Source organism: Lactuca virosa, chromosome 4 (assembly GCF_052849685.1).
Source record: "Lactuca virosa cultivar CGN04683 chromosome 4, Lactuca_virosa_CGN04683_v6, whole genome shotgun sequence".
In the NCBI taxonomy this organism is placed as follows: domain Eukaryota; kingdom Viridiplantae; phylum Streptophyta; class Magnoliopsida; order Asterales; family Asteraceae; genus Lactuca; species Lactuca virosa.
In genome coordinates, this window is record NC_136429.1 from 83,024,148 (window position 1) to 83,096,236 (window position 72,089).

The 72,089-nt window shown below is 35.8% G+C and overlaps 3 protein-coding genes and 2 pseudogenes across 3 annotated transcripts; 1 reads left to right on the top strand and 4 right to left on the bottom strand.

Annotated features, from left to right (window-relative positions):
- Positions 1-5,046: 5,046 nt before the first annotated feature.
- Positions 5,047-8,114, bottom strand: LOC145109856 (uncharacterized). The gene is made up of 4 exons (XM_079046985.1): positions 7,980-8,114; positions 7,814-7,875; positions 5,824-5,890; positions 5,047-5,722 (listed from the first exon to the last, which is right to left on the bottom strand). The coding sequence occupies exons 3-4, from the start codon at positions 5,881-5,883 to the stop codon at positions 5,129-5,131; spliced, it is 654 nt and encodes a 217-aa protein (XP_078903111.1). The 5' UTR covers positions 5,884-5,890; positions 7,814-7,875; positions 7,980-8,114; the 3' UTR covers positions 5,047-5,128.
- Positions 8,115-39,961: 31,847 nt separating this feature from the next.
- LOC145104697 (ATP-dependent DNA helicase Q-like 2) lies at positions 39,962-44,817 on the bottom strand (annotated as a pseudogene).
- Positions 44,818-63,051: 18,234 nt separating this feature from the next.
- LOC145104698 (pentatricopeptide repeat-containing protein At3g26782, mitochondrial-like) lies at positions 63,052-64,539 on the bottom strand. The gene has a single exon (XM_079041893.1). It carries the CDS (start codon positions 64,537-64,539, stop codon positions 63,052-63,054), a length of 1,488 nt encoding a protein of 495 aa, XP_078898019.1.
- Positions 64,540-65,261: 722 nt separating this feature from the next.
- Positions 65,262-66,883, top strand: LOC145105901 (small ribosomal subunit protein uS15-like). Its single transcript, XM_079042974.1, has 5 exons — positions 65,262-65,383; positions 65,744-65,816; positions 66,059-66,197; positions 66,275-66,461; positions 66,683-66,883. Exons 1-5 carry the CDS (start codon positions 65,361-65,363, stop codon positions 66,714-66,716), a joined length of 456 nt encoding a protein of 151 aa, XP_078899100.1. The 5' UTR covers positions 65,262-65,360; the 3' UTR covers positions 66,717-66,883.
- A 3,797-nt stretch (positions 66,884-70,680) lies between these two features.
- Positions 70,681-72,089, bottom strand: part of LOC145105902 (UDP-glucuronate 4-epimerase 3 pseudogene) — a 2,318-nt pseudogene continuing 909 nt past the window's right edge.

Genomic DNA, 72,089 nt, shown 5'->3' on the forward strand with positions numbered 1-72,089 from the left:
CATGAGTTTACGGCCGTAAACACTGGGTGAAATGTAGGATTTTTGGTGTTTCAAGGTCCTTTCTAGCCTCTTGGGAGTGTTCCGAGTCTTTTGCATAGCAAAAGAGGTGCTAAATGTCAAACCTTGATCATTTACTAGAGTTTACGGCCAAGGCGGGGTGTACGGCCGTGAACTCTTCGTGCTCATGTCTTTTGGGTCGATTTTTAGGTGGAAATCCAAAGTTTCAAGGAGATAACAAGCATAGAGAGTAGCTACTTACTATGAGAAGGCTTGAAATGCGATTTTTAGCCTCTAAGAACTAGTGTGTTCTTGGTGAGAGAGAAAAATCTAGAAAAAGATGAACTTTATAAGATGAAACATGGATTCATCAATAGAAAAGGGATTGAAACACCATAGAAGTGAAGAATCACTTACACTCTTGGGGATTCTTGAGCTAAAATCGATGGTTGAAGAGAGAGAGTAGAGAGAGAAAGTCCTTTGAGTGTTTAGAGTCCGAAATGAAGGCCACTCATCCCTTATATAGGGGGGTGAGTTTGCGGCCGACCGTAAACGAGTTTACGGTCACGAGTTTACGGCCATAAACTCCTGGCCGTGAACTCTTCCTGGCCGTGAACTCGGGTTGTCGAGTGAAGTTTCGAGTTTTTCGCGTGATTTCCGGTTAATTCCGACTTGGATAAATACATATTATTGATTTAAAAGAGTAAGATCTTTTCCCAAATTAAGAATGTTGACGGAATTTAATAAAACCCCAAATTTTATTAACGGAAATCGGGTATAGATAACGGAAAAAGTTTCGGATTGTCACAGAATTGATTTAAATTATGGAATGAAAAGATCAATTATATATCTTTTATTGCAAAAAAATCATTGAAGTTTATTGGGAAAGTAAAAAACAAATATATTTTTAACGAATATAACTCAAACGTTTTTTCCTTCAATTGAAAAACTATATCCAATGATTTGTGAAACCTTGATTGAGTTATTAGATATTCTTCTTTTATCTTTTATTGTATTTGCTTTTATTTAAAATTTAGTAAGGTTGAGTAAATGATCATGACTTTTAATGCTTTAAGTTCTTAGACACAATGAAGAAAAAGAAAATAAATTCGATCGGTTTAGCAAGTCACATGATTAAAGAAGAATAATAAGCGAGATATCATGATTAGTTTAGATATAATTGATCAAAACTACATAGTTTGGAGGGTTCTATATTAAGCTTATGTACATAACAGACACATATTCCCTAAGCCCTATATATATATATATATATATATATATATATATATATATATATATATATATATATATATATATATATTATAAAGCGTATGGATAGTTTTAACAATAACATTTTTCAATTCAGACTTTTTCATTTTACTTTTATTTCTTTACACTTTTGCCGTAACATTTTTCAATTCATACTTTTGCTACTTTACTTTTATTTCCTTACACTTTTGCTTAATATGAACCTTTTTCAATTCGTATTTTTGTCACTTTATTTTTATTTCTCTACACTTTTTCCATAAAACTTTCACTTTTATTTCTTTACACTCTTGGCACTAAAGTTTGATTATTCTTTACACTAATGCCACTAAACTTTGACAATTTACGATATTTGAACAGTAACCTTTTTTCATTTGTGACTTTTCTCCCATATTTTTTTTATATTATCCCAAAAGTGTTTGGAAATTTCTAACACTTAGATTTTTGCCGCATGTTTTATAAAAAATTGTTAAATTCAACCATTTTTTTATTATTTGTCATTTTCGTCTACCATATTCTTCCGTCCTTTATTATTATTATTTTTTTCTAAAACGATTCATTTGTGATTTTTTCTCATATGTTTTTTACATTTTCCCAAAAGTACTCCGTTTATTTAATACATTTACAGTATATCCTCCTATTTTTCAACATTCTTCTATTTTGATACTTTTTCCATCTTTTATTATCAACCCGAACTTTTTAACATTCAGACTTCCATCACATGTTTTCTAAAAAGTTGCTAAATTCAACCTATTTTCTTTTATTCTTTGTCATTTTCATCAACCATATTCATCTGTCATTTATTTTTTTCTAAAAAGAATGACCCGTGCAACGCATGCGTATTTTCCTAGTTTATATTACAGCTGATTGAAAATGATAGAACTAATATTACAATTACGTTATTGATAAATAATCTTAATCCTTAATGACTAAATAATTAAACAACTTGGTTTTAAAGTATACATATCAACTCTCGTGTGACATAGTTGTTAACAAACATAACAGAATTTGGTCATAGATTGCATCCACTTGTAATATAAGACAAAAAATTTAAATTACCTTGATAACTATCAAATTTTGACTTTTTTATTTGACTATACAATAATTTTCTTTTGTATTATCTTTTTTCATATTTAGCTATTTACCATTTAGTTTACCAGTATAAAAAGGGTCCATGACTAATGACTTGTTTATATTAATTTGAGTATGCAACAAAGTGAAGTTCTTACTTATTTATGTTTGTGTTTTTAAGTTGTTTCCAGAAATTTATGAACTAATTATGTATCCACAAATTGGTAAAAATACTAATTTAATTGCATAAACTAGTAAAAATGCATATAACTTGTAGTTGAATAAATAAATCAGTAAGCTTTAAAATATGGATATGTTTGATCGTGAACTATAAGTTATCTTAATTTAAATCTAATCAAGAGATGTATATATGTTAATAAATACAAATTTAATAGTGTTGCAATAAATCGAATAGTATGTTTATTTTTAACAGAAATTAATAATATGTATTAGATCTATAGCAATGACGCGTATATACATGCATCATGTACCTAATTCGACGCACAACTTGGTATACAAAACATCTTTGACTTGAAATATATCCTTATAATATCAATTACAAACACATAAAAGCAGCTCTCGGTGTGAGTGTGACTATATTAATTAGAAAACTTTGGTTGTTATAAAAGTAGTAAACTTAGAGCTGCAAATAATCGATCTGATCCACCAATTCAATCCGAACCCAATCCAAAATTAGAAGGTTAGGTTGAAATTTTCAATCCGTTTAAGTTAAACGAGCCAACCCATCTAATTCATTAATTAAATAGGTTGCGTTGAGTAAAAATTATCAATCCATTTTCAACCCAATAACTCATTTAACTTTAATATATATTAATTTAATAACTTTTTAAATATTATCATTTATTAATCTAAGTATTAATTTAAAAATTATAATGTTTTATTATTATTTTTTTTAAAATATGCAATCATAATTCTTATCTTTTTTTTTTCACGCCGACAACGCCAGCCACTCTTCAATATCATTTCGAAATTAAATATTTTTAATGATATTTGAATATTTATTTGTATTTGTAAATTGGGATTGTGTCTTTGTTATACTTTGAAATTTTATTTATGTTTGAAACTAATTTAAATGGTGTAATTTTTAGTTAATTATTTATATTTTTTTTATTTTAATTGGGTTAACCCATGTTTATCCAATTTATTTACTAGGTTGGGTTAGAAACTACCGGTCAATCCGATGGCATCAATTTATCTGACAGGTTAGGTTGGATTGAAAATATCAATCCATTTAAGTAAACATGTTGAGTTGGGTTGGGTCGAAGTTTTCAACCCAGTTAATAAATGTGTTAAACCCGAACCCAACCCAAGTCAACCTATTGTCAGCTCTAAATAAACTATATTCGTATATAAACAATATTTAAATTTATTTTGTATTTACTTTAATAAATGAAAGTTTTTTTTTGTCAGATGTCACATTCTCATTCAATTTGTCAAATGTTATTTTTTGGTTATGTTGAATTAATTTTTTTTCTACATGTCGGTTATGAATTTTTTTATTTTATTAAATTCCACATAATATTTTAATATAATAATTACAATAAATATAGTAACAAATAGATATCAATTTCATTAATGGACTTACCTTCTAATTTCAGAATTCCCAAATTAAAGCTTATTAATTTCTTTTGTTTATTTGTTTAAATTTAAAATATAAAAAAACATTTCAATTTTAATAATTCATTATTTTCTTATTTTCTTATTAATTTATAGTTATCAAATATTTAGACTTTTATAACTAATTTTTTTTAAATTAACCCATGTAATACATGGTTCTCATAACTAGTATTAACTAAATTAGATTAATTAGTAAAAAAATAGTAATAAGTATTTTGTAATCTTTACCATAATTAGGCAGTAGACTAAAATATTATTAAAGTCAAATAGCAAACTGTAAAAGATCATTATTCCAGTAAGTGATTGAAGTCCCCTTAATGTAGGAAAATAACTTTACAATAGCAAGATAAAAGGATCTAAAAAAAGTTAACGTTATTAGTAATCAATTATAATAAATGAGGATGAATTTTGCCACATGTCAATTTTAGATTTTTTTAATTTTTAAAATTAAAGCCACATAATACTTATACTTATATATGTAAAGTATTAAGTGTAATAAATGTGATAATAAATTACAATTAATATGTTTTTCATTTTTTATTTCAAAATTTTATTTTAATAAATATTTATTATTTACACTTTGATATATAATTTTTTTAATCAACCCGTGTATTACACAGGTTTTACACCTAGTAACGTTTAACACACGAAACTTTCATTTAAGTCGGCAAATAGCAAACTTTCATTTTGGTCTACAATAATATCTTTATTTTTGCCCTTATTAATAAACATTTAAGTCAGCAAAATACTTGATAAATAGTTAAACATTTTCACTAAACTATTAACTATGTATCAATTCTAAAACAAAAAATTGCTAGTAATTAAAATTAAAAAGTTCAACTAAAATTAAATCTAAGTATTACTCTTAAACGGTTAAACCCCTCTTATATTTCATCATTGGAAAATTTTACGATCCCTCACGAAAATATCGAGAATTGAAGGGTGAGTAATGTTATAATCTTCAGTCAAATCTTATAGAAAATTAAAAATAAAAAAAAAAACACTTGACAGGAATTCAGTAATACATGATTAATTCTGTCAAATGTTTTTTAAAATCTTTTCCATAAAGACCGATTACTGAATATATAATCACTTTTAACTTTATTCAATTAACCATTTACCAAATAAAACACAAAAAGCCAACCAAAAAAAAAAATCATCCTCGAAACACATGTTCTTCACCCGTCTTTCGATCTATTCTTGTAATCCAACGGCTGTAGTTTTTAGATGGTGATTTTTTATATTCAAGATTATCCTTTACATAACCAATATTCAATCCTTGTCCCACCGGAATAATCACTGATCTCACCAAACATGCCTTCTTAACAACCAAGTCCCATCGGAAACCACCCATGCGCCGCCCTGTACCACCACCTCTGCATAACAAGACAGCACCTCGATGGCTCAATCTAGCTACCCCAAACAATTCACACAGGTCTTTCCGTCCACCATCCACCACCATGAATTCAACCTCCGGTAGTCTCTCCATCACTTCCATAGATTCTCCCACCATTAATTCCGGCACCGTTGAGCCATGCTCCTTCAGGGCGGCGATATATTCTGATCGTGAACATTCATTTTGTAGTATGCAAACATAACGTGCACCCGAGTGGCGTGCTGCAATTTCCAAGCCGATGCTTGTCGTGATTTCACTACCACTCGACCATGCTTCCACAATCAATCTTGGGTTCCACCCGCCTGCCATGGCGGAGATCATCTCTACATCATCTGATTCTTGAAACTTTTTGCACTGCCATTATCAAAAAGATGAAAAAAAAAAAGTATGAGCAATAACTCTATGAAGTATATTTCTTCATTCATATATAGAGTTGTATATATATAAGTACTTACGGTTTTCACGGTATCTATGTACGCTTTCAAAGCCATCTCCGGTGACCAAACCAACTTCATCTTCTCTCTACAACGACGGGGACGTGGAATGTTGATATGAGCGAAATGGTGGTTCGTTTATCAAATTTTATACTTTGAAGATACATATATAATTATATATGTGTAGTGTTGTTTATTTATTTCTTGAACTAGCTTCCTATCGTTGACAATTTACATGGCCCCACAAAACACAAGAAATATATATTTCTCAAAGCATCTACAATAGTCAATAGTTAACCTTTTAAAAACATTTTAATTTTGCTAATTAAGCAGTTTTGAACTAACTTTTACTTGATAAAAATAATATGAAAATACCTACTTTAGTTATAAAATTTTCAAAAGTTTTTATTGGTAATTATCTTATTCTCATTGATATCAACTGTTTTATAAAATTCCTTGATATAATTTGTACTTCTGAGTCAAACAAATGTAAGTATACAAATAAAATAGGTCCAAAATTATAATGTATGTAATTATAAAAATAAAAAATATTATATGATCTTCATTTTTTAGCATCTGATATATTAATATTATTTTGATTGTTTTGACAAATATTTGTGCTGATATTATCTATAAATTTGTTCTTTTTAATTTGTATGTTTAATAAAATAGAATAATTGGTCAAAAGAAAACAAATGTATACTATTTCAATATGGTTATGAGATAAATATCAATAGTTGTAAGTCATAATATGTGTGTTTTATGAAAATTCGAATGTGCTGGCTTTTGGGCTTTAATTTTGTTATGCATATGCATTTCCACTTAATGCACATCGTATCTGTAGTGATTACATATACGTTTGACAATTCAATATCGGTCAAGTAGCGTTACAATAACATTCAATAACACACTCTCCATTTGATTAATATTTGGTTATTAAATTTAAATATTTAATGCCATTACACTAATCTTCAATCGGAGAACCACACTACAAAACATTAGCAAAGAAGTAAAGATTAAGAACCAACATCGTTAAATTAATAACTCTAAATAAAAGCACGACACATGAAGTGGCTTGTTGGGGAATTTCATCCTTACAAACTTTCAAAATTACTTATATATCCTTACAAATTTTAAAATTACATATATGTCCTTCTAAAACTATAAAATTCACATTTATATCAGAACTCATATTTTAATTAATAATAAATCAATTTAATATTAAAAAACTTATTTAAAAAATCAAAATACCATATGAAATTATTAAAGTATCCTTATATCTCTTTTTTAAACTACTAATCATCTGAAAGAAAATCCTAATTGTTCTTCTCTTACAAAATTTGTCGGACTAGTTCTTGAAAATTTTGTTCTTTCGGCACACATATTGCTTCGATGGTGTACAAACCTATTACACCAAACCCCACCAAAAAAATCTAAAAAGAACAATAAAAACAAACACTTAATTTATATTACAAAATAAATAAATTGTGTGTAAATTTGTGTAGGTGTAATGAGGAGATAAGTTCAAAAAAGATAACATTTCACAGGAATGAGTTAGACGGAGAGATTAATTAGATTTAGAATAAAATAAAATAAAGGAAGCAATTCAGCAAAAATATGTAACGATTGACAGTTTGAAAATCATATGCATTACCCAAAACCCAAGAAGAAACTATATTTTCAAATAAATACAATGAAGAACTCAAATTCGATAACAATGGAACACTTAGGAAGTTTTCCGATGGCGGCGATGTTTACTTCGTGGGTCGAATGGTTAATATTTTAAAAAAGATTTGGAAAGGATAGTTTGGTAATATCATATAACATTTTGATTTTTAGATAATATTTTTAATATTAAATTAATTTAATCCTAATTAAAATATGAGTTTGGATATAGATGTACTTTTTATAGTTTTAGATGGACATATATGTTGTTATATATGTTGTTATAAATTTTGTAAGGATATTAATGTAATATTGAAAGTTTGTAAGGATATAAATGAAATTTAACCTTCCATTAATGTTGCATGCTGTATTCGATCCTTCTTCAACACCATATGCATTTCATGAAATCTATCTCCGTACATTTGTTGAGAAGTTAAATACCAAGCCACTAAAAAAACCCTGCCATCATTCATCGAGCAAAAGTTAGGACATCCCAAGAATCATTTAATTACCTGGGTTTTTCTTTGTTCATGATATGGACCGCATTGGCGCATTGCCTCAAGAGTCAAGATCACAATAAGCATCAACGTAGGACGTGACTTTTGCCTTTTACAGAGAATATGTAGCGTAAACTGTGTTGAATTAGGTTGTTGATAACAAAGAATGTGAGAAAGTGGCGTTCAATTTGACTTAAAAGATGATAGAGTGCCATGTTACTATTCACGTTGGCAGACACGTCATAAAAATCCACCCCAAGCATGGTAGAAAACAGTAAAATGGGGAATAGCTGTTAAACAGTCAACATTGCAAAAAATAAGAAATGCCGGTATAGGCTAAAGGGAGTGGTAACATTCCTAACACCTTCCCACGTCAGATTTTATAGTGCCACCTCATTTTTGACCATTTAACACTAAATCTTAGCATTTGGTAAGGAGTGGTAACACTCCTAGCACTTTATTTTTTTCTTTTTCTAATTTAATTAAATTATTTTATAAATAATTAACCAACATTCAAATAAATTACTCTTTTTTTAGAATTGAAATAAATACTGTAGCTCCAAATTTCTTTCAGATATTTTTGTGAGATGGGGGTCGTGTTTTTGTCACCGTGCCAAAAATAAAAATATGACAATAATGTTTTTCACTTTTAATATCCAATTTTTAGAAAAAAAAATTAAATTTTTTTTATCCTTTTACCATATATTCTAACAAGAATATTACTATAATATTTATAATATTATATGTTAATATCACAATATAAAGGTTAAAATCTACATAATATTTTTTATATAGGGAAATTAACTTATTAGGGTAATTACCTTTTCATTTTGTTCATATTTAGGTAATTTTTTGTACACATCTAGGCAACGAATTTTTTGGAAATATTCACATATAACCATTACTAGTTTATAACACGTGAAAACCACGATTATAAAATTAATTAAACTTCCATATTAAAAAATTAAAATTATTAATCAATTATTTTAAATAAATTATTATTTAAAAGATTGTTTTAGTTATATAAAATTATAATCGTTGATTTAAATAAACACGTGAAGTTATATCAGCTTATAATCCGTATTAATTTTATTTTATTTTTTAATATAATGTTATTAATTTAATATAATTAGAGTGAAAAATTTAAAATTTTAAAAATTAAAATGGAGAATCAATTATTAATTTAATGTAATTAGAGTGAAAAATTGAAAATCTGAAATTTGAAATTGATAATTAATAGGTTGACAAGTGGCATGATATGTGATATATAATATTAATGAGAAGTTCTAATAGTATGTCACTTGTCAATAGGAGAACAAACATAGGGCTGTCCACTATTTGGATAAAACTGAATTGTCCAATTGGACAATTTGGATTGGACTATTTGGTTCGGATATTCAGATTTTTTGAATTGGTTTTCAACAAATCCGAATTATTATTTTGGATTTCGGATTGATTTTTGTTTATAAAATAAGAACCGAATAGTCCAAAAAAACCGAATAACAATTTTTTATGTATTTATATTCAATATATCTATAATTATTTATTAATTTTATAATTTTTTTAAATAAGTTCAAAAGGTTTTAACTAATAAAAGACATTAATATGTACTTTCTCTTAAAAGTTTTTTATCTATTAAATAATAAACTATAATATGCCTTCTTAGTGGTTGTTTATAAATTTAAATTACAAGTAAATAATTTGTTTTTTGCTTCTTCTGTAAAATTAGATCATATTATAATTCTATGTCCTTTTAAAATGTTATGGTTTTTGAAAACCGAAATATAAAAACTGATCCAACCGAATTGTAATGGGGTCGGATCAGATCAGATTTGAATTTAGTTTGGACTATTTGGATCTATATTTTGAAAACCGAAATCAATTTGGATTTACTTAATTGGATCGGATCGAACCGATCCATCCAAACGAACACCCCTAAACAAACATATTCATTTATTAGAATAGAGAGATGATTGGTTGTACCAAGTTACAGCTTACATAACATATATATGACAACGACAATTACCTAAGAAGGTAATGAATTATTGATTTTGTTCACATCTACACATTTTTTTATATTCGACCATCTAACTTGTTGAAGTTGTTCACCTAATACCATTGTTTCAGAAATTTAAAGTTATAGTCGAAATCGTTCGTCCAACTTGTTGAAATTGTTCACATAATACCATTCTTTCTGAAATCGAGACACTTGGTTCGATCTGACACAATAACACCAAAATGAAATGGATTGATTGAATAGCTAAGCAGAATTCGAAATGATTCGCAACGACACACATATTTTGCAAGGTATTCCTATGAGGTGTAACAAATGCATTCGTAGTATATCATAGTTGAGAAATTAGTATTTCGAGATAAACTTTAGACAAGATTTACGTTTATGATACTTACAGTTTCATGAGCATTTGAGGTAAATATTTGCCAAATATTCGTAAGTGTTCACTAAAATTTTCGAGAGTTCTTAAGCGTTTCAAACTGTGATTTTCTTTCAATATTCTTGATTCCAAGCGTTTTAGTCTACCAACAACCAAATCCAAGCTTGTTGTGCGTCAGTCTAACCATAATTAAACATAGGTGATCAGTCTACATCTAGTTGTGGTTCGACCCATGTACAACCAACTTAGCTAAAGTGTTTGACTTAAAACCTTGTGTTGTATTAGCATTCAAGGGTTCGAGTTTATATATGTATATATGTAACCCCATAATTATAGGTTAAGGGATATACCTAACCTAAAAGAGTAAGCCTTAGGCTATAGTCGTGCTTTCCTAAGATAGTACTAGTTCACTATTGCCAATAGCTCTGATACCAATCTATCACACCCCTGGCCGTCGGCGGAAACGTCGATGTGCGCCACGTAAATCAATGATCACAGTTACTGAACATACATTGAACAATATAAATATAATCTTCTATTATTACCGAAATAGAAATTACATCGACAGTGGCTATTGCAAAGCCATGACACACACCTAGTAAATTGGCGTTCACAAAAGTACACTACAATAACGGTAAGTCTTCTATTCAAACTCTTCTGGTGTGTTATTAAACCTGAGAATACATGCATTAAGATACGTCAACAAAATTGTTGGTGAGTTCTACAGGTTTTGACACAAATTATTTTTATAACCAAAAGTGTTTTCTAAAATTTATCTGGTGACCCATCTTTTATAAATACGTACTTTTTATATCAAAAGTATAAAAATAAATGAGTTGCAAAAGTGTACTTAGACTCATTTTGAAGTATCGTTTGTTCAAGTCCGAAAGTACAAAATTTGGTGAATATATAAGTAAATCAAACTTACATCAAATTTTGACGGTTCACATGACCAAAATGCATTTTTATATAAAGATTTTGAATACCAATTTATATAAAAGTAAGACACGTACTCTTTGTGAAAACATAACATAACCAACTTTACTCTTGAAGTGTCGTACAAGCAATTTTATAATTTAAACGTAAAACTCGTAGATTTTTTGTTTATAAAACTTGTAAGGTCGTGTTATAGTGGTTATCAAGTGTTAACTTACTTAATTTAGGAATCGGCGCCAAAATAGTGGGGTAAACCCCTTCGACATAAACATTGTATTTTCGTGCAAAAATATAGGGTTTATATAAATAACTTATTAAATTTAAGTTAATAAACCTTGACCGGTCGTGTCATGATGTTAATGAAGTGTTATATGACTTAGTTTTGCATAAAGACACTTATCGTTTTGAACAAATATCCATACTGCATACTGTAACGCCTCAAAATTTAAGACAAAATTTTCATTTCTAATTCTCAAAATATTACTCATAAATTCCAGTCATCACAAAAATTATAAGTTATTATCAAACAATATCATAGCATCCCAAAATCCTCAAATCTCCATAAGCCGACGGATGTGTACAATTGTGCCTTCGCCTTCCCGGAATCTACAGAAGTACCTGAAACACATTTAACTCAACACGGTAAGCACGAAGCTTAGTGAGTTTCCCAAAATACCACACACAAATAATTAGCCTCTCATGACTATATATCGGTAAGGACCCTCTGGTCATGTGTCTCAGTGAAGACCCTCCGGTCTCACGGATCGGGTTGAACCCTCTGGTCCTATCTTAGTGAAGAACCTCCGGTCTCACAACTCGGTTTGGACCCTCTGGTCCTATCTCAATAAATACACAGAATAATATACAACATAAATCACAAAGACAGAATGCATATATATCACATATCTCAGTATAAGCACATAAGACCCTCCGATCGATAACACAGATAAGACCCTCCGGTCGTACAGTAAATACCACTTAGCTAAGTATAGTGAGAAGACTCACCTCAACTGCTACGCGAGAAACCCTACATTGTCGTTGCTGCTGCGCACTGACTCTTGAACTGGGCCAAAACAACCCAACACTATAATCAAAGACTATACAAGGCTACACCCCAACACTATGCCCCATAGATGGCCTAACTAACCAGGCCCACTACTGACCCAACTCATTGGGCCCACCAAGGCTCAAGACCAAAAAGGTCCACTAATGGAAAATTGGGCCCAAACCCTTACTTGGGCCTTACCCTAAAGCCCACGACTTAACTCTAATCCAAAACAACCTTTCTCATATGGCTCAACCAGGCACCAACAATCGGGCCCAAGAAGACATCCCAAACCGAAGCCCAAATATGCAAACCCACTCAGACAGAGTACGCAGGGCGTACTCAGTGGTACGTTGCGCGTACTCGCTTAATGGCTTGTATGTTGCGCGTACTGGCTTGTACGCCCAACGTACTTCCCTCTTAAACCCTTTTCCATTAAGCACTTAATGCTTTAAGCCATAAGTCCAAACTACAGATCTGAGTCCCAAATAACGTTTAAACCCATAAAGTCACTGGCTTGGTGACTTTGCATGCCCCACACAAGCCCAAACTCCAAAAATGGCATTCTACTTCCATGAAAATGGTCTTAATTCTTGCATGAACCATTAAGACTTGCAAGATGTCAACTTTATGATTCTAGGTCCCAAATAACACTAAGAGGGGCAACTCTAAGCTCTAAAAATGACATGGACTCAAGGGACTTCATCAATGGGACCAAAAGAGTCCATAAACTCAACCTAAAAGAGATCTAAGAAAATAACCACCAAGTTTGAGAATTTATACCTCAAATGAGAGCCAAAGGCTGATGAGGTTGTGGATCTAAAAGCTCTAGCTTCTTCAATGAATCTTCAAGAGTGAGCACCTTCTTCAAAATCACCAAAACACTCTTCAAATGGTCTTCTAAGCTCCAAGAACACACAAGAAGGATTATGGTTTCGTGAAAGTTGTCCAAGGGTGAAAGGGAGGCTGATCTTTGAGGCATTATGTTCTTTATATAGTGTTCATCCCCAAAATTAGGGTTTTTCATTCTGACCTTCGTACGCCCCACGTACCTTCTTGTACGCCCCGCGTACGATGCCGCGCACCCTGACTCAAACCTCGCACCTACGCTGCGCGTTCTTCCCAGCTACGCCTCGCGTAGACCTTTTCTCCTTGGTACGCCCTACGTATCACTCGGTACGCCCTGCGTACTAGGGTTTTCTCCCAAACCTTAACTCTTCCGAATGCCATAAATCACTCGATACAACTCCGATCTCAACCATCCATATATCCATAGAAAGGCATCGAGACGCTCAACACTATTATCAATTCATACTTGCCATCAGATATCCCAAATCTAAAATCCATTTCCCATAAAGCCTGATTGACAGATTATCGAAATACCCTTTTTGCTCCAAGTCACAACCGAATACCCAAAACATCCAATATAGTATCCACCTCCAAATGAGCCCAATAACTAACTTCTTCAAGGATTCTAACCCTGCTAATACCCAAACCTTGATCACCATTTCGAAATGAAAACGTCTTGAAAACAGGATGTTACACATACATTCCTATTTCAAGTTGCATGAGTATCCAAACTACGTATAAATACTATTTCAATTCTATACGAGAGTGCGTGTTAGGTATAATGGTTTACTTATGTTATAAGTTCTATACCTACACGAATTCAGGCACTCTATGTTTAAGTGTTTTTTCTCTTAAACATGGCACAACTACTTGTAAAAGGTACAAGTTCGCAAGCCATAGACAGTTAATGGCTCTACATATGGCTATAACCGATACTATGATGTTCCTGTCTCCATAGCCGGTGCTACAAGGAGGGGGCACCACAACAGTCCTCTGTAACCTTCATCATCGTCGGGAACAACCAAAACCATAGTCTTCCAGACTCTTCATCATCATCGGGAAAATAACCGAAATCACAATCTTCCGCACCCCTTAACATCGTCGGGAAAACAAATAGGACAATTATCACCATAATGACTCGTTAGACACCGTTGTAACTAGCAACTATATGTGGGGTTATCAACCCATATAGGACACTATACATAACTTCCTTGCTCCATAGAATTAATGGTTATATGCAAAGGACCTTACTAAGTTTTTGATTCTTAGTTTATGAAGTTCCTTCTCATGTAGACTTAACGGTTTCAACCGTCCTAATAACTCCAACAATTCTACGGTTCCAACTGTTAAGTTACTAGACCAATGACTTAACCGTACGTATAATTCAAACAGAAATCAGGAAACATAACGATTGTGAACGAAACAAAACCAGGTTTCAAGCAACATGAAACCTACAATTTCCATAATATTCGGTAACTTGTATAATTGATACCTTACATAAATTCTTAGAATACGATTCTTAAAATCCAGAAATCAATTATCTAATAATATAATAAAAATGATTCATATTTTTATAATAATTATAAAAATATAATAACATTGTTCTTATGATCATTTTTACACAACTTCATAGAGTATATAATTATTATTTGATTTTTGTTATTATTCAAATAATTATTAATTAATTGTTCAAACCATGTTTTTCAACCAATTTAGGTAATGTACTTTTATATTATAAATTTTAGTTTGAAAGGCATCTAAGTTATATATAATTTCATTTTAGACGTCCTTGACACGTTCATGCTTATTTTTTAACATATATCATAATTTTATAATTCGCAAGACATACTTGTATCATTATAGCGATCTATTTATAATCTTGTGATTTCTCTTGATATTTATATTCATAATTCACCCGAGATATAAATATATCATCTTTTAGCATTCTACTTTAACTTGTAAAATTTATTGATGATTTATTACGTTTTAGATTACTATTTCACAAACTTTTAGCTAATAACAATTTATGATGCATTTTAACGTATGAAACTTGAAAATCATCAAAATTTCGTGTCACACCCCCAAACCAGAACGGCGGAAACGTTCGGGGGCGGATGACGTCATGCTCAGTATCATAACCATAGTGAAGAAAGTAAAACACAACCATCATAGATATAATTTAAAAGATTACATTGTTTCCAAAATACATGTTTCCAATTAAATTACATATGATGATAAAATGTAGCAAAAGAATCTACGCCTTAGCGTCTTCACTTCAGAAATCTTGCGTTTACATGTATTACTGATTACCTGAGAATACAAGTTGTTTTGAAAAGAGAGTATCAGCATAAAGCTGGTGAGTTCATAAGTATTTTATAAAAATGAATGTTGTTTCCTTAATGTTTGATACAAGTTTGTTTCCAAAAAAATCCAATATTTTCTAAAAGATTTGTTGTAAACTGAATTGAAACAAGGCCTAGTATGTATAAGTAAGTCGTCATATGTGTGTGTTTTATATTCAAATAAAACTCCTTTGTATAAAACTTTAGAATTTCCGTGAATTGTATGTTGTGTTAATATTCCATGCGAGATGTTATAATCATACTAAAGACCGGAATGCCTTGAATGCGACGTTCTTCAGGCGTCGGAAAGTTATGACACTTGTCACCACAAACCTGCGGGTTTAGCTGTTGCAAGCAGCTTAGGTGCGGGTTTGTCGGACCCAGTATAGATCTATACACAACTATCACGTTCTCATTCCAGGAGATTCTGATTATAACTAAAGGATTTTTCTGTGGTACTTGGAGTACCCTGAAGGAAAATGTCTCACGAATATTCATTAACGAGTTCACGTAGTGTGTTGTGAAAGTTCGTTTTGTAAATCGATAATGTTATTGTTTTCTTTGTTAAATGAAGTGTTCAAAACTATACCTATTATAGTTTATCTAAAGTGTTGTATGATGGCATGAAACCTTGTTACGCATGTATATGTATTTCAAATAAGGGACATTGGAAATACTAAGTGTAAATCTTACACACCTTGCTCAACATGTTACAAGGTGTGAATAACTCTTAAATATGTATTTGACAGTTTTACCCTTAACTGTCACTGTTTTTGAGTAATTATAGAAAAATCATCGTAAGTCGAAAACTGAATCCGCAAACTTTGAGTATTTGGAAAAAGTGTCTAACGTGTTCATAAATTTTCCCATAATTTTTGGTGGTCTCAAACTAGTTTGAAAATATTCATTTTCACAACCTGGTCTGATTTTGTTGCTGCAGTGATAGACAGTTTTGTAAAAATCACCATAAATTGTAGAAAAATCGTATGGAGATGTGCAAGTAGTCATTTTAAAGGTATAAACCTGAACTACTTGCATATTATACAATTTTGAAAAATATTAAGTTTAAGATGGGTAAAAAAGTTCATGAACAGGTCACAACTTTTCTGTTGTAAGCTGTCAAGTTGAGTTTTGAATATGTTTTGGTGTTTTAACTTGTATTCCCCCCCTGAAAACTGAAGAAAACTATAAAATGTAGGGGTATGAACTCACCTTGAGTGATGACTTGAAGAGTGGAAGGTTGAAGTTAAGGAATATCAAGTCAAGAGCACTTGATGAACACGGGAAGACTTGAATGATCCTAAGAACGATTTTTGGTGTTAAGATATGAGTCAATGATCCAAGAGTGTTATGAAATTATAGAATAACACTTGAGTTTAGATGGAATACTTACCAAAAAGTGCAGTAGCAACTCAAGAACACTTGCACAAGGTGGTGGGAAGTAGAGAGAAAAAGAGGCTCTCTTGAAGGTTTGAGAAGTGTGTAAGTATTTGAAATGAGCAAGTAAATCAAGAAATCCTCCAGGGATTTCTTTATATAGAAGGTTGCTGGAGCAACTTGAGAGTTTGAAGTGATGTGTGCATTAGTTTGTGTGATGTGGATAAGGTGGTAAATGAGAGGATGACACATGGAAGGGCAAGTGGGCACACTTGACCCACTTGTGGGGTAAATATCCTCTTAATATAAAATAATGATTTTTAAATTAATAAATCCTTGAGAAATAAATAAAATATGAGTTCTGGGGTTTTAAAATGATAAAATATGGATTTGGGTGAAAATCCCACGTTAAAATCATGAAAAACGGGCTTAAAACGAAGTTGTGGTCGAAAACCGGGTGAAAAGGGGCGATCTGCGAGGCTTCTCGGATCAGGGGCCGAAGGTGCGAGGAGGAGGGACCGAAGGGTCTCGGTTTGGTCTGCTGAGCTTCGGTCCGAGAGGCTTCTGACAAGGTTCGCTTCTGACAGGAGGGTTCGGCTCCGAGAGGGTTCGGTCCTATTAGAAGGGTTCGGCCCTAAGAGGTTCGGTTCCTAAGAGGTTCGGTTCCTAAGAGGGGTTTCGGCCCTATTTAGCTGGTTTTCGATATAACTCGCCGTTTCGAGCGGTTTTTGGCCAAGTTAAGGGTCGGGATGACTATAAAAAGTTGAGAGAGATTTTGAGAGAGATTTGGGAGAGATTTCACATACTTGGAGAGATTTGGGAGAGATTTAACCTTAGCCATTGTTATCGTATAATCTCGTAATGCAAGGTTCGTGAACCCCGTTATGCTTCGTTAATGATCGTTTTAAGTCCCCAAAAGGGTCCTTAGTCGTGTTTTGATGCGTTTAACTCCCTTTTTAGGGTTTTTACATTGTTAACACATAGATTCTTCGAGACACTTGAATTTTTGACATACAAATGCACATTTTTATACATAGAATAACTTTTTAACATACAAGTACTAGTTAAGTTTGACCGGTTTGACTTGTTGACTTTGACTTGAATTTGGCGGTTGTCACATTTCGATAGACGTGCGTGTATTCTCTCCCAAATGTTAAAACAATAAAAGAGGGGCCGTAGAAACTCACATTCGATGCGTGATCTAGATGTTGGTTTGTTTTGGTGAAGCTATTTGTGAATAACCGTAAAGTAACCATTCTTGCGCTTTGAAACATTTCCGAATTTGTTTTGTAATATTTTAAACTAAAGGGGCTATTTTTATAATGATTTAAATCGAAAGGCTGATTTTAAATTTTGTAAAATAGGTGTAGGGTTGCTTTGGTTAAAATATACAATTAGAGGGTTGTTTTGGTCAAAATAATACAAACAATGACGATTTTAATTAGAGCTGACAAAAATCGATCCAACCCACTAACCCAACCCGAATTAGTAGGCTGAGTTGAGATTTTCAACATTTTTAGGATAAATGAGTCAACCCATCTAACCCATTTAATTAAATTGGTTGAGTTGGGTAAATGTTATCAACCCGTTTTCAACCCACCAACTCATTTAACTTAATATATATTTTAGTTAATAATTATTTAAATATTACCCTAATTTAAGTATACATTGTAAATTACAATGTTGTATTATTATTTATGTTTTAAAAACTACAATCCTAATTCCTATCTTTTTTCTTTGCACCGACAACACTAGTCAATATTCAAAATCATTTCGAAATTACATATCTTTAACGTTACTTGAACAATTTCTTTGTATTTGTGAATTGAGATTGTGCTTCTATTATATACTTTGAAAGTTTATTTAAGTTTGGAATAAACTTAAGTGGTATAATCTTCAGTTAATTTTTTTTTATTTTATTTTAAATGGGTTAACCCAGGTTTAACCCATTTATTTAATAGGTTGAGTTGGAATTACATAAACGGGTCAACCCGGTGACAACCTATTTATCTGAAAGGTTGGGTTAGATTTGAAATATCCACCCATTTAAATAAAATGGTTGGGTTGGATTGAAATCTTCAACCCAATTAATAAATGGGTTGAACCCGAACCCAACCCAGGTCGACCCATTGTCATCTCTAGTTTTAATCTTAAAATCAACAGAAGGGACTAATTTGGTTAAATAGCTCAAACAACGGGACAATTCGGTATGATCTTAAACTAATGGGGCTTGATTTGTAATAACTTGAATAAATGGGCTGATTTGTAACATTTAATACAAATAAGGGGGTTGTTTGGGTTAACTTGTTAAACACCATTGAAAGGGGTCATTGTCTTCCATCTGATCGGGCATAGAAAGGATCGAAAGAAGGCAGGAAGCTGCCATCGACCACAAAGGCGTCAAGACTAATCCGACGGATCTTGGTTGTCCTTCTCCCGTCCGACAGAGTTCCCAAAGGAGGCAGTGAGCAAAGTAGATCGATGCACACACATCAGGTGGAGGGGATCAAGCAGATCGTGAGGAGGGGAAAAGAGTTGGTCTTCGGCGGGCTCCACTTGGCCTCTTCGTCCTCATCTACGGAAGCAATCGAACCGAAAAAGGACATAACAGCGGCAGTCGACCGATGGAGAGCACCATTGGTGCTCGATCTACTGAAAAAAAAAGAATACGAAGGAGAACGAAACGACAGCTGGTCGGGGTTCAGTTAGTTCTCGGCAAACCAAAGGGAGAAAGAGTTGAAGTCGACAACTGGTGGTGGCGGTAACGGGCTGGAGATGGTAGCGAAGCAAGGTGGCAGTAGGCGTCTCCGGCGAGCCGTTCGTTGATCGTTCTTCGTGGTTGGCCATTTTCGGAACAAAGAAAAAGGGGAAGCAACAGATCGATGGGTGTTTGGGGGTGCTACATGACAACATAAGGGGAAGAAGGAGGGGCTGTAACGCCGACTTGGTCGTCGGATTCTAGAGAAAGGGTATTGAAACATCCCCAAAATATTGACAGAAAATTTCGTTTTATTTATAAAGGAAAAATCATTAATTACTTGTTTCAAAACCTATGCATTACAATCATAGTATAAATCCCAAAACAAAGTTAATGTGGAATATAAAGTGTGTGTGCCATGCAGTCAAACCAAACTTTTTCATTGAAAACCGAAATACCTGAAACATAAACTAAAAACCGTAAGCACGAAGCTTAGTGCGTTCCCCAAGATACTACATACCAAACATACAATAAACATATAGTGGGCCCCGCCTGGCTTCGGACCCCGTCCGACATTGGGCCCCACCCGACATTGGGCCCCGCGCGGCATCGAGCTGAGTTGGTAAAATGGGCCCCGCCCAACGTACAATAACATATATCAAATAAAAACAAACACATGCAATAATCATAGAGATACATAACATACAGATATCCATCAGGCCCCGCCCGACATCAGGGCTTATCCCGGAAGACATAAACACAACCACATGCAAGAGTTACAAAGACAACTAGCATACTAACAACATAATATAAACATGGGCCGACCTTGGTGCCTTTGACCTGCTAAACCTGGTAAGGAAACTCACCTCACACTGCCGACTCACACAGACGATCCCTGGCTACTGGCTGACAGATTTCCGAACTGTCAATCATCAAAATAACACCTAATTAACAATTGGGTTCCAATGCATAACCATAAATCCATATTTGGGGTAAAAAGACTATTTTACCCCTAACCTAGCTTGGTTCTAAACCAAGGCCCAAACTCACACTCTGGAGGCCCAAAAGCCAAAAAGGTCAACCAAGGCCCAATTATGGCCCAATTTTCCAAATTGGGCCCAAACCCCTTACATGGGCCTTATCCTAAAGCCCATCCAACTATCCTAGTCCATACACTTGTCCTTAGATGGCCTAACAAGGACCCAAACACCTAATCCCAAAAGATAGGCCCAACTCAAAGCCCAACAAGATTAGGGTTTTCACATAAAATGGCGATTAGGGTTAAGGAAAAATACTTAACCCATAAGGACTTAATCCATTAAGCCCATCATTCTACTAGGTCAATCATACAATAGGGTCGGGCATAATTCATAATTCCAATCCAATGGTCCAACACATGGGTCCCGGCAAGTCTCAAACAAAAGTTTCCAAGATTAGGTTTTCTAAACCCTAATTAGGGTTTCCAACCCAAACAAATGCCAATTAGTCTAATGGTTAAGTTTTAGGCTGATTAGGGTTTCACTAGGCCAGGCACCACCCACTGCCACCTCGGGCAGTGGTGATCGACAGTGGTTCACGGCGGCAGCCACCACCTCACGGTGGTGGTTGTTATGATTCTAGGCCAAAACAATGACAAAAGCACTCCAAGCATCAATCCAATCATGCACATAAACACACAGCCACCAGAGATGGTGGCTAGTGGCGGCAAAATGGTGGCAGCCACCACCTCACGGTGGTGGCGGTGGGTTTTCCAGCTAAAATATTGCACATACAACCACACGGACACAGAAAACAACATATACACTCGAACACACATACACTCGGCCACCTCCTAGGTGGCTGACGTCGCCGGAAATGGCGAGAACAGTGGCCAAAGGCCACCAGCGGCAGCAACGACGTACCTGACGCCGAACAAATAGAGAAGAAAGAAGGAGTGGAAAGGTGGGTGGCGATTAGCCTTACCGAGAGCTTCCTGGTCGCTCACTATGTAACACCCATAAAATTCAAGCCAAATTTAAACTTTTTAACACATTTTAAAACCATTAAGTTATTACAGGTTGTTTTCAAAATGGTTTAGACATCAGAGTATTCCCAGAATCAATCATGAAAATATGAGGAGGTGCACGATCACGCCTTCGCCTTCACGCAATCATCCGAAGTGCCTGAAACAAAATCAACAACTGTAAGCCCGAAGCTTAGTGAGTTTCCCCAAAATACCAACGCCATACAAACATAACCATATCATATAACCAATACAGAACAACATGTATAATGAGTCATCAGCCTGACTGGACCGCCTCACAGGCCTTCAGTCTATCTGGACTGCTCTTCGAGCCTTCAGTACGTCTGGACCGCCACGCAGGGCCTACAGCCTATCCGGACCGCTCGCCGGGTATGTTGGCCTACAACACAAAGCAGGACCGCCTCAACCCAACCCTCAATCAAACAAACATGTGCATATAAATATCATACGGTAGCTCATTTCATATAACATTCAAACCGATCTAACAGATCACCAATCATAGCAACATCCCAATAACCGGGATACAGACCTAACCGGTCACTAACATAGCATCATCCTATAACCAGGACAATCATGTGCACATAGACATCATATAACACTAGCATGCATATATATAACAGTCAAACCGATCTAACAGATCACAAAGCATAGCAACAATCCTATAACCAGGATATCGACCTAACAGATCACTAACATAGCATCATCTTATATACCAGGATACCGACCCAACCGGGTCACTAAAGCATAGCATATCACCATCCTAACTACCAGGATATAAATCAGTAAGCATAACATGCAATAATCCGAATACAATCCATAAAGGGCCGGCCTTGGTGCCTTAGACCCTGTTGATATAGTGAGGAGAACTCACCTGGCACTGCTGAAGTCCCGCAGGTACGCTCCAGCTGCTGATTGATAGATTCCTAAACTGTCAACATCAAACAATACCCACATAATAATTGGGTTCCAAGCTCAAAGTCCAACTCACATTCCAAAAGCACAAAAGTCAAGTAATGGGCCAAAGCCCAATATATGGCCCAATTTTCCAAATTGGGCTCAGACCTCTACACAGTCTTTCCTTAAGGCCCACCCAATTATTCCAATCCAATTTCCATGGCCCAAATATGGCCCATCAATAGCCCAATCGCCAAAGCCCAATAGGAAAGGCCCAAATCAAAGTCCGAGTGAGATTAGGGTTTTCACATGAAATGATGATTAGGGTTAAGTGTTTCTTACTTAACCCATTAAGGACTTAATCCATTAAGTCCATTATTGCCTTAAGTTAGTTTGTCAATGGTTATTATTTAATATTTCAAGTTATTAAATAATCTCGTGTGTGTCCCGATAAATTCTCAAAATTAGGGTCTTATGCCATTAGGGTTTTTTTCCAAACCCTAATTAAGGTTTTCCAACCCAATACTGGCCCATCAGTCCATTGGTTGGGCTTTTAGGTCACTTTGGGCCTTATTGGGCCCATTAGGGTTTCATTGGGCCCACTAGCGTTTCATTGGGCCCATTCTTGTCCAATCATCCCAAACGAGGTCCAAACGCAGTCAAAGCACACCGCCACCTGACACGGCGGCCGGTGGCGGAAGGAGGCGGCAACCACCACCTTATGGTGGTGGTTTGGAGTTTTCTAACTATTCCGATAAGTTACAAAGTTACACCTGATATTTGATACACACAACACACACTACATCACAAACACAGCCACCACCACGCGGCGGTTGGTGGTGGTAGAACAGCAAAAGCAGCAATAACCACCATGGTTGGCAGCCATGGTGGTCTTCCATGGTTTCCGGCCAAACAAAAAACCGATCACGAGAACACAGCAAGAGACCACACGCATCTTGGCCCGAAAAGAAACCCAACACCCACCTGTGGTGGGCGGCGACGACAACAGCAACACGGAATGGCGGCAACAACCCTAATAGCCACAATCGTGACTAATGGCGACAGCTAACGGCTGACGGCGGCGGTTATGCGTCGGAGACAGCGACATTGAGTCCCACAACAACCGGTTCAACCTCACGACTAATTGTCTCCGACGGCGGCTCACAGATTCAGTCTCACTGTGAGACTCTTCATCGATGGCGAATGAAGAAGGAGAAGAGAAGGCAGCGGCAGCAAGCTTCGTCGACGGCTGCTCAGCAATGGCGGCGACTCAGCGTCTTCGATGGCGACAATGGGCTGTCATGGTTTGCATCCTCAAGTTCGCCGGTGACCGGGGCAGTGAAAGCTCACGCTATGGCGGAAGGATGGTAGCAGCGAAATCATGAAGAAGATGGTGGCGGCTGGACATAATGAAGTAGGGTTAGGGTTTGCCGGTGATATTAGGCTTATATACCCGGACCCTTAAAATCTATCCCATAATTACAGAAGTGGCCCCTCCTCCCATATTCTTTTCAAATAAATTCCGAAATTTACACTTCAGCCCCCGACTCCATAAAATTCTTTCAATATAAGTCCAGAATTTACTCTTTAAACCCCAATCATTTAAGATCCTTTCAAATTAAGTCCAATATTATCCTTTAACCCCCGAAACTAACATGCTAATAATTATTAATTGATTTTGGACTATAAAAAAAATACCACAATAATAAAATTACTTTCCGGGACTCCTGCTTTATTATCTAATTACTCCATTAAAATCGGGATGTTACAACTCTCCCCCACTTAAATTTGATTTCGTCCTCGAAATCATTTCTTATCATTCCTTACACACCAAACAACTTGAACTACTTGGCTACAATCCTGAACATAACCCTAGCCTTTCCAAGGCAATCGTAACCAACCCTCGCAGGGCTCTAAAACCTGGAGATAAACGAATCCCTTATAATATGATCACATTTACTCAATCCGAAACCTGAATTCTCGAGATACCCAATAATTATTGTTGATCCCAGTCTACCTGAAGACCCAATTCATCAATACCGCCCTAAGCGCATAAACTGTCTGAACACTGATCTTCCTGAAGCAGTAAGCTGCCACACGACTACTTTCCAGAACCTACCGAGACCTCTCCGGTCTCAATTCATTCACCAATCATATGACAAACCGGGTTCCGGCCCGGTCGTGGAGTTAAAGGACTCCCACATAGTTGTTTCATTCGAATTCTGAACAAAATCCTTCTCTGGAACTAGTTGCCACTAGTTATCATGTCACTGAGGCCCTAATAGCCTTCTGATCCAACCGATCGGATCCATGCGTTGAATCCCGTCGTTACCAACCCATGACTGAAAGCGATTGCTACATGACCAATGGTAGCCTGACATCACACGCAACCTTAAGCAATCCATTGCTCCCTTGGTCTCATAACTGTAGTGGCGTTCCTACAGTCTTATCATTAGCTTAACTAGGTCTAATCCGGTTCCCAGAACCTGAACGACAAAACATTCTAATCCCAAGCCTTCTTAGAACTGATGAATACCCATTCAGATCTATTCCTGGTCCCCAACTGGAGTATTACCTGATCCAAGCAGATTAATCCTATGAGACATTCCGAACTGATGAGATCACCAAGATCCTCTGTACTCCATCCGATTTCTAATAACCTCTTCCGATCAATCCAAAAATACACCGGAGTTTCAGCCTACTCCAGCAACATGTTCAATAATTGGGAACAGTCCTACTGATTCATACAGCATAGCAGCATACTCAATACCCGCTCATAAATCTACAAACACATACAGAGTCTTCAGCATGACTGGACCGCCTCACTAGGCCTTCAGTCATCTGGACCACTCTAAACTATTGAACATCTCCTTGGACCACCCCTGGTGATCTTTCCCATACAGAGTGTTCTCACCCACTTAGGGTTCCGAACTCCTTATCTATTTCGTGGACTCTAACCCCGGCCTAACCCCAGGCCTCATGTCGATCGTCCATCCTCTCGGAAATCCGTGGTCTGTTCCCTGACCTGCGTGTCTACCGCATATGCTAATAACCCGCACACCTGTGCTGAATGTACTGCCGAGTCCTGGCAGGTATCAAAACCCTCAACCTATCAATCCAAAACCTTCAGAGTCGAGCACACCCTCGGCCGAATACTCAAACTGAACACAGTTCATGACTAGAACTCCAACCTGGTTTCCCGAATTCTGCTATCAATCACCAGGAAAACGTGATACACATGCTCAAGAGTTTTACCGAACTCCTAATTCACACAACCCACAAACCAAACAGCCACTTAGGTTGTCTTTCTTCATGACAATGATGCGAAACTTATCCTATTTCCAAAACCAATCCTGCCTCTATATCACAGGACAATTCTCCCCCACTTAGATTCGACTAAGTTTTCATAATACATGAAAATTGGAGAATTTCCAATCTTTCTCACTACCAACGATCGATCCAAATACAACCAACTCTTACCAATTAGTGCTCCATTACCAGCCAATCCCCAGTGATCACACACTTCTAATAACTAGCTGAACACTTTCTGAATCCCAGGGACACCAACAGTCCCCAATGCTCGAATGATCCCACTCCCAAGTCTTAAAGTCCAAAGATAGATACTCCAACTAATGTCTCAACAACGAGCTACTTCCCTTGGTGCTTTCCTCCGCCAATCAATAACGCTTACTAAAGCCACTGAATCCTGACAATGTTGAATAACCATCATGTGGGACCCTGTCCGCAGACCTCCCATATAATACCCTTCTTCCCAAGGTGCTCCAACAAATCTCCCGCTCTCGGCTCTAGAAATCATATCATTTAGGGCCTCGCAGCCTGACTCACTCAACAGCTCAATCATCCACAGCTGAAATGCAGTAGCTGAAACAACCTTTGCCCTGAACTAGGCTACAACCACTCCCAAGACATAGTCTATAATCCCGAAAGTGCAATAGATCGCACAATCAGTCCTTATCGTCCGATACAAGAGATCCAAGGCGAAATGGACCTCCAAAATACTTATGCCACCTCGACCCACCTGCGCTTACCCGCGCTAAACCACTATCGCCAATCCTGGCGACCAACTAACCCCAAGTTAGAATACAACCTGATCCTGGGGTCACAAGCCTACTTAATCCTTCGAGCTCGTAACTGAAAGGGAACAATCCTTGCCCCAGAAAACGACATTCCAATCCTATCAATAAACCATTTTTAATTCCAGTTGCATAACTCCAGCTGAACACAATCATTACTCCTTTCCGGAGTCCCCGCGACTCACATTCCGGCCTCGAGCAAAACCCTCGAGCCTCAAATCTATAAACTAAGGTGTTATCCTCTCCCGCTCTCCCACGGAAATATAACGAGTACAAATCGTCTTCCTGATCCCAGATAATTGTAGCCCTCTGCTCATCAGAATATGTCCCAGTAACAAGTCCCGGTACTGAAAAGCTCGACCAGCTCCTCCCCTGCCGTCGTTACAGCTGTTGAAGCTGTTGCGGCAGCCGTCTCAACAATGGTTACATAGCACTCATCAAGGTATTCAACCATGGCGGTCTTGATAGACCCAACATCTCCGGAATCTGACACCGGACAAATCTCGATCACCTCCTCCCGGATGATCTCACCGACACGATCCACTGACAATGCTGGCCTATCCTGGATGCCAGCTCCCGATCCTAACTCAAATCCGCTCTCAAGATGTCTCGTAACCACCATTCTGGTAACACACCAGAAAGGTCTCTGATAACCCATATAATGACAAAGAGCCAATTCCCAACCAAACCCTAGGGGTTGTGACTTCCTTGCTACGCGTATGGGTCCTGTGCTTTCAGTAGTACAGGCCCATACTACCTTCCACACCTACCCATATTTGTCTCAAGTATCATCACAACTCCCTAACAATATACATAAACATATCGAGCGCTCAATCCTCACTCCTAGAGGAATGCTAAATATCTCATAACTGGCCTCCCTGACTCACACAACCCACCCATCCATGAAACTTCCATCAACCCTGCAGCACTAGTGTATGCTAGCCATACATAACGCTGGACCCCATAGACTTTTGAATATTCGATCCTACCCTAAGCCCTAATCAATAAGAATAGAACATAAGGCCAAATCAAATATTCTCAGGCTATAAGATCTTAATTATATACAACCGTGATGCATACACAAGTAACTACAGTAATGATGTCAATCTCATATAAGGAAACCCTAGGCTAGCAGGCATCATGTAATCAGGCAATTCTATCATGCAATTCCTGAAGATCCCTAGCCTAGTACTAGCATGCTGTTCTAACATATCACATAATCAAATAACTGTATGGTATTTTGAGGTCTACTTACTGGCTCTGGCTGATTGTACACCCTGCATCCTCCTTTACTTATTTTAAAAACCATTTAGAAATTCATTTTAAAATCATTTCCTTGATTTGAGACTGGATTCACACGAGTGTTCCTCCAATTCACTCAAACCAAGGCTCTGATACCAACTTGTAACACCCATAAAATTCAAGCAAAATTTAAACTTTTTAACACATTTTAAAACCATTAAGTTATTACAGGTTGTTTTCAAAATAGTTTAGACATCAGAGTATTCCCAGAATCAATCATGAAAATATGAGGAGGTGCACGATCACGCCTTCGCCTTCCCGCAATCATCCGAAGTGCCTGAAACAAAATCAACAACTGTAAGCCCGAAGCTTAGTGAGTTTCCCCAAAATACCAACGCCATACAAACATAACCATATCATATAACCAATACAGAACAACATGCATAATGAGTCATCAGCCCGACTGGACCGCCTTACAGGCCTTCAGTCTATCTGGACTGCTCTTCGAGCCTTCGGCACGTCTGGACCGCCACGCAGGTGTTGGATATAGTGTCTAAGTCCATAACTATATTTGGTATGTACTTGACCCGACCCGGCATGGTCTATTTGGGTTGCACTTCACCTGAACAATTTATGGATAATCGTTTGAGAATAGTGTAAGTTATGATTTATTAATATATTATAAGTCCTAATATATTAATATAAAATCATATTATTTAATTAGTATTGATCTATAATTAATCTAGAATTAATTTAGAGATCAAAAGTATAACTAATTAAATATGGGCTCTTGTATTTATATAGTGTGGGCTAATGCTTATTTGGAATGGGCTAGGCTTGCATGGAAAGTCCATGGATACTCCATGGAGCTTTAACCCATGGATCTCATGGAAATGAAAAGACATGGGTATTAGGGTTTACATGGATGTAACCCTAATCCACCACACTATATAAAGGAGGCTTTGGTTCTTGAAATCACACGAGTTGTGGTGAGTAAAGTAAGAGGGCCGATTTCAAGAAGGTGATTACTATTCTCTCAAAATTCCAAGTTTGTGGTGATTTGTGATTTCCATTTGAGGCATCCACACTATTGGTGCTAGGCTCTAAAACTCCAAGCAATCAACTACAACTACAAGGTAAGTAATTCTACTAGCTTTATTTGATTCAAGTTCCCCATGTCATGCTAGATAGGATAACAACCTTGGAAAAATAATTATTTGCATGTATCATAGTCAAACATAGATCCAAGGTTTCTAGGGTTGCATGTACACCATAGGAGTGTTAGAATGTTGAAATCCCATCAGTGGTGTCAGAACACATACGTTACAAAAAAAATGAAGAGTCTTCATTTTTAATAATCATTAACTCATAAGTTATGAGAAATGAAAAGTTTTGAAAGTTTACAAAACTTGCCCTCAAGTTTTGGAACATGTAAAGTCATATTAAAAACTTTAGTTCCAACCCCTAGAATTTTAAAAGTTAAAATTCAACCCTTATACTTTATAATATTATAAGTTTAATAATATTTATATATGTATAAGATCAAGTCGTCTTACCGCTAGTACGCCTCATTCACGAAGCCGGTCTATAAGGGGGTATAAGGTTGTTGCCTATAAAATGGCAACTTAATGGGTGTCCACTCTCACCCACCGCTTCCTTGATCAGTGGAGGGTCGTTAGCCGAACGGGTAGGACAAGGACTTATAAATTCTCATTAAAAGTATAATGATAATACTAAAGTAACTAAACTTTATTGAATTCCCAATCTTAGTTATTTTAGGAAAATGTGAATAAGGTGCTAATCCATGAAATTACACTTTACACTTTGTTTAAGTCGTTAGTGGAGCGTGTGTGGTTAACCGGCACACTAACTTGAACTTAACAAGGTAGGTAAAGGGTGACTTAATGTTTATCATAGTATCGATGGAGCGTGTGTGGTTAACCGGCACATCGATTGAGGGGTAATACATTAAGGGTACCAAGTAATTTGCATGGTTACTTCACACCTTGTTTTGTGATCCTCGGCATCCCAGTCACAAAACTTGAAGGGCACACTCGAGATTGAAACATTCCATTGAAGAAAGTTCAATGAATCTCAAAGAATCTAGGAGTTTCTAAACCAATTAAAACCTAATTAAATATTTCGTTTTTCATGGTGGAAATTGGTGAATCGTCATTCACCTACCTTCAAATATCTTATAGCTTATATTACGGCATCCCTCTTCTAAGTTATAAAATATTGTGTTGGGTCCTAGCCTTAATATTACATTTGGGTGTTTTGTTAAGGACTATATCTATATCTAATCTAATCTATTCCCTCTTCTTTTCAGATGTATTCCAATAACAATGCTTCTGGCTCAAACCCTACTAGCTCCTTCTCTCTCATGAATCTTTGTGGGAGAGTCATCTTTGATGGGTCCAACTTTACAGATTGGATCAGAAACATCAGGATGGTCACTCGGTATGAGAACAAAGAATATGTTCTCGACAAGGAGCTGAAGGTACCCGAGCCAACTGCTACTCCTGAAGAGCTTGCTGAATATGAGGTACATGAAAGAGATGCTACAAAAGTGGCATGCATCATGATGGCCACCATGACAGCCGAGCTCCAAAAGTCCTATGAGGACTATTATCCTTTTGAGATGCACCAGGACTTGATGGACCGCTACCATCAAAGTGCTCGTCAAGAGCGATTTGAAATAATTTCTTCCATGATAACAACCCGAATGAAGGATGGTGAACCCATCACGGGCCACATGCAGAAAATGCAAAGGTATGTGGACCGTTTACTGAAGCTGAATGTGAACTTCCCTGAGGAGTTAGCAATAGACATCATTTTGCACTCCTTGCCATCGTGTTATGATCAATTCCGCATGACATATCACATGAACAAGGAAGAAGTCACCCTCAGCAAACTTTAAGGACTCTTGAAGACAGCCGAAAGTGGTCTAAAGGGTAAGTCGGTTGTTACTACTCCTACTTCTACTCCAAATGCGGCCAATGTCTTGGCAATCGGGCATGGCAAAGGGAAGAAGAGAAAGAACCCTTCTAAGGGTACCAAGGGTAAGACACTTGAAGGCTCCTCTTCAGGCAAAACCAAGAAAGGTTTTGTCACTCCTTCTGCTAACCCTAATGAGGCTGAATGCTTCTATTGCCATGAAAAGTCGCACTGGAAGCGAAACTGCCCAAAGTACCAGCAAGATTTGAAGGATGGGAAAGTAAAACCCAACCATGCAGGTATATACACTATATTGTCTAATAACTAACCTCATTCTAAGTCTTGGGTCCTTGATACAGGTTGTGGTATTCACATATGTTGTGATTTGCAGGGACTAAAAAGAAGTGAGAATATGGAGGAGGGAAAGATAAACTTGATCATGGGAAACAGGAAAGCTTCACCTGTCACCAAGATAGGAGTTTATTCCTTAGTGCTAAATAGTGGGTTTATACAATGCATGAAAGGAAAATACAAGGTTTTACCTTTTATTTTGATAATAATAATGGTAGTATTGATGCTTTCTTTAATAATGTTCTTTATTTTAAAGCATTACCTTGTGATGGCGTGTATGAAACTGTATCTGTTGTAGATAATCTAGGAAATAACGTATTGTGTATTAACTCTTCCACTAGCTTAGATAAAGCATCCTTATGGCATTGTCGTCTTGGACATGTAAGCAAGAAACGCATAGGCCAACTCCAAAAGGATAGAGTCTTGGAGTCATTTGACCTAAAGTCAGATAATAGTTGTGAATCTTGTTTGCTTGGTAAAATGACAAAGTCACCTTTTACTGGCACTTGTGCTAGGGGTGAAGGTTTGTTGGACCTCATACACACGGATGTGTGTGGACCCTTCAGAACCGCCACAAGAGATGCTAATCGGTTCTATGTGACTTTTACTGATGATTTTAGTAGATATAGATATGTCTACCTAATCAAGCATAAGTCAGAAACCTTTGAGAAATTCAAAGAGTTTAAGCAAGAAGTGGAGAATCAGTTGGGCAGGAACATTAAGATGCTTCGATCCGATCGTGGTGGTGAGTATCTTAGTACTGAGTTCCTTGACTATCTTAAGGAATGTGGGATTGTCTCACAATTGACACCTCCTAGGACACCACAGTTGAATGATGTAGCTGAGAGGCGCAATCGGACCTTGTTGGACATGGTTCGTTCCATGATGAGTCGAGCTTCGCTACCAATCTCATTTTGGGGGTATGCCTTAGAGACTGCCGCCCATATCCTTAATCTAGTCCCTACAAAGAAGGTTGCCAAAACACCTCACGAGGTGTGGACTGGAAAAGTTCCCAATCTAGACCACATCAAGATTTGGGGTTGCGAGGCTTTCGTGAGACGCGAGACTCACGATAAGCTCGAACCCCGAAGCGAAAGGTGTATTTTCATCGGCTACCCACAGAAATCCTTTGGTTACATCTTCTACAGACCCAGTGATAATGTGGTCTTTGTAGCAAGAAGAGGATTCTTTCGAGAGAGAGAATTCATGAGCCAAGGAGACAGTGGGAGGCAAATTGACCTTGAGGAAATTCAAGATTCAAGTGGTGAAGGAACCTCAAACCCTAGCCCTCAACCTGAGGAGGAAACTCTTGTTGAGCCGACTGAAGAATCTATACCTCTGAGGCGTTCCACTAGAGTTAGGAATGCACCTGAGCATTATTATGGTTTTCATATTACTGCAGAAGGTGAGACACTTATCAGTGATAACACACTGGTAAATCTGGATGAGCCTAACAGCTACACGGAAACCATGGCAGGCCCTGAGGCTGCTAAATGGAAAGAGGCTATGGATAGCAATATACAGTCCATGTATGACAATCAAGTTTGGAACTTGGTTGACAATGTACCTGATCGTAAGATAGTTGGGTGCAAATGGATCTTCAAGAAGAAGACCGACATGGATGGTAATGTACACACTTATAAGGCACGACTGGTTGCAAAGGGTTATTCTCAAACTCCGGGAGTTGATTTTGATGAGACCTTTTCACCAGTGGCCAAGATTAAGTCTATTAGGGTTCTGTTAGCCATTGCTGCATTTCATGATTATGAAATATGGCAAATGGATGTCAAAACCGCTTTCCTTAATGGAAAATTGGCTGAAGATGTTTACATGGTTCAGCCAGAGGGTTTTGTCAGTACAAAGTACCCCAGTAGAGTGTGTAAGCTCGAGAAATCCATTTATGGATTAAAACAGGCACCTCGCAGATGGAATCTTTGCTCTGATGAGAAAGTCAAAGAATTTGGCTTTTCAAGGAGTGAAGATGAATCTTGTGTCTATATCAAGGCTAGTGGGAGTATAGTCAGCTTTTTGGTACTGTATGTGGATGACATACTACTCATAGGAAATGACATCTCAACCCTGCAGGAAGTAAAGTCCTGGCTTGGGAATTGTTTCGCTATAAAGGACCTTGGAGAAGCTGTCTATATCCTAGGGATAAGGATTTTAAGAAACAGGAGTAAAAGACTAATTGGACTTAGTCAAAGCACCTATGTGGACAAAGTGTTGAAAAGGTTCAACATGCATAAATCCAAGAAAGGAGAGTTACTCATCCAGAGTAACGCCAGATTGAGTAAGACACAAAGCCCTAGTACTGAGGCTGAGATAGCAGAAATGAGTCGAATACCTTATGCTTCAGCTGTAGGATCGATCATGTATGCTATGACGTGTACTCTACCTAATGTAGCCTTTGGTTTGAGCATGGTTAGCAGGTATCAGGGGAACCCTGGCAAGGCACACTGGACTGCGGTAAAGAATATCCTCAAGTACCTACAGAGGACTAAGGACTGGGTCCTTACCCTCGGTGGCAGTAAGGACTTGAGAGTTGTAGGGTACAGTGATGCTAGCTTTCAGACTGACAGGGATAATTTCCGTTCTCAGTCGGGCTGGGTCTTTACTCTAAACGGAGGGGCAATTACTTAGAAAAGTTCCAAGCAGGAGACAGTGGCTGATTCCACTTGTGAATCAGAGTATATAGCAGCAAGTGAGGCAGCAAAGGAGGCTATATGGCTAAAGAACTTCATCGGAGACCTTGGAGTTGTACCAGCTATAAAGGATCCAATGGAGATTTTCTGTGACAGCAATAGTGTGGTTGCCTTAGCCAAGGAACCAAGAGATCATGGGAGATCCAGACACATTGACAGAAAATATCACTTCATCAGACATCGAATAGAAGAAGGAATCCTCGTGGCAAAGAGGGTATCATCGGATGAGAACCCAGCAGATCCCCTCACGAAGGGACTGACTCGGGCTAAGCATCTCCAGCATGCTCGGAGCATAGGGCTGAAGGATGATATTAGTTTTAGTAGTTAGATAATCTTGAAATTTGTAAAATGGAATTGACATTTGATGATAAATAAAAGTTGTTATTTATGAGTAAAGTGTTGCTATCTCTTGTCAATCGTTTAGTATTATTTCTTTTTTTGCATGTTTTGACTTCCAGAATAATTATGTTATGGTTTATATCATATTATTCAAACTCTTCACAGTCGGTCATATGTTGGAAGTAGATATGAATCAAGACTGTCATGGGTTGGCTTGTAGAGGTCTAAGATGTTAGACAAAGCGGGGCTACAGCACTCATGAGTGCTCATAAGTTCTGAGTATTGGATTCAACCCACGCTCACTTGTATCACTTCATGGAATTTATCTCGAGTGATCGTGAGACGATAATATCATATAAGTCTTCAAACCTAGAGATATGATTTGTTGCCTATGAGTTGGTTATGCATTGATTGCACGAAAACGCATTGGTAACTCGATGTTATAAACCGTGCTTTTGTGTGTAATTCAACAAGTAGTAGAGCAAACATATGAGTCGAAGTTTATCTGTTCCTTCTAGGATTAGAAGCGATATCTGGGCCCCTCGATGATTTTGTTTTTACCTATGTACCGGGTCCGGTCAGAACTAAATTGATGTGTTCAGTTAAGTTCTATGTCAAACAAATCGGAAATCGGGAAACAAATGCTGGACAATAAGCAAGACCATGTTCCATGTATTTGTCTGGCTGATATCTAGAACATAGGATTATATGATCACTTATCTAAAATGGCGCTTCATAGTTCAACAGAGTTTAAAGAGCTACGATTGCTGATCGGTTCCTGAAGTCATAGTTGCAACTATAGTTATTAGACTTATCCAAGTGGGAGACTGTTGGATATAGTGTCTAAGTCCATAACTGTATTTGGTATGTACTTGACCCGACCCGGCATGGTCCATTTGGGTTGCACTTCACCCGAACAATTTATGGATAATCGTTTGAGAATAGTGTAAGTTATGATTTATTAATATATTATAAGTCCTAATATATTAATATAAAATCATATTATTTAATTAGTATTGATCTATAATTAATCTAGAATTAATTTAGAGATCAAAAGTATGACTAATTAAATATGGGCTATTGTATTTATATAGTGTGGGCTAATGCTTATTTGGAATGGGCTAGGCTTGCATGGAAAGTCCATGGATACTCCATGGAGCTTTAACCCATGGATATCATGGAAATAAAAAGACATGGGTATTAGGGTTTACATGGATGTAACCCTAATCCACCACACTATGTAAAGGAGGCTTTGGTTCTTGAAATCACACGAGTTGTGGTGAGTAAAGTAAGAGGGCCGATTTCAAGAAGGTGATTACTATTCTCTCAAAGTTCCAAGTTTGTGGTGATTTGTGATTTCCATTTGAGGCATCCACACTATTGGTGCTAGGCTCTAAAACTCCAAGCAATCAACTACAACTACAAGGTAAGTAATTCTACTAGCTTTATTTGATTCAAGTTCCCCATGCCATGCTAGATAGGATAAGAACCTTGGAAAAATAATTATTTGAATGTATCATAGTCAAACATAGATCCAAGGTTTCTAGGGTTGCATGTACACCATAGGAGTGTTAGAATGCTGAAATACCATGAGCAGGGCCTACAGCCTATCCGGACCGCTCGCCGGGTATGTTGGCCTACAGCACAAAGCAGGACCGCCTCAACCCAACCCTCAATCAAACAAACATGTACACATAAATATCATACGCTAGCTCATTTCATATAACAGTCAAACCGATCTAACAGATCACCAATCATAGCAACATCCCAATAACCGGGATACAGACCTAACCGGTCACTAACATAGCATCATCCTATAACCAGGACAATCATGTGCACATAGACGTCATATAACACTAGCATGTATATGTTGGATTAGTGTCTAAGTCCATAACTATAATTGGTATATACTTGACCCGACCCGTCATGGTCCATTTGGGTTGCATGACATCAGAACATTTGGGTAGACCTTTTAATGAGAAGAAGATATTTGTGACATATTAATATATTATAAGTTCTAATATATTAATATGAAATCATATTATTTAATTAGTATTGATCAAGAATTAATTTAGTGATCAAAAAGAGACTAATTAAATATATGGGGATTGATTGTGTAAATCATTGATTCTTATATATGTGGGCTTATGATCCATGATTCCTTATGTTGGGTTTAACCCATGTGGTGGCCCATGGATACTCCATGGAGGTTAAAACCCATGGAGCATAAGGAATGGGTAAAGTCATGGGTTACATGGTGTAACCCTAATGTGCACACTATATAAAGACCCCATTGGTTGGTGAAATTGGCACTAGTGCATAATAATGAGAGGGCAAGCTAATTTCTATGAACTCATATCTTCTCTTATGGTTATTCCAAATGTTCATGGTGTTGTGTGAACCATTTGAGGTGTCACATTTGGGGCACTAGGCTCTTGAGCTCCATGGAATCAAGCACCAACAAAGAGGTATGTAATTCTACTAGATTTTATATTACATGTACTTTATATTATGCTAGTTAGAACAATACCTTGGAAAATTGATATTTGCATGTATAATAGAGAAAACATAGATCCAAGGTATTTAGGGTTGCATGTACACCATAGGTGTGTGAGAATGCTCAAAACCCAACAGTGGTATCAGAGCCATGGGTTGTTTTCTATTATATTTGATGCAAATGTATTTTTTTTTCAAGCTGAAGAAAAAGAAAGAAAAAACATGAAGTTTGTCATATTTTAAGATAATTACTTGATTTTATGAAAAACTAATTATTTTTAAAATTTGAGTCACTTTACTATATAAGTTGAATTAGGTCAAATTTAGTAAAAGATAAAATGATATGATTATTTTATTAGTTTTAAAAGTTTGATCTAAAGAGTTTTTTGAAACCTCATAAGTTATGAAATGAAAGGTTTTGAATAGTTTCAAAACTTGACCTCAAGTTTTGGAATTTGTAAAGTCTCACACACATTAATGCTTTAATTCCAAACTCTACAATTTTAAAAGTTAAAATTCAAACTTTATGGACTTCATTAAATTAGTTAAAGTGTTTAACTAAAAGAGTTAATAATTCCATAAAGACATGGTTTAAGTTTAATTAAATTAAGAGTATAGTTTAATTAATAGATTAAACCACCAAGTATTTTAAATGTTTAAAATACACCCTTATACTATTATTATAATTTTAATTATATAGATATGTATAAGATAAAATCAATCTTACCGTTAGTAGGCCTCATTCACGAAGTCGGTCTATAAGGGGGGGTATAAGGTTACTGCCTATAAAATGACAGTTTAATGGGTGTCCACTCTCACCCACCGCTTCCTTGACTGGTGGAGGGTCGTTAGCCGAACGGGTAGGAAATGACTATAATTCTCCCTTCATTAAAAGTATAATGATAAATAATAAGTAACTAAACACTTATACATTCCCAATCTTAGTTACTTAGGAAAATGTGAAAAGGTGCTAACCCATGAAATTACATTTTGTACCTTACCAAGTCAGTAGTGGAGCGTGTGTGGTTAACCGGCACACTAATAAGGACTAGTAAGAGTGGCAAAGGGTAACTTGACTTTATTATAGATCGGTGGAGCGTGTATGGTTAACCGGCACATCGATTAGGTGATAAAGTTAAGGGTACCAAGTCAATTTGCATGGTTCTTCACACCTTGTTTGTGATCCTCGACATCCCAGTCACAAACTTGAGAGGGCACAATCGAGATTCAAACATGCTATTGAAAGTTCAATGTATCTCAAAAGATCTAGGAGTTTCAAATCCAATTAAAACTTAATTATATTTCGTTTTTCATGGTGGAAATTGGTAAATCGTCATTTACCTACCTTCAACTATTTTATAACTTGGATCACACACAATTGGTCCTTAATACATAGCGGTTCTCGGTAGTTTGACCGTCGAACTCTGACCAATTTTTACCAATTGTTACATAACTTCAACTCTTTTCCAACAGATTAAGACCATTAAATATTCATAGCAGAATGAAAATGATAGGTAGATTAGAAATCATATATGGAGTTATAAATGAACCGCAAACATATAATTGAGTTTAATATGTATATGATTATAATCCTGAGTTTTGCCTAATTAATGAAATCCAAATATCGTGATTGATTTTTTTAGATATGATGGTTAAAGGACGATTAATTGAGATAATTTGTGGTTCCCTCAAATCAAAAAGTGTTAAAGAGTGGTAAATAAAAATTTAGGAGAATATGAACATGCCACGTTGCAAAATGGGGATGAACCGTTGTGATGGTTTATGAAACGTTGTGTTTGGTATACCTCAACATTAGTTTCTCTTGTATATATATATATATATATATATATATATATATATATATATATATATATATATATATATATATATATATGTAAGTCCTATATATTATACAACATTGTTGAACGTATTAAATACATGTCAATAAGAAAGTCAGTTTAGTGTATACAAAACTTATCCTTTGTTTGAAATTCTATCTTTATCCCCAACAACAAACATTCAATTCTTATATATTCCACCAGTGGCTTGGACTCTTACTTACCTAGTACTTTAAACAGTAATACAACACTTCATTTATATACAATAATACCTATAAAATAAACCAAAATAATTAGATCCCAAGGCAATGTTGACAATATTTTTTCATCCTTATATACTAACAAAATGCAGGAGTGATTTGTTGAGGAACTTTATAAATAGTTTGCTTATAGTAACAAACAAACATCCATCTGCCCCATGAAACGAAACAACGTAATGATTATATGCTTATTCCTAATCCAACTTCTAAGCTGAACAACTAGCATAAATTTCGAAAAAACCTCATTTTTTCACTCCTTTCTCTTATTGAATGAAAAATAACAACTTTGACCACAATAGAAAATCATGGGAAAATAATCAGTTGATTCAAATTCTAAACACAACAACAAAAGTAATCGATTCGAGCATGTGTACATATGTAATGGAGGTTGAAGAATCCCTAATACAACCCTACAAGGATTCAAGTTTCTCTTAATGTACCTCTACCCTTGCTTGAAGTTGAGTACCAAATCAGTGAGATAACCCTCTGCCCAAGCTAACGATGTTAAACTAAGGTCATATCCAATAGTCGTTCAATGAAGAATTGAATGGGAAAAAAATATGATTTAAGAGTAAAATTGATTCAACCTTGCATTGTAGCCATGACAAGTTGGATAAAAGTTCATTGCCCATTCAACGGTTTAATGAGTTATTTGTGCAAAAATAAATATAAAAGGAAATTACTTTCTATTTAAAACACATTTATCTAATTCTTTTTATATAATTAATATATCTATTATTTTCTTATTTATTTTACATTTATTGTTTAAATTAATTTTATATTTAATACTTTAATTTATTAAGTTAATTAAAATGATATATTTAATATTGTTTTTTTTAAATTTATTTTTTAATTATCTAAAATAGTAAAAAATTATTTAAGTTTTTTAGAAAATGTTTTAAAACGATAACATTTTATTATTACAATACAATATTGTGAAATTACATATTAGTAAAACGTTCTCTAATATGTTCCATTAAATCATGTCGAAGAGCATGATGTATGATGTATTGCATTATCAGGTAACTCAAAGCTCCTTTGAATTTGATATTGAACTTCTTGAATAGGTGCGCAATGCACATGCATCACATGATCTACTTCATCTGACAAATCACTAATTGTATATCCATTATCTTCCACAATCCTATCATGTAATATGATGCATATATACATTATATCTTTTATGTTTTTAAGTTACCAAGATCTTGTTGGACCTCGTACAATTGCATAACAAGATAGAAGAACACCAAAGGATCTTTCATCATCCTTTTTAGCAACCTCTTATATTTCTCTAATATTGATCCTTTTTGGGTCAGCCGAATGTTGGACACTTTTAACCATTGCAACCCATTCAAGATATATACCATCTATAAGAGTTCAATGCATTATAGAAGACCTAAATGTAAAATACTTCATGAATAATCACCACTCCTATGGCTCATGCTATTTATGCTAGTCAAAGATGATTCTTGAATGAGGTGTAATACAGAAAATGATAAATATTCCAATTTGGTATCTTCAATTTGCTCCCACGTTATATATGATCCATTCTCTATCACATACCAAGTTGAGGGGGATTTTTAACTTATGTAGATAATTAGAGTTTAATAAATCAGTTCTTATATGCTTATTTAGTAGTTGTTTTTCATCAATCATGTATTATTTCATCAATCATGTATTATCTGTATAGATAAATACCAAGTTTGAGGGGGAGTTTCAACTTATTTAGATAATTAGAGTTTAATAAAACAGTTCTTATATGCTTATTTAGTAGTTGTTTTCATCAATCATGTATTATCTGTATAGATAAATACTTAACTAGATTATTTCCTTTTTATTTTCAAATTAGAAGTCTCAAAACTATAAATAGATGGCAGCTGATTTTTCCACATACATTTTTTTTATCTATGGATGTGTTTCCAAATTGTTTGTTTCGAACATCAACTTCTTTTAGATGCATTCCCTTTATGAATTTCATAAAAAAAAATAAAAAAATTGTTGTACAAACAAACAACAATTCATATATGGCGATACTAAGCTTTTAACGATTCAAATTTGGCACATCTAAACCTTCAAGAAAATAATAAACAAATTCAGAAATTCAAACCAAATAATAAACCAACTAGTGTCATACCCGTCCGGTGGACAGGTTGACAAATGTATAAATAGTATATTGATTTATCTTAATCTTATTGCATATTACACATCTGTATTGTAAATAAAGGTAGAAGATTTAACTATTTAAGCATTGTACTTTCAAATATAGCATCATTATTTCAAAAAAAGGTATGTTTTTTTCTTATTCATATTTTATTTGGCAACAGATAAGCATTTCAATACTAATGGGGGGAGGAGGGGTAAAACCGTCCAAAATCATTAAAACGAATTAGGGATCTGTTATAATCGTACAAAAAGATTACATGTAATTCGATTTTACGGATTCTAACTGGTTTCGAGGCATGATGAAATATAGAATAATAGATATATAAAACGACTGTACATCTCCAACAAATGATTAATCATTGTTATACCACATTTGTATTGTAAATAAAGGTAAAAGATTTAACTATTTAAGCATTGTACTTTCAAATATAGTATCATTATTTCAAAAAAAAGTACGTTTTTTTTTTCTTATTCATATTTTGTCAACAGATAAGCATTTCAATACTAATGGGGGGAGGAGGGGTAAAACGGTCCAAAATCATTAAAACGAATTAGGGATCTGTTATAATCGTACAAAAAGATTACATGTAATTTGATTTTATGGATTCTAACTGGTTTCGAGTCATGATGAAATATAGAATAAAAGATATATAAAACGACTATACATCTCCAACAAATGATCAATCATTGTTATACCACATTTGTATTGTAAATAAAGGTAAAAGATTTAACTATTTAAGCATTGTACTTTCAAATATAGCATCATTTTTTCAAAAAAAAAGTATGTTTTTTTCTTATTCATATTTTATTTGGCAACAGATAAGCATTTCAATACAAATGGGGGAGGAGGGGTAAAATGGTCCAAAATCATAAACGATGTAGGAGGGGTAAAACGGTCCAAAATCATTAAAAAAAATTAGGAATATGTTGCAATAATAAAAAAAACATATTTTTTTTATTGTAAATAAGAATTAAAAATTAAATAATGATGCTATATTTGAAAGTATAATGATTAAATAAGAAAAATAACATATTTTTTTTAAAAATAAGCACAATGCTATTAAGCCCTTTATTAGGTTAAAAATATGACATTCCTGTTATATGTACAAATTCTTCGCGGGTTAGAATTTGAGAGCTCATGTTGAACCCAACTTCTTGATCATACAAGAATGTTGTAGATGCAAGTTGCTCCGTATTTAGTCATAAGTACATAATCCCTTTATTACCAACACTATCCATTACAATTACAATACAAGTGGGGGTAGTACGGGTAAAATGGTCCAAAATGAACTGGGATTTGTAGGGACTGAAGTGAACACTGAAGTCGATTATTTCATATTAACATTCCTTCAAGCATGGTCAATTCCATTCCGTTCCATCAAACAATGGAATAGCTGATTCCATTCCTTTCCCGGTTACCTGTTCTGTTGTTTCCGGTTTCTGAGAACATAACATTCCGATCTGCTGAGTAGACAAAATAGAATGAGTGAAAATTCCTCCATCCATGGAAGCAAGTTCCTTTCTCAAGTTATCAAGCTCTGATTCCAATCCGGAGTTTCTTCCACGTTTGGAGGAATTAGCAATTCCAACGCCACTACTCCTCTATCCACTACTAACCTCAAGCATAATACTCTTCTTCCATGTTTAAGAATTCTCAATCATTATAAATTTATAATGCTTATTAATTGAAGTGACTTCTTACACTTACCATGCAAAACATGCTTAGCAAGTGGTCCAATTGCCATGTAAGCATTAGTGGCATAAGTTGTATGCGAAAATTCTTCTTTCTGCATACAAAAATAAAATTTACTCTTTGAAAAAGTTATCAAATTTATTCAATCCTGTTATCATTTATCAATCAATCAAGAATATTTGAATTTTGATTGATTTTGATGTGTTAAACTAAAAGGTGATTATACATTTATACTTACCAATACCCTGTGGAGAATAAGTTGAATCACAAATTGCTCTAATTCATCCTTCTTTAACTCAAACCCTAAAAGGTATAATTTTTTTATGAAAATGGATAATAATAATAATAATAATAATAATAATAATAATAATAATAATAATAATTGTGGGGATATGATATGAGTATTACTGAGCTAATTCCTTGTTTTTAACCTTTAACTTGTCAATCAATTGCAACATTGTTGCTCTCTGATCCTTTTCTTGTATTTCTTGTAGCAAAGATACAATAGCTTTTGCATGTCCTGAAATAAATAAGGGCATATATGTAAAAAATTGGGACTTAGATTTTGTTTCTTTATGACTTATTGGACTTAACAGATACAAAACTAAATACATATATAATTTTTAATGGATTAAGCATATACCTGACACATCAATTTCCTTGACCTCACAAGAAAATGCACAATTATCACACATTCATACTCTTGTAAAAAACCACAAGAGTAAATATTTTAATAACTAATTTACCTAATAATGATAATTAGATGATGATGATGAAATATAAATATTAAATACCATTGCATTCTTGAAGAAAAATGTCTAAAGAAAGCACTCCGGCTGCATTCTCTTTTACACTTAAATTAAAAAAATATAGTATAATAATAATAATAATTTACATTTTACAATAAAAAATAATATGGAAAGATCATTGACATGTGTAAAAGAATACAAACCTGATAAAAATCGCACCATTTCATATAGATTCTGCAACCCACAATTCTCATAGAAGACCATGGAGCTCTATAAAGAGAAGTAGAGGATGGCGAGTGTTTGATATTATATAAATGACAGAAATACCCTCCAACAATTCATACTTGTCTTGGGACATCAGCAGGCCTAAAGTAAAGTAAACATTCAGAAGGAAGCCCATCCGTCCCTACTCTACCACTTTCCTAAAATAAACAAATAAAATTTACAAAATGCCTTTATGCATGGGAAGGGTATAAATGTAAAATTAGTCAATTACAAACCTGATAGTAAGTCTCCATTGATTTACCTAAGTTGTGATGTATTACAAACCTGACTATAGCAATGTACTTTGTAAGATTAAAAAAAATCCTAAAGTAAAAAAAAGGAGTTAAAAACAGTACTAACCATCTGGTTTATTGATTCCCATACCAAAAGCCACCTGTTAGAAACAAAATAAAAAAAATCTATAATCATTAACTGGAATTATAAATTTAAAAAAAATTAAAATATTGGTGACACAAGATAACATATTGTTCCAACGATGACCTGCAACCTGCTATTACTCCACCTGGCAAAAAACTATGGGGTTCTTTATTACTTTTGAGGAATAAATACAAGATTTCTAAAAATAAATGATATAAAAGATAATCAAATTTACCTCATATGAACTTTTTCACGGGCATTTACGTCCATATCTGCATGATAATGGTTAGCTGAAACACCTCTCTCACGCAATTCCTTTGTAACCTATAGTTCTTGAACACAAAAGCATATAGTAAGTATTATTTTTAAAATTTTCTCATCAACAGTTTGACATCATATAACAAATTTAATTATAGAAATTCTTTGAACCTATTCACACTCCTTTCGAGAGAAACAATAAACAATTCCAGATTCATTGTTTTGTATGAACTCTGTATGAACTCAGTAATGTCATCAATCACCACTTTTCCAACATATGATTTCTCTTTAACCTCTTAAATAATTTACAATGTATAATAACTCATTTCATGAAATACATGAGTAGAATATTGCACATTCCATGCCAATGGACTTGTAATGACAATAGAAAAGTAGTAGATTCAGTAATACCCAAAATTCAAATGATCAAAATATAATGTTGATGCATAAACTACATCAAGAAACAAAAAGGTTTAAAGGTGGATTACATGGAATTACCCTGACAATATTTGGTAGACCAACGAACATCCATGAGCATTCACTAAACACACAACTAACTTCACCACCCAAATTAATAACCTTGACCAATACAACAAAAATTAGAAAACCAAATCTATAATAAGTCGGAAGTTTTCCAAAAAAATGTAAACAGGACCACATACCTGATGGGTTTGAGCCAAAACAACAACCTATGTGCTCATGCAAACCCTAATGTTTGGATCTAGGTTTCTCTATTGTACATGCAATTCATCCAAGACTCAAGAACCCTAATCTAGCATATGCATTTCGAAATTATCACATAAGAGCAGATCCAGATGATTACCTCTTCTTCAATGGCTTGAATCTTCTTGTCTTTGGAGCTTAGAGTCACAAGTGTCACTCCTCTAATGGCTTACAAACACCACAAGCAAGAGAATGACTTATGAGAAGGAGGAGGAGCACCAAAAAACGACCTAGGGTTCTTCCAAGAGAGTTCACCACGTTTTTGGGGCCATAGGGGTCTTTATATAGTGAGGCTATTAGGGTTTTCAACTAGGAAACCCTAATTTGACTGCTTAGGCCCTAAGCAGCCCATGGACTCCCTTTAGAACACCCCTTGGACGAATTCCTTATGGGCTTCCCATAGAATTCATCCAACCTATGTTCCAAGGTGATCCATAGCCCAATTGCAATGATCTTATAATTACAATTCCAGTCCCCTAAGTTTAATTAATGTCTTTTAGTCACAAAACTAACTATCAATTAATTATTGACTAATATTAATTAAACAATATGATTTCTCCTTCAATATATTATTCATATAATATATTAATAAATCATAATTAATCCTATTTCTCCATAAATCATCCTATCAAGTTGCTTTGGTGAAGGCAACCCAAAAGGACCATGCACAACCGGGTCAAGTACATACCAAATATAGTTACGGGCTTAGACACTAATCCAACAGTCTCCCACTTGGATAAGTCTAGTAACTATAATGTAAGTAAAATCCGATTAACAATCATAACTCTCAAAGACGCTGTCGAACTCTGATCTTATCAGCAACTTATCCTTTAGATAAGGGATCATATATTCCTCCATTCTAGATATCGTATGAACTGAGACATGGATTTTTAATCATACTCTCTATTCACGTGTTGTTTCCCGATTTCTGATTTATGACGACTGACAACAGACTATAGTTGAACACATCAAATTAGTCCCGGCTTGGCCAAGCGCTTAGGGTGTCATCACTAAATCATCGAGGGGCCCACAGATATCACTTTTATCCCACTTTGGGTAAAAGGAACGGATAAACTTCGACTCAATGCTCGCTTGTACTCACTCACCGAATCACACACAACAATACGTTTTATAACACCAAGTTATTGGTGCGTTTACATATTATCAATGTGTAACCGACTTGTAAGATACAACTCACACATCCCGGTTTCAAAAATATAAGATATTATCGTCTCACCAATCACTCGTGATAAAATCCATGAAGCGATCCAAGTGAGCGTGGGTTTAATCCAATACTCTAATCTTATAGCAGCACTCATGAACTCTGTAGCAAACTTGTGCTATGACTAAACGCTTTAGTCAATCTACAGACGGATTCATGACAGTCTTCTTTCATTCCTACTTCCAAAGAATGAGCGACTGTGGAAGGTTTGAATAATCTTATTATTCGGGAAGTCAAAACATGCAAAGTGAAACACAAGAATAATACTAATACTATATGGCCTCAAACCTTTGAGTATAAATAAAACACCTTTTATTTAATCACCATATTGATTACTCATTATTTGTTGTTTCGGGTAATCAACTTCTTACTTGAATTATAACAACAATTGTCCCATGCTCATAGCATGCACACTATGTCTTCCTATGGTCTTTACTTTGTGAAATAGATCAAATGAACACATTTCCAATGATGCTCATTTCACAATTCCTAATCTTAATCAATTAGTGTAAGAATACAAATTCTCGCCACTACTAGAATATGTTAGATTCTAACATTTTATGCAACGGTCCTTTCGTAATATCACAGCCCCAAAGTCACCAAGACTTTGCCAATGAAATTACAAAGTGCTCTATTGGGGATTGTTACAAGACAATTCCATAGTCATGAAGTCTCATATTCAAAGTACATTCCTTTAAACATCCTTCTTGCATAAAAGTTTCTAATCTAGACATTGATTCTCGATATCCAACTCCCAATATGGAAACATTTCCATATTTGCCATATGACAACTCATTCTAAATAGAGTCTTATCTATTCATAATAAAGTCAATATGGTCCATCCATGACTATACTTCCAACTGTCCACAAGCGACCAATCTTTGGCGAACCTTAGATTGTCCTTGACAGTTATTTAATTATTTTAGTCAAATTCGGTTTTATTCCCTTTTTCCCTCTAAATGCCCTAGGCATTTGGAAAATTTTAGAACGGTCGAATATTACAACAATCGATCCTATACCCGAAGCGTATGGGATACGATTCATAAAAAACGTGATACTCTATCAGCTTTCTTGCTATAATATTGCCATAATATTTCTATTTGCCGTGTTCTCAAAATTCGAACTATGAAGAGGGATGCCGTAATCGTAATCGAACTTTGAGAATGCAAATAATAAATATATCCTTGACTAAATTCAATTAAAATTTCTCGATGTAAGCTTTTAGATTGGAAATGAAGTACAACATTCTCTCCCTTAATTATAGCAAAAACAACTTTTTAACCCCTACAACTTTGCAAAGTGAAACTTTTGTTTTTCTATAATTAATATTGCCAACTTGCAATACTTAAAATAATAATAATGATAATAATCGTGCTCCCACTAACATGATGATTATATCCATTCCGACATAACATTTATACTCCCACTAGCTTTGACATGTATTCAGAAAACAGTTGGACTTCTAGAAGACAATACTTATAGGCTTCCAAAGTTAATATTTCCAATACGATGTGCTTCGATAAACCTTTATCTAAGCTTCTCAAACTTACACACCTTTCCTTAGACAGCTCACATGTGTGTCTAAACTAATTCAGAACTTATATTACTAAGTCCCAAATGTTCAGACTAATTGCCAAATCTCATAATTCGAACTATGAAGAGGGATGCCGTAATCATAATCGAATTTGAGAATTCAATTTACATAATCGCTATCTCCTTGAAATCTCTCTTAGTGAAAGCGTTTCCTCACAATCATTTTCATGAAAGAGAGAAACCTTATGACACTTAGATTCTATGGTGCATGTGTTCATATCCATGTGAATTTGTCATAACCATAATCATAAGATAATGTTCATGACAAATCCCAACTCTTATGGACAGAACTTGTTCATACTTAATTTCTTGCCATCAAGGGTCCCACCATTGCTTCCAAGTTATTTAGCAGCTCACCTATGCCAGTCAATGTACTTTCATTGAACAAGGTGCTTGCCCTTATGCAGTCAATTGAGAACTCGTAGAACTCATATGCATAAGTAACTTTACTGGAATGGAATAGAAATAAAATTTTGTCAACACGATACGTTATAAACCTCAAGTCGTGTGCTAACGTTTAATAGGTTTGCTTCTTGATTTGTTCTTGAAACTTTTCAAGATCTTTAGACTCCCACTGATCTCTTGACATATTAGATTCTCTTATCAAGAAACATTTCTTGACAAAAACAAATATCCAAGAGTTAGTGTGTGTCTATGTCAAGGCAAAACTACGCGCAATTTGGTACTAGTTGGTCTTTGTCTTATTCAAGACATCACAACTTACCAAAATGTGCAAGTGTAAGAACATTCCTACTTAAGATTATCTCACTCAAGTCACAATCTTGGAGTATGACTCTAAGACTTGATTTTGGAACGAAGTACGATACATCTTATTGACTTAACCATTTCAACAATTCTCCATTCCTCTTCTTAGCCAAACCAGTGCACTAAGGTATCCTTTGAGGATGAATTGTAATATGGTTCTTACGATTACTAAGAAGATCACAAAACACAATACAAAAGTACTCTCCATTCTTCTTAGATTGGAGAAACTTTTTGTCTTTTTGCCTTCATTGATTCTACTTATTCGTTCTGCCATTCATTGAAACTTTTCAATGATTCAGAATTACACTTAATCTTGTAAGTATAACCACATTTACTAGACCTTTAGTAAATCATGACGAATAATGTTATTATTATTTATGGTGGATTTGACTAGTGCACAACATTGTGTACTAGTTCCTTTAGTCCTTCACTTGACTCACATACTTATGTGAACAAGGAATTAGTCTTAATTACTTAAGTACCAAGATTTCTATACATCACACAATACAAGTTGTAAGATTCCAAGTTTCTGTCCAATTGAAACTTGGGCGATGGGAATCTTTCCTTACTTAGAAAATTATGACATTACCATAAATAATATAACTAAGAATCACATCCATTTCAACATTGCTAATAATAGAAATACACAAACATCAATTTTTCATATTGCAAGGATAAATAAATAAAACAAAATGAAAATTTATTTTATTGCGGAAAAATTTGTCCTTACAACACAACTAATTGTAAAACTATGCTATTACATTTCTTAGCAATCTATCCTAACTATAAAGTAGCAGCTCAAAAAATCCAATCTTCGAATCCATGCGATCGAAATCCATTTCTTCACGATCAGATTTAGCACGCTTCTTTTTTTAAGTTTCCTTTCTTTTCTTCGATTCTACAAAACATCAAAAAAATGTAATCTTATCACATAATGTATCAAGAATCAAAAATAGGAACTTATAGAGTTAGTTAATGGATTTTACCTGAAGTAGAGCCATACGTCTTGACTCTCCCATCTCTTAGATCTCTCAGGTAGACAGGGCAGCTTCGTCTCCAATGCCCCTTCTCTTGGCAATAAAAGCAAATTGACTCTTTTGGAACAGCACACAGAACTACTTCAGACTTTGCCTTTCTCTTATGATCAAACTTTTCGACCATGGCATGCCTTTCGTTGCCATTGCCTATGTCCATAGAGGTTTGGAAGGCAAATCCACCAATCAACTTTGCTTCTCCAGTGCGCCAAATCATTACTGATTCAGCAGCAACAAGCAAATAGGTGAGATCGATGAGGGTTACGTCGTGGTCTATCATATATTACTCTCTTACGAACTCACTATATGAGTTAGGAAGCGATTGAAGAACCCAGTCAACAGCCAACTTCTCACTGACAACGACTCCCAACATTCTTAACCTATCAATGTGTGACTTCATCTCTAAGACGTGTGCACACACTGACTTTCCTTCTTCATGTTTACTTGCCAAAAGGGCTTGAATGAGCTTGAACTTTTCAAGCCTTTGAACTTGTGGGTTAGGGAGAATAATAGGGGGAGGTGGAGGAAGTGAAGCATGATCTCGTGTTCCTCGATCGAATTGTGGAATATCATCTTCATGTGGAAAGCTTGTTCCACGGGATTTGGGAAGACCACAGTTGTCATACTTTGACATCTACAAAACGGAAAAAAAAAATTCAAGTTAGATGATTGATTGAGTCCTTAATAAAACACCCAAATGAGATATTAAGGCTAGGACCCAACACAATACTCTACAACTTGGGTGAGGGATATCGTAACCCAAATTGCAGAACATTTGAAGGTAAGTGAATGACGATTCACTAATTTTTCACCATGAAAAACGAAAAAAAGATTAAGTTTTAAATGTATTGAAAACTCCTAGATCCTTTGAGATTCATTGAACTTTTCAATGACATGTTTAAATCTCGATATGCCCCTCGATTTGTGACTGGGATGCCGAGGATCACAAAACAGGGTGTGAACAACCATGCAAACTTACATGGTGCCCCCAATGTTACAGTCATCTATTCGATGTGCCGGTTAACCACACACGCTCCACCGAACTATGAAAAACATCGAGTCACCCTTTTCTACCTTTGCTTAGAACCCATTTAGTGTGTCGATTAACCACACACGTTCCACTAACGTCTTAGCAAGGGTACAAAGTGTAATTTCATGGAATTGCATCAAATTCACTTTTGCCTAAAGTAACTAAGATTGGGAATTTTGTAAAAACATTTAGTTACTTTGTAATTCATTCTACTTTTAATGGAAAGGGTTTGCCCTATCCTACCCGTTCGGCTAACGACCCTCCACTAGTCAAGAGTGCGGAGGGAAATAGTGGATACCCAATGGCGGTCATTTTACAGGCCGCTTCCTTAAACACCCCTTATAGACCAGCTTCATGAATGAGGCCTACTAACGGTAAGACTGGCATTTAAGTTATACATATATAATATTAGACTTTTAATTTTATATATAGTATAAGGGTGTATTTTACACTTTTAAAATACTATATGGTCTAATTTAATAAATTACACTTTTAATTTAATTAAATGTAAACCATATCACTATGGATTTATTAACTCTCTTTTAATTATACACTTAATTAATTTAACAAAACCATAAGGGGGCAATTTGAACTTTTCAAAAATTAGGGTTTTAGAATTTAACATTTTGAAATTAAACTTTTAACTAAAATTTAAATCCCAAAACTTGAGGTCAAGTTTTGAAACTTTTCAAATCATTAGGGTATAGAATTTAAATATTTCAAAATTAAACTTTTAATCAAAATTTTAAATTCCAAAACTTGAGGGCAAGTTTTGAACTTTTCAAAACACAAATGATCAAATAGCAAATAATTTTAAATTAAACAATTAATTTAATGATTATCTAAATTTGACCTAATCAAGATTATTTACAAGATAATTCACCAAATAAATTTAATAATCAAAGATTATCTTATAATTAAATTATTATTCAAATAAATGGTAATTATCTTTTAATTTGATAAGGATAATCATAACATATATATAAAAATCGGATTTTATTATTCAAAAACAATTTTGGTGATTATCCAAACACAAAATCAGTCAAAAATCCGAATTTTGAGCCATCTGATCCATAGACTCGTCGAGTAGCCTACTGCACTCGTCGAGTCTGTCAGACAGACTGGGCTCACGTTGTGAACTCAGTGAGTCACGTATTTTCAAAAAAACGATTTTCATATCAAGAAATGAACGAACATATTAGCATCAAATACAATTGAAACCAATCAAAGCTCTGATACCACTAATGGGTTTGAGCCAAAACAACAACCTATGTGCTCATGCAAACCCTAATGCTTGGATCTAGGTTTCTCTATTGTACATGCAATTCATCCAAGACTCAAGAACCCTAATCTAGCATATGCATTTCGAAATTATCACATAAGAGCATATCCAGATGATTACCTCTTCTTCAATGGCTTGAATCTTCTTGTCTTTGGAGCTTAGAGTCATAAGTGTCGCTCCTCTAATGGCTTACAAACACCACAATCAAGAGAATGACTTATGAGAAGGAGGAGGAGCACCAAAAAACGACCTAGGGTTCTTCCAAGAGAGTTCACCACGTTTTTGGGGCCATAGGGGTCTTTATATAGTGAGGCTATTAGGGTTTTCAACTAGGAAACCCTAATTTGACTGCTTAGGCCCTAAGCAACCCATGGACTCCCTTTAGAACACCCCTTGGACGAATTCCTTATGGGCTTCCCATAGAATTCGTCCAACCTATGTTCCAAGGTGACCCATAGCCCAATTGCAATGATCTTATAATTACAATTCCAGTCCCCTAAGTTTAATTAATGTCTTTTAGTCACAAAACTAACTATCAATTAATTCTTGACTAATATTAATTAAATAGTATGATTTCTCCTTCAATATGTTATTCATATAATATATTAATAAATCATAATTAATCCTCTTTCTCCATAAATCATCCTGTAACATCCCAAATTTCAGAAGTATCATCAAAGGGCTCAAAGTGTAATTAATGGAAGGGACTCGACGAGTATGGCTTCTTACTCGCTGAGTCGGAGCGGGTTTTGGGTCGCGAAATAAGTGGCCAACTCGCCGAGTCTGAGGCTGGGACTCGACGAGTTGGTGCTGAAGGGAGAAAACCCTAATCCCGGAGGTTGTGCCCTATATAAAGAATGTTATATCCCTTCCTCAGCCTCCTTACCACTCTTGAGAGCCTATAAACCCTAGAAATCGAGTGAGCTTCCATTGATAGAGAGAATAGAGCTTGGAGGAGGAAATCTTGAAAGAGACTTGAAGACCAAGAGGCTTGCTGCAAGGGAGTGGTGTAGATCCGGGATCTACTGTAGTTGGAGCATATATTGGAGGTAATAATCTGTTGATTGGGCTCTTTTGCATCTAGATCTATTATTGTTTGAGATTTGGGGCATTTTTGGTATGATTGAGAGTTATTTCGGGTTTGGAGGATAGATATGAGGTTGCTACCTCAGATCTGGACTTGAGCTGGTCCAGAATGTCATAAAGTATCTGTCAATGAGTTGTTGGTGAAGCTCCTTTGTCATAAACCCTAGCCCTAGAGTGTTTTGGACCTATATCTCCTTGGTTTCACGTAAAGTTTGCCACTTTATGTAAGGGTTAGACTGTAGAAGAGTGGATCTATGGATTGGAGCCCCTGCATGGTTCGAAAAGCCACTGTATGGATTGAGAACTGGAGAGACTCGACGAGTCACATGGGTGTACTCGACGAGTTGTATGAACATGTGCATGGACTCGGCGAGTTGGAAGAACAACTCGGCGAGTCTGTTGAAGATTGCCTTGGACTCGGCGAGTCTGTTCTTGGACTCGGTGAGTCTGGTCACAGAACCCCAATCTCTTCTGGTTAAACCTTGAAGCAGTGAGTCGGGAGGTGACTCGATGAGTCGAGCAGGATGGGACTCGGAGATCGTTGGACTCGACGAGTCTTGGGGTGACTCGGCGAGTTGAGTCGTGTTCTAAGAGTTTTCAGAGTATAAGGACTCGACGAGTCAACGGGTTGACTCGGCGAGTAGAGTCAGTCATGAAGTTTGACTTTGGCCTGGACTTTGACTTTGACCTTCATGGGTGTTATGGTAATTGGTTATTTATGCCAATGGTCCATTGATGGCAATAGGTGTTGGGGTTTGGATCAGTGCTTCGGGAGTGTGCTTTTGTGGTTCGGTTCTTCGCTTTAGGTGAGTTATCCTCACTGTACTCAAGGGTCTAAGGCACCAAGGCCGACCCTTTTAATTGTTGTTTTGAGCTTGTTATGTTTTGTGATGATATGCTTGTTAGTATCCCGGTATATAGGATAATGATAGGAGGATATGCTTTGTTAGCTTAGTATCCTAAAGGATAGGATAGCTAAGTGATGGCTAGTTCTGTTGGATCAGCACCCTGGTAGTTGGGTAGTGGTTATGAGTATAGACCTATAGTTGGTCTTGCCTTATGTACGCTGGTAAGAGGTTACCCGTGGTATATGCATGTTGAGCCGTAGCAGAGGGTATTCCATCCCGGTAGGATGATAGGGCCCTAGTATGTTGATTTCCGTAGAATGTTATGTGGTTGCTTGTTATGTATACATGTTGCTAGTATAGGGGCATTCCAACCCGATGGTTGTGGGACATGAGTATTCCATCCAAGTAGGATGATTGGACTCATAGTAGGTTGGCATTCCAACCCGATGGTTGAGGGGCCTGGGGTATTCCATCTTGCGAGATGATTGGACCCATGGTAGTTGTTATTGTATGATAGGAGGTGGGGCATTCCAACCCAATGGTTGTGGGCCAGGAGTATTCCATCCAGGTAGGATGATTGGACTCATAGTAGATTGGCATTCCAACCCGATGGTTGAGGGGCCTGGGGTATTCCATCTTGCGAGATGATTGGACCCATAGTAGTTGTAGTAGTATGTATAGGTGTATGGGCATTCCAACCCAATGGTTGTGGGCCGAGAGTATTACATCCCGGTAGGATGATTGGGCTCGTAGTATGTTGGCATTCCAACCCAAAGGTTGAGGGCCAGGGGTATTCCAACCGGAAGGTTGATTGGACCCATAGCATGTTGTTCTTTGTTGTATGTATGTTTATGTGTATGGGTACTTTGGGGGAACTCACTAAGCTTTCGGGCTTACAGTTGCAGTTTATTGTTTCAGGTACTTCAGGAGATCGTGGCAAGGCGAAAGCGTGATCGTACCGCTCCTCATGTTTTATGATTTATGTGATATGGTTCTGGGGATACTCTGATGTTTAAACTATTTTGAAAACAAGATGTATGAACTTAATGGTTTTGAAATGAAATAAAATGTTTTAAATTGGCTTGAATTTTATGGGTGTTACACATCCTATCAAGTTGCTTTGGTGAAGGCAACCCAAAAGGACCCTGCACAACCGGGTCAAGTACATACCAAATATAGTTATAGGCTTAGACACTAATCCAACAATACCTCCACAAATCCATATCCAAAACTCATTTGATTTCCAAAGCCAAAAAATTAGAAATTGAAAACAACTCCTGTTCATAACCAACTAAAATTAAGACACAATGTTAAGGCTAAGTTTCAGGTTCACAGTCACGAGAGTATGATTGATGGGATCTCTGTCATGTGAAACCCACATTGACATTTCATCAAAGAACTTGTATTCAAATAAAGCACTGAAAAAAAAGAGATAAAATGGAAATATTTTCTTTATTCTCTATCTAATCATTAGAAGGGATTAGATTATTAGAAGTAAAACAACATGCCACACGACCCAAATAACCTCTTACATCCTATCCCTATCGTTTCCATACCCTCAAAATGAAGAAAATCCATGTTGAATAAATTACCTTAAGTGGATGTCCAGACTCTTGCCACGTAAAGTTTTGAGATTAATGAAATTGAGCCCTATGTTGTTTTCTCTTTCTACTTGGCACACCGCCTCTGCCCCATTTCTCCACCGCCCTGTGCAATTCCATCTAAGTCGGAAAAGCATTCATCGATACAAATCCAAGATGTTATCATACAAGAAACATTTGAGGCATCGTGAGAATGTATCCAAGAAAAATAAGAAGATCGTGAAGGAGAACCGAAGAAAATTGATCACCAAAACCCAAATAGATTTCCTGATTTCTTGTGTTTTGAATGAAATCCGAAGAGTGGTGCAACTGATTTCGAGGGATAGTGATGATCTTGGGTAAAGGCGTCGAATTGGAATTCATAGGATTAAATGAAGCAATTGTTTTTACCAATTGAAAGATGTAAACATCTAACATCGAACCATCAATATATAGGCGGATGAGGACGAATTGATTAGCAGTTACCGGCATGGACGCAATCGTGGGTAGACACTGAATCGTGGGTAGAAAAAGATGAACCGGATCAACTGAACTGCAAACAACCGCCATATTTGAGTTTATGCGGCTCTGATTGAAAGTTGTAGGAGTTTTAAGTGCTAGGATTTAGACGACGGTTTTTCCACTCATCGTCGTCAATAGTATTAATAATTCATAAATCCCTTGGGTTATAACTTTTTATATGATTGAAAATTTGATTTAATATTGATCTTAAAAAAATCAAAACCAAATAATATAAATTTGATAAATAAGAGACAATTTGGTTAACCCAAACTAAGAAGATGATACAAAGCTATCTAGCAATATAAATCAATCATTTAAATTTTGAAGTAAAATAATGAACCAAAAGAATTAACTTCTAAACTAGTCTAGCCATATAAATCAATTACTTAAATTTTGAAGTAAAATAATGAATCAAAAGAATTGACTTCTAAAATAGTATGGACTCTTGTGTATTAAAGATTAGTAATTATGTTATAAGGAATCAACTACAACTGCTTTTGTATAAAAATTATCACAAAAACATAACTTCTTATGTGAACATGAATCACAGTGAAAAGATTAGTAGTTTAGTATTATTGTTTGCATACTAATGTATCACACTTAACATTTGTTTATTGTTAAATGTACCGTTTTACATAAAATGATCAAAAATTGTTTTTTTTTTCATTCGAGAAATAATGAACATGTACTTTTCGAGGCCATGGATCCTTTCTATATAAACAACAAGGCCAAAGAGTATATTCCCCACACCAAGGAGCATAAAGAGCTTCCATGTCGACAATCGGCACCACCACAAATCACCACTGTGGTTGTTGGTATACTCACAACATAGCCACGAAGAAAGAAAAGATGAAAGAAGAAGGAACAAAACAAAGAGAAGATGTGTGGTATAACACCCCGACTCCCATGTATAAGTTTTAAAGCATTTTGTACATGTTTATGCACTTACTCGACGAGTTGGTTGCCCCCAACTCGTCGTGTAGAGGCAGGTTAGCCCGCGTGGATTATTGGATATACTCGACGAGTCGGAGGACCCGGACTCGACGAGTAGGAGCTGGAAGATGAAACCCTAATTTTTTGTGACAACCCGAAATTTCTATCTTGTACAAACTATTCACTTCAATCAAAGTTAGACTTGTTTCTGCTAACTTTTAGCACTGTTTAGAGTCTGTTTGAGCATTATAAGCTTAGTACATAAAGGGACCAAGTGTTAGAATGGGTCAACTAAAGTTCCAAACCATTGATCAAGCCATAAACCCTCAAATGAGGAGTTTACGGCCAGGACCATGAGTTTACGACCGTAAACTCATGATGGCCGTAAACTCCAGCCTATAAGTATGATGCTTGGTCCATTTTTCTGCACTCTTTCCATTTCTAAGGCTTGGAACTCGAAAACTCTCTCAAGAACATCAAGAACACTTAGGTGTTTTGGGCCGAAAACACCCTCCTTTGCCTTCAAATCGTAAGTATGACTTCCCTATTCTTGTTATCTAGTTAAGACTCATAATTCTAGCCTTGAAATCAAGCTTTTTCTAAAAACATGAGGTGTTTACGGCCAAGAGCATCTCCCTTGGCCGTAAACCCTATTTTGTGGTGCATTTGGACCTTAAACTCTTCCTAAGGCTTGGACATGAACCTAGAACCCTTCTTCAATACTTTTTACCCTTCAAAACACCCATATCCACAAAGTAGCATGAGTTTACAGCCTTAAACTCATGGGCAGTAAACTCTTGGCCGTAAACTCCCTTGGTCATGCCATTTTGTCCGTAAACTCCTTTGAGTGGCCGTACACCCTTAGTATGCAATCATATGTGATTCATATCCTTCAATCTTAGAGTTACCTAGTCCAAATAGGGTGTTACCTTTCATGATTAGTTGTATAAACTCTAATCTTATACATATATGTGTCCTTATGTGCTAATTAGGATTCGTGTGTGTGCTCAAGTCTTCACTTGACACCTAGCATCCTAGACCGATCTTTCAGTCGTATCGCCCACTACAGGTGAGTTCATACCCCTACATTTTCCGTGTTTTTAATGTTTTCAGGGGGGGAATACAAGCCAAAAATAAATGTTTTCAACAATATAAAGCTCATGCAATTCTCATACTTTAACCCTTTAGTATTGTGTTGAGCATAAGGGACGTTTTCACTAAAATTGCATAGTTTTCCGGACTCGATATTCACTACGTTATACATGCAAACTATAATCAGTATAGTTTGGGATTTTCTAAACATAACAAGTACATAAACTCTCACTACTAAACATATGCACTAAGACAGAAACAGTTTACAGTTTATATCTCTACTTTATCATGGTATTCATAACTATAATTATCACTACATAAGGTATACATACGGATTTTCACTATGGTAGAACGCTAATACACTACATGTAAACTAGATTGTACGATACTGTGAGACGCTACTTCAATACTGTACCCTTAGGTGTACATGGATAAATCCTATCATAGTATAACCAGAGTCTCCTGGAGGGAGAGCGTGAGATTTGTGAATAGATCTATTCGGGACTGACAATCCCACACCCTAACTGCTAGCTACAGTTGGGCAGGCATGCCTAGGGTGACAAATGTCATTTAACTCGACGCCTGAAGAACGTTGGAAAGGTCTCTAGTCATATCAAGTATGGTTATACGACTCACAATATGTATAAATCACTCTTGGTTTACAAACTGTCATTCTTCAAACAGTTTTATTTTACTAAATAGAACTAATACACACTACAACTAGAGAATTTCCAGGGTTTTCAAACAGAATCGATCATACAATGGTTTCACGTACGAAATACTTATACATCATGATTAGCATCAGCTAGTCACATGAAGTATTATTTTCGCATATCACTATAGTTTTTAGTAACGAACATTCATTGTTTTATACAGAATTGAAAACACTACATTTTCACTAAAGAAAATATCGGATTTTCTTGAAATTATACGAACACCTTTACGAGCTCATCAACAAGTTTTCATTGCAAAATACCGCTTATGAACGCATCAGCTTTATGCTGATATTTTAAAACTGCTTGTATTATCAGGAAATCAGTAGACAGGTACTTGTTGGATTTTTGAGAAGCTGGAGCAATAAGAGTTTTATGTTTATAATTTACAAAGCTATTTGATGTAATTCAAACAAGTTTCAGACAAGGTTTCAAACTGATGTAAACATTTTTATTTAAGTATTCACTATAATGGTTGTGTTGCTATGATTGCTATTATTCATTGGTTGTGATGCTACACATGACGTCATCCACCCCAGAACGTTTCCGCCATTCTGGTTTTGGGGTGTGACATTTTTAGGTTTTACACCCTATTTAAAGGACCTTAAGTCCTTACCTCTAGTCCCTTACCACCTCTTGACGGCCATAAGAAACCCTAATCAGTCTAGATCTTGTTCGTGAGTGTTTGTGAGATTTAAAGAGTGATTTGGTGCATTTTGTGAAGAAGTTTTGGAGCTTAAGGAGCTTGGAGCAAAGAAGAGCTTGTGAATCTGACTCTATCTCATTTTGGCATCATTTGGAAGGTAACAAGTCGTTACCTTGACTTCTCCATAGCTAGATCTCTCCATGCTTAAGTTTAGGGCTATTTTTAGCATATATGTGAGCCATTTCGGGTATTAGCCATGATCGGAAGTTGCAACTTCAGATCTGGACTCCTCCAGGTCTCAAACTCATAAAGCTATCAACTTTATCTCGTATGAACCTCTCACCATGCCCTAAACCTCATTCTAGACTTGGTTTTTAGTGTTCTAAGCCTTTAAGACCTTGCATGCACGTAAAGTTTGCAACTTTACTTGGAATTTGTGCCTTAGGAAGCTGGATCTACGATTTGGAGCTTTCGGGTAGTTTAAAAACGTCTAAATGGGAAATGGACTGAAGGGACTCGACGAGTTGCATGGTCAACTCGGCGAGTCCGATGAAGATTAGCCGTTGTGGATTTCTGCATGAACTCGGCGAGTCAGCAAGACGAGTCGACGAGTCAGTTAGGGTTTTCCCGAATTTTGGACACGTATGGACTTGACGAGTTGCCTGGGAACTCGGCGAGTCAACAAGGATCTTCACAATTTCTCGAGTTCTGGAAGCACTCGACGAGTTGGGTCAACATGGACTGTTGACCTTGACCGTTGACTTTGACTTTGACCAAGGGTTGACCAGTTTGACTTATGGGGGTATTTTGGTAATTTGGGAACTTATGGAATTAGATCATTGGTTGATGTAGGTGTTGGTGTTGGAGCTGTATTTGGAGGAGATTGATACTATCATTCCGAGCTACTTGAGAGGTGAATTCTCCTCACTATATCAACAGGGTCTAAGGCACCAATGTCGGCCCTTTTCGGATTTGTATCCGGGTTATTGCACGATATGCTTATTGATTTACATCCTGGTAGTTAGGATGGTGATATGCTTAGTGACCTAGTTAGGTCGGTATCCTGGTAAATAGGATGATGCTATGTTAGTGACCGGTTAGGTCTGTATCCTGGTTATAGGATGTTGCTATGATTGGTGATCTGTTAGATCGGTTTGACTGTATATATATATATATATATATATATATATATATGCTAGTTTATGATATTTATGTACACATGATTGTTTGATTGGGGGTTGGGTTGAGGCGGTCCTGCTTTGTGTTGAAGGCCAACATACCCAGGGCGGTCCGGATAGACTGAAGGCCCTGCGAGGCAGTCCTGTCAGGCCGAAGGCCCGACGAGCAGTCCGGATAGGTTGTAGGCCCTGCGAGGCGGTCCAGACGTGCCGAAGGCACGAAGAGCAGTCCAGATAGACTGGTGGCCTGCGAGGCGGTCCAGTCAGGCTGAAGGCTCATTATGCATGCTGTTTGCTTATATGTTATTGATATGTTTTATGACGTTGGTATTTTGGAGGTAACTCACTAAGCCTTTTAGCTTACATATATCGATTATTGTTTTAGGTACTTCTGATGATCGCGGGAAGGCGAAGACGTGATCGTACACCTCCTTATGTTTTCATGCTTTGATTATGGGATACTTTGACATTATACTATTTTGAAAACAAGTTTTGTAATAATCATTGGTTTTGAAATGTTTTAAAGAGTTTAAATTTGACATGATTTTTATGGATGTTACATGTGGCCTCTCGTGGTGCAGACCATAATAGCCAACACTCATGCTGGTAAGTAAGCATAACGCCACCTCTAGGGTAATGTGTACGGTCATGGTGAGATACCAACATGGCTACAAATGCCTCTCGTGACCGGAATACCCTTAGGCCTAATATTGAACAAAAACACTTTGTTAAGTGGTTAACTGTGTAACAATTTATCTAATTTTGGTTATTTTTCGACTTTTATAAAAGAATTCCAAATTTTATTATTAAACTTGTTTTTACAATATTATATGATTGTCTTTTTGTTATATTATTGAAGGTATTGATAACCTAAAAAAGATAGGTCTAGTGGTGTAAAGGATGACCAAATAACATAAAAAGATTAAGAAGAAGGCTATAAATGTCAAAAGAAGGAAAGTTGGTGGCATACATAATAAGAAAAAAAAAAAGGTATAAATGGCCAAATTAGAGTAAATCAAGTTAGAGAGATATTCTTCAAATATGTCTGCTTAAGCTTTTTGGAAACAAACACTAAGATTTCTCTTTTTTAAGTATTTCATAATTGAAATGGGATATCTACTCTAATAAATAAAAATTATTTGGGTTTAGGTCATTTTTGATCATTTAATTTTTGGTTTTGTACTCATTTGGTCACTTAACTCTTTTTAAGTTTTAGAAGGTCATCAAACTTTTGGATTTGTGCTCATTTAGTCACTTAATTTTTGGTTTGGTCACATTTAGTCACCTAACTTTTAAAATTATACTCATTTAGTCACTAAACTTTTAAATTTTTTCAAAAGTTTAGTGACTAAATGAACACAATTTTAGAAGTTATGTGACTAAATGAGCACAAATCTAAAAGTTAAGTGACCAAACCAAAAGTTAAGTGACTAAATGAACATAAAGTCAAAAGTTTGATGACCTTTTAAAACTTAAAAAGAGTTAAGTGACCAAAGGAGCACAAAACCAAAAGTTAAGTAACCAAAAATGACCTAAACCCAAGTTATTTCTGTCACTTGTCATTCTCTAATGTATTATGCAACATGTCATTTTGAGGTAATTTTAAATTAAATTATATTCATGTCATTTTGTGGTTTTTTACTATTTTAATAAATTTCATATAATATTTAAATGTAATAAATGTAATAATAAATGCAACTTTCTTTATAATTTCTAAATTTCTAAATTGAATCAAATTATTTTAATTGTTTATTTATTTTATTATTTGTTTAAATTTAAAAGAAAAATGAACCCTTCAATTTTAATAGTTAAATAATTTTTTCTCTTTTTTTATAAATTCAAACTTTCTAAATTTTTAGATCTCCATAATTATTTTTATTTTTTTGAATAAACTCATTTATACATGAGTTTCACAACTAGTAAATATAAATGTTAGTTGTTTTTTTTCGGTGGAAGAGTCACAAAAACCACCTCCCTAAATAGATGAGCACATGATGTTTCGTAGCAACAATTTTCGTATTTCTAAAAATACAAACAACTAGGGCATTGACTTCTTCTTTATCCTTTAACCCATAATATTAAATATTAAAAAAACTGATAAAGCATATAATAATCAAAAATATAAATGTATTAATGGTGTATAGAAAATATATAATAAGCAACAATATAAATGAAGTAAAAATATATGTAAAACATACATATAAATGAAGTAAAAATATATATAGAACATATAATAAATAAAAATATGAATAAAGTATATATAAACTAATTTTTAACATGGATTCCACATCAGTAACATGCAAATGCCAACTAAGCGTCGCATAAGGTTTAACCGAATAACAATGCTATTACAGGTCATGCTGGTATAACTTAAACACAGAATCCAGGTAAAATCACTTGTCTCTATTCAACAAAACTGATAACATATTGTCAAAACATCTATGACCTATTTATACTCACATTTTTCATTAACTAAAGAAGAATATATTGGAAATACAAAAATACACAACTTCACTTTTTTAATAGCAAGTGTCAAACATTTGATCCTCTATTTCTGTATGAACCAATGGAAGTGTTCTAACAACCCATTCGACCATTTCACAAGTCTTTTCACTAAGAGAACGAGTGAAGTCTCCTTTATAAAACACACACATTTCTCCCCCAATCGAAATCCAACTACATCCAGGAGTTTTACCCAATCTCAACCTTCTCATTTTTAATCTAACCCTCGAAGCATCACTCCACATGCCACAAGAATCATACAAGCTACACAAAGCAGTATAATTACTAGCATTCTTGGGTTCCATTTCAAAGAGATGATAAGCTGCCATTTCACCAATCTCAATATTTCTATGCACCAAAGAACCAGCCAGAAGTGCACCCCATACACTTGCTGGTGGCACCATTATCATACTTTCTATCAACCCTACTGCCTCCTTGAAGCACCCAACACGACTCAAAAGATCCACTAAACAAGCATAATGCTCTACACTAGGTTCAAAACCATATAAAGATCTTATAGAATTAAAAATCTTTTTGCCTTGATGTATGAGACCCGAGTGGCTACAACTAGCTAGGATTGCAGTGAGTGTGACATTGTTTGGTTTAAATCCAGATTCTTTCATCTTCTCAAATAAACATAGAGCTTGTTCTCCATTTCCATGAAGTCCATAGCAAGATATCATTGTTGTCCATGTCACTAAATTGGGATTTTTCATGTTATGAAAAATCCTTTCAGAATCACACAAGCAGCCACATTTGGAATAGAAATTGATCAATGAGTTTCCAATAGCAGTATCATTGTAAAGATTTGCATTCTTTAACACTTGCCCATGAACTTCTTTACCTTTTGTAATGTCGCCTAATTTCCCACAAGTGTTTAAAAGGGTTGGAATTGTCATGGAGTCCATCTTCATTCTGTTTTCAAGCATGTTTCTGAAACAATCTAGAGATTCCAGTAGCAAACCAGCCTTTGAAAGCCCTGAAATCATTGAATTCCATGAAACCGAGTCTTTCAATGGCAACCCTTTAAAAATCAATTTCGCATCTTTTAAATTCCCACACTTGGAGTAAAAATCCAAAATGGAACTCCCCACAACAAGGTAATTTTCGAAACCAAGTTTAACCACCATACCATGCAAAATCAGACCAAGTGAAACATCGCCAATACATGTACAGGCCTTCAGTACCGGAGGTAATGAGTAGTGGTCCGGTGTCATACCTGAGTCTAAGAACTCCTGGAAGACACTAAAAGCGTTATCGTGCATAGAATTTTGAACGTAAGCTGAAATCATGATGTTCCAAGAATGCATGTTTCTTTGGAGCATTCTGTCGAACAGCTTGCGGGCGTTTGGTAGAGACGCTCTAGAATAAGCCAACAAGAGATCTGTTTGGAACGTGACATCGTGACAGAGATCATGGATGAGTATTTGTACATGGGTTTGTTTAGCGTGAGCGAATACTGTGCGAGGAATGCTGTTTCGCAAGATAGAACTCAAGCTTCCCATTGTGTATGACATTTTTTTGGATGTATGCAACTGCTAATTTGCTGATTTCTGCTTCATTTTGGATCCTTTTGTTGATTGCGTTTGTTTAATTTGGCCACTAGAGAATAATTTGGGGGGTGTTTGGATAGGGAAAAAAATAGGCTGCTTATTGCTTATCGCTTAATCCCACAGCAATAAACAAATTTAAGTGTTTGGATAGGAGTCTTTAAAAATCAACTTATTGCGGTATGAATAAGCAAAATAAGCTGATTTTAATAAGCAAGGGGGGAATGCTTATTGCTTATTGGTCATTTTATTCATATAAGCTGTTTTATTTTGCCAAACACTTAAATGCTTATTGCTTATTACTTATTCTCACCGCAATAAACTAATCCAAACACATTTTAAAAAAATGTTTATTCTCAACACAATAATCAAATAAGCAATAAGCTAATAAGCTAAAAATTATTTATCCAAACACCCCTAGTGTCTAAAAACTATTTATCCAAACACCCTTAGTGTCATCGTTTAATGTTTCGATTGAATTGATGGATGAGTTTCTTTTATCTCAACTCGATAACGTACGCAAGTCAATTTAACTGATGATTAATATTTTTGTGAAAATTAATTCAGATGGGCCTGTTACTTATGAGAACGATAGGCCCATTGGCCTTAAACAAGAGAAAGCCCAAATCATGTCAAAATTGGGCCTTTACCACTATAATATCACTTGATCCCTTCGCTTTCCTTTCTTCTCCGCCTACATTTGCATCTATCAGGGTTTCAAGCCAACCAACCAGTGCGGCAGCAGCAGCAGCAGCGAACGCCACATCTCCGTCACCATGGGTCGTATGCACAGCGGCGGGTAATCTTTGTTCCTTCAAATCTACTGTTGTATATATGCATTTGGTAGTTGTTCAAGTCTATAGATTTACTCCTGGAATTGGAAATGCATATTATATTATCTTTTCTGCCCTCGAAGCACGCTTGGTTTTGAGTTTTTAGTGTGAATCAAGTTATTGTAAAGGTTAAATTACTTTCGTTTACGTTTTCTATCAATGATATCGAACATTTTGCAGTCGTCTCTGAATTTGAATAGTAATTGAAGTGCTATCTATTGAGTTTTAGGTTATATAGATATTGTAGAATCATGAATGTATATTGATTTTTGAGTGTAAGGTTCATTAACTTGATATTCGATTTAATTTTTTTGTTTGGTGAACAGAAAGGGTATTTCAGCCTCAGCTAAGCCATACAAGAGAACTCCACCAAGCTGGCTCAAGATCTCTCCTCAGGATGTATGTTATGTTTTTAATGTTCATTGTTCAAAGTTCATATTACTTATTTGCCTGTAGCTCTATTACCATGATATCAATTATTCAGCTTCTTTTAATTTGGATCGATTGAAGATGTTTTTGTTGTGCATTTCAACAACTTCAACATATCTTTTGTGATTGGTGTAACTTAGTAACCTATTTGAGAGCTCTTGATTTTATAAGTTCCAAATCTGATTACAACTCTTTGCTTAATAATTCTTCAGGTTCAAGACAGTATCTGTAAGTTTGCAAAGAAGGGTCTAACCCCATCACAGATTGGTGTTATCCTTCGTGATTCTCATGGAATTGCACAAGTGAACAGTGTAACTGGGAGTAAGATTCTCAGGATTCTCAAGGCACATGGTATGCGCATTCTCTTAATCTCATCCTTATTGTGTTTTTTAATATGTTTTGTTTATTAATATTTGATGACATGGCAGGGCTTGCTCCTGAAATCCCAGAGGATTTATACCATTTGATCAAGAAGGCAGTTGCTATCAGAAAGCATTTGGAGAGGAACAGGAAGGACAAGGATTCTAAATTCAGGTTGATTCTTGTTGAGAGCAGGATTCACAGACTTGCTCGTTACTACAAGAAGACCAAGAAGCTTCCACCTGTCTGGAAATAGTATGTTCCCAAATTTCTATTTTCAATTTTATTTTATTACTTTCCTCCATCATTGATGCACATATGTTTTCTATGTCTCTAAGTTGGATAGTTTTCTCCTTAAGTCCCATAATTTTGTTTGTTTTTATAAGGGTTAATGTCGTTGTACTAAAAATTCTCTCCTTGGATATTCCTATAGTTATGTTGATTGTGGTACTAATATTGTTTTCTTGTTGTTGCAGTGAGTCAACCACAGCTAGCACCCTTGTGGCATAGGGAAGTGGTTTTGGGAATCGAATTTTGAGTTTTAAAAGCGATGTTTTTGTTGGGAACATTCTGCTTATCTTTGTTATAACTAAGGATGTTTGGACCATGAAAAGATTTTGATTGAAGAACTTACTAAGAACGTAGTATCAATTTTAAAGCACTTTGTCATTCATGTTTGTTTATCTGTTGTGGTTGTTTAATGTTAGAATATGGCTATCTATCTCAACTAAATCATCATAATCTTTTGTGGTTGATAATATGTTCTAGAAAAAACATGTTGACACTGATATTCTTGCAATCATGATTGAGTTTTAATTTCATTTGTCTATGATTCTTTAATCTTTTGATTTTATACATGAAAAACTACGTACAAGTATATATAAAAGAAAAATTATTGTTAAAAGAGAAAAATCCGTGTACCAATCATTTTTCCATTTAAAATTATATTATATGAATGGCATATGCTTTTAAGGCTACCTGGAGTGGTATAAGGAAGACGTGTGAGAGGCTGATGTGGAGCCACCGAAAACGCGTGAACACCGCCCCCAGGGCCGGTGCTCTGGCTGTCGCGTGATTGCGAAGACGGATGGAGACGGGTTATTTGATTGGGCATCTCATTTTGACCGTTGAGGGGAGAGGGGTTGGGACATTTCCGATCGCTTAAGATTTAAAAAAAAAATTATTCAATTTTTAATAAATTTCTCTCTCTATATATACATTTCAAACACACACCCACACACACTCATTCAACACAAACACACATTCAACAAAAAAACTTTTTCTACGTATATTTTTATGGATCCAAATCAAAGTATCACACTCACCCCAAACACTCCAAATGATCCATTAGTAAATCTTAGTTACATGCAATTGATAACATCTTCAATCCAACAACAATCTTTATTCACCAATCTTTCATACCACCCACACCACTACCAACAACAACCACCACAATTCAATCAATCCCAATTTCAAGTCTTTCAACGACCTTCTCCGCAATTTCAACTCCAAAGTTCTCAACGTCAACAACCTTCACAACTATCTCAAGTTCCATTATCTCAATCTCAACCTATAAACCTTGACAACGACGACGAACGGGTTGAAGAAACACAACCAAGTCGTAGAAGGCAAAAAAAATCAAAAGATCCAAGGAAAAAGAAAAGTACGCAATGGACCGAAGAGGAGGAGGAAACTTTAGCTACAACATGGATTTCATATCACAAGACAGGGATGTCGGCAACGCGCAAACGAGTCAAAGTTTTTGGAATCATGTTTTAGACCACTTCCACGCGTTAATAGGAAGGCAAACGAATCGGCCATACGACTCGGTTAATGCAAAATGGCATGGCCTTCGAGCGACTTGCACCAAACTTAACGATGTATTTGACAATCTTAAAAATATGCATAGAAGTGGTAGCAACGATATCAACATTTTGTCAACCGCATTGTACCAATACAAAATTACCAACAATGGTAAACCAATCGTCAACCAAAAAACGTGAGAAGTTTGTCGTAATGGTCCAAAATGGGTCCTTTATCCGGATACGACGCATTCAGGATCTACCACCGGCTCCAACAAAAGGGCAATAATGTCCGAGTCGGACATTGGTGTTAGTCTCGACCTCAATGATGAGTCCGACGCCACCGAGGGGGAGGGTCCACCGGACGTCCAACTCGTCGACCATCGGGAAGGGACAAAGCGAGAAACGGGACATCTTTAAGCGGAAAATCAACCAACGAGGACATACCAGCGGAGAAAATAAACAAAACTCTAAGGTTGTGTTTAGTTACGGAAAAACAATTTTCATTTTCCGTTTTTGATTTTCCCTTTTCAGTTATCGTTTTCCGTTTTCAGTTTTCATTGGAAAATTTAGAAAACGCGTTTAGTTAAAACTTATTCATTTTTCATTTTCAGTTTTAGAAAATTAGAAAACGCGTTTAGATGTGTATATTTCTATCGATTTTCATTTTTAGAAAACGGTAACGGTGGTAAGGTGGGTGTGGGGGCAGTGGTGGTGTTGATGATGGTGACGGTGGTGGTGGTGGTGGCGGCGGTGGTGATGACAGGCATTGGTGGTGGCGGCATCGGCGGCGGTGGTGATGCTGGTGATGGGGTAGTGGTGGTGGTGGTAGTGATGATGATGGTAGGTCGGTGATTATGGTAGTGGTGTTGGGTTTGTGTGGGTGTTTGTGTGTGTGTGCGTGTGTGTTTGTGTGTGTGTGTGTGTGTGTTTATGGGGGTGGGTGTGGGTGTTTGTTTGTGTCTGTGTGTGGGTGGGTGTGTGTGTGTGTGTGTTTGTGGGGGTGTAGGTGTGGGTGTGTATGTGTGTGTGTGTGTGTGTTTGTGGGGGTGTAGGTGTGAGTTAGGGTTGGGGTGGGTGGGGGTTGGGGTGAGCGTCTGTTTATGGGTATGTGTGTGTGTGTATTTGTGGGGGTGGGGGTGGGTGTGTGTGTATTTGTGGTTATGTGTGTGTATGGGGGTGTGGGTGGGGGTTGGGGTAGGTGTGTGTGTGTGTGTGTGTTTGTGGGGGTGGGCTTGGGAGTGGGTGGGTGTGGGTAGGTAGAGGTGTGATGAGTTGGGGGTGTTAAGGTGGGGGTACGTAGAGGTGAGAGTGAGTGTGTGTTTATATTTTAGAAAAATTTTAGAATTAGAAAAATGTGGAAAACAATAATTATTGGGTTTCCAAAAATTTGCAACTTCTTTGTAATTTTAGAAAACGGAAAATTTTCATTTTCCGTGAAAAATTTAGAAAAATAGACGAACTAAACGCGTTTTCAAAATTCTCATTTTTCTTGGTAAATTTTTCCGGAAAACGGCCCATTTTTCCGCAACTAAACGCACCTTAAGTTTTTTAGAAAGAAAATTTGAATCAACGGAGCAAGCTCGTTGGCGAAAAATGACATTCATTGATCTTCAAATTTTAAACACTGTGCCGCAACCGAATCTTGACATGAAAAATTTAAGGGCGTTCTTAAAAATTCAACAAGAAGTTTTCGACAAATATTGCAACTAGATTCTATGTTTTTTATGTTTTTTTTTTGTAATTTAGGTTTAATTTTCTATTTTTTTTATGTTTTTTTAGCAATTTAGGTTTAATTTTCTATGTTTCTTTTATGTTTTTTTAGTAATTTAGGTTTAATTTTTTATGTTTTTATGTTTTTTTTAGTAATTTCGCTTTAATTTTCTATTTTTTAGGTTTAATTTTCTATGTTTTTTAATTAATGTAATGTGGTTTCAATTAATGTAAAATATTTTATAATGTTTTTATTTAATTTAATCATAAAAAAAATTGTGGATTGGTAACCATTTCCAATGTCTAGTGGGTTGGTGATGAAACTGACGTGGCATAGAAATGACAATGCTTTTTCAGTGGGTTGGTAGTGACCACTCTCCATAGCTTAATATAACTTCATATAATTTTGCATAGTAATGTGATGAATTATTTAATAAATATTTGTTATTAGTTTGTGAAAACCTATCGACAAACGGAGGCATTTTCGTACTGCAAACAATTTAGGATTCTACATCCTCATAGGTCATAGCATCCCAATTATTCTACAGCTAAATAGAGTATTATTAAACATCTTAGGTTTTTTTTTTTTTTTTTTAATGGGTTAAATGGTAATGTACTGATTACACTTTTCATTCACTTCAAAGACATAATGTTTTGTATGCATTGGTTACACTCCAGAGAAACATCATTATTGTATGTATTTGAATGAAGCATGAACTACCGCTTATATCCGTTTAATCCCTATCCAAGCCTATATCAACTTCAACTTGACATCATCTCAATACTAAGTAGTCAAAATTTAAGAACATACATCCAAAATGCAGGAAAAGGGATAACATCCAAAACTATTATGTTCTATTTAACTCAAAATCAAATATAAGAGCATAGATACAAATGCATGAAAGAAACAACATTTACATGCATCATAAGGGTACACAAAATTTAAATTCATCTGATGATTTCAACAAAACCAAATAGTCAAACTTGAATCAAGAAACTTATTACATCCTTTATTTGAACCCAAACTTAGATCAAGAAACTCATAACATCCAAACTATTGTGTTCTACTTCTATTTATTTAAATTCCATAAAATAATACAACTCCCACTACAAGCACATATTCTTAGTTTCTCTTTGGTACAAATCACAAAAATCGTGGGATTTCTTTCTTTTTCAGGCCTCCTCATCATCATTACAATATATGAAAACAAAGATCACGAAAACATAAACAGAAATAATCATGTGAACACCAAAAAACAAAAACAAGAATCTGAGAATAATTACCACATGACATGAGCTTCAATTTCTCAATGACTGTTCTTCTTCCCAGAACCATAGTAACTAACATACCATCTCACAAATTTCTTCAAACCCGTTTGAAGATCAGTCGTTGGTTTATAACCAAATTCCCTTTCAGCAAAACTAATATTCGCATGTGTAAACTGAACATCACCATTTCTAGGCAACTTCATCACCATTCTCTTCGCTTTCACTTTCAATAATTTCTCCAAAATGCTCACAAGATCCGATACAGGAACAGGTGACGTATTCCCCAAGTTGAAAACCCTCAATTGCGCAGGTCCTTTCTTCTTCCCTCCACTTCCTGTACTTTTTTCCGCAGTATCTAACGCACCCAAACAACCCTTTACAATATCGTCGATGTAAGTAAAATCACGCGCCACAGTTCCATGATTTGAAGCTTCAAAGATTGGAATCGATTTCCCTTTTAAGATATCTCGAGTGAAAAAGAAATACGCCATGTCTGGTCTTCCCCAAGGTCCGTAAACAGTGAAGAATCTTAAACCAGTTAACGATAAACCATATATGTGATTGTAAGTGTGTGCGATTTCTTCGCCTGCTTTTTTTGTAGCGGCGTATAAGCTTGCTGGTTGATCGGTTCGATCTTTTTCCGAAAAGGGTACTTTGCTGTTTAATCCGTAAACAGAACTAGATGATGCCCAAACTATAGCAGGTTGTGGATTAGCGTTTTTACAGACTTCGAGAAGATTAACAAGGCCAGCGATGTTACTATGAACATAAGAATTTGGGTTTTCCATGGCGTATCGAACACCAGCTTGAGCTGCTAAATGCATTACGTGAGTGAAAGGGTTTACCTCGAAGAGTTTTTGGAGCAATGCGATGTCGTTAATGTCACCTTCGACGATGTAAATCCCACTTCTTTCGAGTAAGGCTTGGCGAGCCCTCTTGAGTGTTGGGTCGTAGTAGTTGTTGAAATTATCAAGACCTAAAACGCCGTCTCCACGGCGTTTCAAGGCGGCGCTGACGTGGGTACCGACGAATCCGGCAGCTCCAGTTACCAATACCGATAACCCATTTTGGGATCGGATCCGGGCAGATGATCTGACCC

Bases quoted from the DNA above. Each gene is read 5' to 3' on its own strand.
- LOC145109856 (XM_079046985.1), bottom strand. From the start codon at position 5,883: ATGAAGTTGGTTTGGTCACCGGAGATGGCTTTGAAAGCGTACATAGAT. The intron at 5,723-5,823 runs GTAAGTACTTAT...TGATAATGGCAG, and splicing joins ACATAGATACCGTGAAAACC to TGCAAAAAGTTTCAAGAATC.
- LOC145105901 (XM_079042974.1), top strand. From the start codon at position 65,361: ATGGGTCGTATGCACAGCGGCGG. The intron at 65,817-66,058 runs GTATGTTATGTT...ATAATTCTTCAG, and splicing joins TCAAGATCTCTCCTCAGGAT to GTTCAAGACAGTATCTGTAA. The intron at 66,462-66,682 runs GTATGTTCCCAA...TTGTTGTTGCAG, and splicing joins CTTCCACCTGTCTGGAAATA to TGAGTCAACCACAGCTAGCA.
- LOC145104698 (XM_079041893.1), bottom strand. From the start codon at position 64,539: ATGGGAAGCTTGAGTTCTATCTTGCGAAACAGCATTCCTCGCACAGTA.